Below are 70,288 nucleotides of genomic sequence, written 5' to 3' on the forward strand. Positions count from 1 at the left end.
CTTCCCTCCTTTCTCTCCCCCACCCCAGCCTTCTTCCTCAGACAAGAAAATAATTGGATTAAAAGAAACAGCAAAACCTGGCTGGGAAGATTTTTTTTTAAGCCCTGAAAAATCAGATGCACCAGCAATGGGAAAGAAATGCAAAGGGAGGAAGGAGTAAAAATCCTTCTGCCAGTTTTTTACAGAGGGCTTTCACAAGAGGAATCTTAATTGATCTCTCCACTCGCCTTGCAATGATAGGTGGTGTCATTCTCACCTGGCAAATGAGGGTACTGAGGCTCTGTAAACTGCTCCAGGATCCGTTGCTACTCTAGTTCCACCGGAACCAGATGCAGTGCCGTCCTCCCTATGGACCGCGAGCTGGGAAGGAGCCTGTGAGGTGTTAGGTGCTGCCTCAGCCAGCCCGGCTCTCCCGCATTCTTTGCAGCATCTGGGCTGCTCACTCAGTCAACCCAGCCCGCCTTCACCACTTCCCCTGCCCCAAGCTTGAGAATGTTCTGCATCTACTCAGATTTGTTTATGTCTTTGCGAAATCTAGTAGGAAATATGATTGCAGGGAGTGGCTTTTGCTCAAGTGCTCCTGTTTCCAAATTGTCTAGGTGTCTTCAGCCATGTGGAGCAAGAGAGGTCAAGGCAATTCTTGGGACAGTTGCTGTAATTGTATTCTTTGTCTTCCAGCTGGAAGAGAGCTACCTTGGTTGTGAAACCTGAGAAGCTGACCTAGTAGTTTTGTTTATTTTATCCAGTTTCTTATACGTGGCATGGACTGAGTTGTGGTAACATTTTTCCTCCTCAAACAGGGCACAGTTATTAATAGGGAAGTGCAAGCATTAATACTATCACAAAAGGGACTACAGGGGGAGGTTGTCAGAGATAGGTTCCAGCCAGTCAAAGTAGGAAACAGAATTAAATGTCAAGACAATCTTGAGGCACATAAATAGATGGCAGAGCTGGAGTAAGGGGGTGGCAGTTCTGTCTCCTCCATGCTTAGACAATTATTTTCTTTTCTGGGCTTCCCATTTAATGAAGAACGTAGAAAGAAATCAAGTATATTAATTCATAATTGCTATTGTGGCACATGCACTGGAGCTGTTAAGCCTGAAAATCGTGGCAGCCATCCTTACAGAAGGTTTGGGTTGTCATTCATTAAACTTGTTCTGTAAAGACCCATCATTCCAAGAACCGAAGGAGCAAATTAGAATGAAAAAGACCTCAGTTTTAATAACTTTATGTGCCAGGGTGATCTTTTAAAAACTGTCCATCGGATAGTGTCTGGTGGCTCTCCAATACTCTTGAGGTCTAATGTACCTTCGTGTGCTGGGCAGGCTGACTGATCTTGCTTGTTTCTCCTGCTTCATTAACTACCACTCTCTCAATCATGTTTGTTCTGCCTGCCCTCTGTGCTTTCAGCACACCTGCCACAGGGACTTTGCACATGCTATTTCTCCTGCCAGGTTTCCTATGGCTCCACATCATTAGGTCACTGCTGCAATAGCATATCCTTAGCAAGACCTTCTCTAATTATCACAAAAATTCCTTTTGGCCCACTCATTTTATCCATTGTGTTATTTTCTTTCTTTTTTTTTAATTATTTTTTTAAGATTTATTTATTTATTTATACAAGCACTGGGTACAGTCAGAAGTGCGGGAGGGTAAGAGAATTCACCAGAGCCAGAGAGGGGAACAGAACGGGCAGACTGATGAAGTACACTGCTGAGGGGAGCAGCAGGCGCGGCAGGAGAGGTCTGCGTGCCATGTGGGACCCTTGCCGGCGGCTGGGGATCGAATCAGCACCGCAGAGGCTGCAGGCAGCTTTGCAGCCCAGCGCTCAACCGCTGCGCCACCAGGGGAGACCCTGTGTTATTTTCTTCATAAGAATCTCAGACATGATTTTGAGAATTTTTGTTTGTTCCCCATGTCAACAGTGCCTCCACCAGTGCCTGCTGTATACCAGGTGTTCAATAAATAGTTATTAAATGATTTTTATGACAGTCAGACCTCTCCAAAGATGGTATTGCTTACTGCATCTGTGTATCTTAAATTAGTTGTCTTTTACTAGACACAGTCAAACATAGGCTGGCTAACTAACTATTGAGCAAGAGAATTCAAGCATTAGGGAGAGGGTAAATCTGGGTAACTTTGTATTCATTTCCTACTATTGCTGTAACAATAACAAAGGGGCAGGGCTTGGAAACAATAGACATTGATTCTCTCACAGTTCTGGCCTGTGGGATGTTGGTTCCTTCTGGGGGCTCCTCTCTCCCAGACCCGAGTGGTTGCCAGCAATCCCTTGTGGTCTCTGCTTCGAGTTCTTGGCTTCCATCTCCACCTCTGTCGTCATGTGGCTGCCTTCTCCTGGGTGTCTTCATGTTAGCTTCCTGCTGTGTACCTCTGTTTCTTCTCTTCTTAAATAAGAACACAAAACAAATGGATTTAGAGCCCACCCTATTTCATTATGACTTTAAATCTGCAAAGGCCCTATTTCCAAATAAGGTCAGGTTCACAGGTTCTGGGGGTTCTGGCTTCAAAAGAGCTTTTTAGGGGACACAATTCAACACATCAAGATTCAGTGGCCTTTTAAAGGGAGACTTGGCAGGAGGCGCTGGGTTATTTTTAGGGATAATGACGTGGATTTGGCTATTTGTACATAAAGCATCCCTGGTCTTCACAGCTGGCAAGGTGAGTGGTGATGTATGTGTCACAGGTGAAGAGAGTGAGGCCGTGAGCAGCTGAGCTGCTTGCCCTGGGCTGTGCAGGACCCGTAAGTCTCCTGCACCACCCCCCCTCCGGTGTGAAGCCATGCCTGCTGGTCATGGGGTCTCACAGGCTGTGCCGGCTCAGGTCAGAGGTGCAGGATTTCTCCCCAAGCTCTACAGGGTCCCAGAGGGGTTCCTTGCATCCGTGGTGTTTCACTTCACCCCATCCCTGTCCTTGTGGCTTAATGTGGGGGATGGCTCATTGTCAGGAAGCACGGCCCGATGGGAAGCCACCAGGTTAGAAGGAGCATCCTCCTTGCTGAACATCTCCATGGACTCTGAGGGCCTTTTAGCCCAGTTTTAAGAGTTTGGGGTTTCAGTCTCTCAGATTTTGGCCCAGAACATATTGCTGATGTTCTACCAATGAGCCATCCAGGAGATCCTAGTGCAGCTTTTCTCATTTTGGGGATTGGGGGAGAGAGCAGGGTGGGTGACCAGCAAGATGTTTTTTGACTAGGCGATACGTGTAGATAGTGCAAATGTCAACAATGTAGAAAGATCCAGTGAAATGCAGTTTTTGTCTCTTTGCCTGGAGGCACCCAGCACTACCAGTGTCTTGTGTCTCCTTCCAGAGATCCAGTGTCCTTCATTGTCCCTGTGTGCCACCCCACGCCCTGTGGCCAGGCTTCAGCCCCCTCTCCATCCTTCCTCCTGCCTTTTCAGAACCCCTTTCCGTGGGGTTCCTGATTGGCTGATCTGCTCCCACTCTTACGAGCTGTTGACAGTACCTTTGCCCAGCGGTTTCTCCTTGGAAGGAAGGCTCTTAGAAGAAATGAACCTAATGGCAAAATCTGAGCCTTTGAGGCCAAGTATGGGGACTGTGTTTTACTTATGGGGTGGTTTCCAGAGCCAACTCCTTAAACTTCAGGGTTTGCCCCAACAAGGAGGCAGGTACAGAGCACACTCTGGAGAAGAGTAAGGGCAGTTTACGTTCCATCCCAGGGTATACAGTGGTGGCTGTAGCGCAGATTTACTGGGTTTGTTCTGTGCCCCACCCAGCAATATGCTGGGTGCTTGGCGGGCTTTCATCTTACAAGACCATTATGGGGCAGCCTCTGTGACCATCCCCATGTCTCAGAAGAGAAAACTGATGTGGGGACAGGTAGAGCTGGCACTCAGCCCCAGGCAGCCTGCCCTTCTGTGCCAGGACGTGGTCCAGGTACCACATGGCATTTGGTTGGCATCTCCCTGGTCTCCCCTGGCCTGGGACAGTTGGCAGTCACTGGGGAAAGCAGTTTCTCCTCACCTTTGGAAGAGTGGTCCAAACGCGGCGTGGGCATGAAGGTCCAAGTTGTACAATTGAGGATGGACCCTTTATAAGAAACACCTGCCTTTGTGTTTGAGGCCAGCAGGACTCTGCAGAACTGTTCTCCTGCCTCCTAAAGGCCCAGGCGAGTGGCCAGACCTGATTCCGCATGAGAATGCTTTCCAGCAAATGTGGGGAGAAATGGCAGTTTTGAAGGGGAAAAAAAGAGTGGGGATTATTTGTTCCCCTAACTGCCTGGTCAGCTCAGGACCTCCAGTGCCTCTGCTGTCACTCTTCCTCAGCATCACCTGCCCCCCAGGTGTGTGTGGGGCCGCCTTGTCCTGGCCAGTGCCTCGCAGACAGCCAGCGTGACTCAGAAGTGACTCACCAGTAGCAAAAATGACCACAGGGCCAGGAAAAACAGCCAAGCAAATGGAAAATGCCAGAGAAAATGAGCTTCTATGGCTTCTATGCAGCTGATATCCTCAAGTTAGGGACTTGGGGGCAAACCTATAAAGCTAAGATGAAAAAACAGGACCCCACCCCCACAAAGGGTGAAAATTTCACAAGAGAAAGAAACCGAATTTTGAGTTCATAGTAAACATCACGGATGATGTAAAAGAATTCAGTGAGATCAAAACAATGACAAACCTGAGACCTTCCTCTCCCTGATTTTTAAAAGCTTAATTGGTGTGCTGGTACAAAGGAAATAGGAAATCAGTTGGTAAAGGGGAGCAGATCCCCCTCTCTTAGAGAAGGAGGTAATGCTGAGCTTCATTAAACAGCAAAATCACTCTTGGAATCCTGAGGCACAATGGGGATTCTGAAAAATACTTCATTTATCTGCTCTTGTGGAGGAGAGAGGCATTCTACGTAATCAAATTTTAATGTAAGCAGAATCAGCCAGATTCCTGTATCCTGAGGGAAAGTAGAACCTTTTTCGTTGTCCCCTGTCTTCTTGTGAGTAACGACACCCAGTGCTCTGGAGCGGCCCAAAGCTGAGGGGCCCCAGGAGGTGGGCGACTCCGCCTGGTATTCCCTCCTCTGCTCTGGGCGGCCTCTCTGTCCTCTGTCCACACAGCCATGGGAGCTCAGTGCCTTGGCGAGCTCTAACTCTGGGTGTGGCATTTCCTGATGCTACCCCCCAGGCCACACCTGTGGCCAACCCCTTTACTGGACCTTCAGGCTCTGCAGGTGCCACCCTGGGCCCTCCCAGCCTAGCCCCTCCCTTCCTTGCGCATGCTGCCTCCGGTGCTCCAGTGAGCCAGGTTCACGTCCATGCAGAGCCAGCATTTGCCGTTTCCTGGGGCGGGCACCTTGCTCCCCCAGTTGATGGTGGCCTTCTGTGGTTTGTCAGGCTGGTCCTTCCCAGTGCTGACCTGCAGAAACACATTACTGTTGCCAGTGTGACCTTCAGTTTGTAGCAGCCATATGACGGGAGTAAAGGAAATAGGGCAAAATTAATTCTGATAGATTGTACCTAATCCAAAATATGACCATTTCCACATCTGATCATCGTAACAGTTACCAATGAGACACATACTTTCTCTTTTTGCATTAAGTCTGGAGCCACTACTGTCCACTCGTCTCACTTTGCATGGACCCCACTTCAGGGACTTAGCCACACATTTGGCAAGTAGCTCCGGGTTGGACGGCACAGTTTAATCCATGAGCACGTACATTCCATTGGTTGCACCTTCTGACTTTAGGGTGTCACTGTTTTCCCCTTTATCCTGGGATGGGCACAGAAGCTCCCCTATGGCCTGGGCTTTTGTCTTGTTCGTCCGGAACAGCACCTGGCACACATGAATACTTAGTATTTGCCCACTGTGCAGATGAACTCGGCTGAGCAAAGGAAACCTTTGACATCCTCTTTGTGTTCCCAGGACAACTGAGTCGTCGGTGCCATTCGAGACCAGTTTGAATCAGAGGAAATCAACGAGCGAGATTCCTTGTGACCAAAATCATTAATGTTTCCCGCCATACACTGTATTATCGTGTACTGACAATACTGACATCATGTCTTGTCAGAAGTCCAACCTGATTTCTTTTTACTGGGTTTGGTTTGGGGTGACAATGACACCGAACAGAGAAGGGCCTTCCGTAGGAAGCAACAAGCAGGACTGTGATTCTCTGATGTTGCTGTTCTCACTTAATAGCGATCGGGCATTGTCAACTAGGGACGATGCCTGCACACATTTTCCATCATCACAACCAGGGCACACTTTTGGCACCTCGTGGGTGGAGCCCTGGGGGTGCTGCTAGATACCTGTGAGCCCCCACACTGCAAAGCTTCCCTGCCTGCGTGTTCGCAGGGCCACTTCTAAGGACCCTGCTGTCTGAGACGGAGACTATGGACAAGCTATGTGTTTGTGATCTTCATTTTCCTCCTTCTTTCTCCCCGGTCTGCTTGGGGCTAATTGAACTCCTGGACCCTCTGGCTTGGGCAATGTGGTGAAATGGGATTTGCTGTGGAGAATTCTGCCCTGTTGCTGAGTCCCAGAGGCAGATTCACGAGATTGATGCTCTCTGAGGGAGGGAATTGGTCGTTTCACTGCTTTTTCCCAATGCCTCCTGGCTCTAAACCACTGTTACCATGGTTTAGAGATGGAGCCAACAAAGTCACAGTTTGTTAGGAAGTTTGGAGGAAAACTCACCCCGTCTTATTCTATGTGTTGGGGAACCAACAGGTGGTCCCTTATCTTCATTTCCAGTGAACTGTGAACCATTTTAGATATTTCCTTCTTCCCGGAGGTCATAAACCAGGGGCTATCTTCAGAGGAAACTATTATGACAACTGTGGCGGAGAAAATCCTGCCTGGAGCCTCATAAAAGGTTATCTGTGGATGGGAAAGGCATGAAACTAGAGGTGGTTCCTGGGAGGGTGGAGGTGCTCCTGGCTGGCATTCCACCCTGAGGCAGGGTCCTCCCCTCAGGAGCCACATGGGAACTTCAGAGGTCTCAGCTTCAGGGCCTCGCCTCAAAACTTTCTAATTTCCTGTCTCCCACATTGCCTGTCCCCACAGAAAACGCCCTGGACTTTCTCTCCATCGCTCACACAATGTGATTATCAGGTGGGCTTCTGTTTTCACTCTTCTATGTTTTGGCTGTTCTCCAAGTTCTCAGTAACTCTTGCTTTTCCCCTTTCTGTTTAAAAAAGGCTTTCAGGCATTTATTAAATTAGGTGTCTTTGCAGGTTCATTGTCTTTCCTAAAATGATGACTTCTCTGGGTTTGCTTTGGGCTTCACAACTGAAAACAGTGAGTGTGGCTCTCGGGCGTGTGGACTCAGCTTCACTGCTCTGAGCGAGCCTGTTCCTCACAGGGGTGGGATTGCACAGCAAGTTCCAGGAGCTGCCTGATGTGGGAGCAGACTTGAAGCCACCGTCAGCCCCTTGTTGGATGAAGTACTTTGTGTCAGAGGTCCAGAGGTCAGCTTGGAGTATTTTTTGTCATTGTGGACACACTGACCCCCAGCAGATATTGTGCCACTTGGGTCATACGTCCCTAATAACTTATGAATCATCCAAGGACAGAAACCACGCCGTCGCCCCACACACATGGCATGTGGAAGGCGTGTAACTGCAAGCACCGTAAAATTAATACCCCCCAAACCAGAGGCGTCTTTTACACTCAGCCCACCATGGAAGGCTGCCAGCATCTCTTTGGGTCCCGATTGTGTCATTTTCTACCTACTGCTCCTGACTTGAGGATCCCAAGTTCTCACTCACTTGATCTGAGTAATTGCTGAAGGTAGCAGGAGGGCCTGGATGGGGGCCCTCTCCCCAAGGAGACAGTCACCGTCCCTGTGGACTCTGCACAAGGCAGCCTGACCACTGTATTTCATGGACTCAGAGAGCCCATCTGTTGTAAGAGCCACCATTACACTGTACACTCCGAAGGCGGGACACTGTCTGCCTGCAGTACTGCTGTCTCATCTTCTGTCCTTACTGAAAGATGCAGAATGCAGCCTCAGTGGCAGTATAGACACGCTCCATCTGGGGGAGCCAGCCTCCAGCAGGCAGGCATCCTGGGGTGACCGAGGACCTTGCCCGATAGTGGAGGAAGAGGCCAAGGCCACCATCATCTTGACAGTCCCAGCGACAGCAACCTCTGCAGGCCTGAAGATTCCCCTGCTTCTGGATCTGAGGGAGTACGTCAGCCTATTCAGCATACACTGTCCCTGCCAGTAACTGCAGCGGCCCAAGGATCCTGTTGAGATTATCAGGTTGGGCATTGGCACTTGCTGTGCTCTTCAGAGAATTCAGCAGTGAGCAGGTCCTATGCCTGCCAGAAGCCCTTTGGGGCACAGCATTTGAGGAAGAGGGACCATCAGGGGCAAATTGACTGTGGTGTCTCTAGGTTGTGACACTCTGTTTCTGCGTCACCTGAGTGCTCTGACCTTCACCTTCAGTCTGCTCCAGCCAGAGCAGACTGAAGTGATTCCAGGCATGGCTTCAGGGGGTTGGAGTCATCTTAAAAAGGTGTGTCAACATCTGTCTTCTGGAGCCTTTGAAGAAAACCATTTCATTACAATCATCAGTATCTTTTTATATGAGGACCTTTTTGACTATTTTATTTTTAAATTTAGCTTCTAGAAAATATTCCACAGAGGACTACATGTAAATCAAATGTTATGCCCGAGCCTGCTTCCCTGTCTTGCTTTCACGGCCGTTGCTTCTGCTCTTACTTCATTGCACAAACTACAGTAATAGATTTCTTTGATTCTACTGGCCTGCATGTTGCCCTGGATCCACACTGGTGAATATAAATCCACATCTGAACAGCTGCCTGAACATACAGACATCGAAAAGGACATTGATGACACGTCTTTAATTTGACATATATTCATTCATTGGAACCACCATTGCTTCATAGCCGCAAACAGCCAAAAATCTCTTCCTGCTTCTAAGGCAAGCTCACTTGTCACCCAGCCAGGAAGTGTTGAGTGGATTGATTTGTCAGGAGCTTTAGGGCTGAGCTGTGCAGCCCCTAGCAGAGAGATGAAACTCCTTGAGGTCCTGTAGCATGCGCATCAGAGGAACAGCAGGGTGCTTTTGTGCTGTATGGTCACTGATCATGATTTGACCTGGATGCTGGAGGGTGGACTCTGCAACACACGGCAGCCCCTGGCTCACTGGGGTTCCTCTCCGACCTGCGACTGCAGTGGGGGAGTGGAGTGCCTCTGGGGAACATTGAAAGCATTGAACAAATATAGGTGGAAGAGGCTGATATTTGTGGCAGGTGGGGTGAGGGAGTGGCCCCCACACCCTGTGATTCTGAGGCTCTGCCAGGATGGAGACTGATGCCCAGGGAGGTGGGCTGGGTTGGGTTGTGGATGGTTCATGCTTCTTCCATGTAGTTCAGTCTTTTCTTCCTTCTTTGGCTGTTGTTTGTTTAGCTGTGGGTCAAGAGATTTTTCTATTTCAGTGAGGCGTACTGTTCTTGGAAAGCATTCGTGATTATGTCACCTGATAGCTGGACAAAAACAAGTTACAACAATTGACCAAGGTCACTTATTTCAAGACAGCCCCAGAGACCAGAAGTCTAAGCCACGGGTCTGTCTCCCCTCGTTCCTGTAGCCAGCCAGACCTACACTGGTTGCTGGTGTTGGGGAGCTGTAAGATCTCACGCAGTGGACCCCAGCAATCTTTGCAAGGCGCTTTAGATGTGACACCTCTGGGCTGCAATCCTTCGTGACAGCACCACCCTGACCAGGGCTCAGTGGGGCCCCCAGGGCCATTTCCTGTGCTCTCCGGCTGGTAGAACACAAGGAGTCATGCGTGGGATGTGATCCTGTTGTGTTCAGAGTGACTGTCACCTTGTCCTGCAGGGAGTCCGTGGTTACCTCTCCCTCCTGGAGGAAGAAGGTGGGATCCTTCCCCTGACACAGGGCATCTCAGCGCCAGGAACAGGCTCGGTGATCCTGCTTCTCCCGGGAGAGGGGATATCCCAGGGCGGAGGGAACCTGGTGGCACCTGGGACTGCCCCTCCTGCCGTGCATCTCCCTGTCACTGTGTCCCCTCCTTTGCGCACCCCCCGGAGGAAGCTTCTGGGAAAGGGTGACTCATGCCCTTTCCAAGCTCCATGGCACAAGGAGAGCTTGCCAGCCACAGAGAGCGCCTGGAGTGGAGCCCAAAATAGCCATGACATTGGTCTGACCTTGGGCCTCCTGTGCTGTGGGTTCCTGTGGTAAATAGCTGCAGCCCTTCGGGCCACGTGAAATGTGTCAAGAGGCAGTGGCTTGTTTCCTCTCCCTCTGCGTTCTCACTTATTGCAAACTGGGTTGTGATGATAAAAAACAAAATGGAAAGGGGAAATGACTTCAGTGCCGGCATTATAATACATTTTTCTCTTTGCAGGCTTTTTCCATACGTATACATGATGGTCATTATTATTAAAATTACAATGCGCTCACTCCAGTATTCTGAGTGCTGAAGAGAGGTCCTGAGCCGTGAGGCTCGGTGAATGCTGACCATCATCAAATATCTTGTTGATGGTCAAATATTTGTTGACCATCAAATATCTTGTTGACTCCAGCACAAAGTCAGCATTTTTCTAATGGCACCACACACTGATTGTTAAATTGTTACACTCTATTGCCCATTTTCCTGCATTTCGATTTGCCCCTAATTTATCATGATTATAAATACTGCTGCCATAAGAATTTTTCTCTATGCAACTGTTTTTGAGTGCTTTGAATTATTTTCTTAGGATAAATTCCAAGCTCTTGGTTGCTGGATCAGAGAAGAGAAAAATAAGAGAAATTGTTTTCTAAAGGCTTATTTATCCTCACTGCCAAGATGGTTTGAGAACATTAGTTTTATCACAACCTTCTCAGCATTTGGATCATACCCTTTAAATTTTTGCTAATTTTGTAGTAGTTGTTCTAATTTGCATGTGTGTGGTTGTGAGGATGGGTGTCTTGCTTATTTGAGTAGTTTGTACATCAGAATATCAATGTTTTTTAGTTGAACTTGGGTGAATTTATAACACAGATAGGATTCGCTCAGTTTTCCTCTCATTGATTTGCAAACGTCTTCGTAGTGTATGGTTTGGTTTTCCATGTTGAATGTCAGGTGTGTTGTCACAAGTGTGAGCTCCCGCCCAGGCAAGGAGTCTGAGAATGTGGTTGCCTGAAGGACCTTAGGGATGTAATCAGACCTCCTAGCCTCAGATGGGGAGACCCCAGAGAAGAGGCCATAGTCCACGCACATAGCCAGCAAGAGGGGAGCCGAGGCTGGCCCAGCCCTGCTGACACACCACCTTCTTGAGCTCTGTGAACCATGTTGAGTATCCCCTGGGCCCCCAGGAGCCCCTGCTGCTCTCTTGACCCAGAAAGTGCTTTTGATCTGAGGTTTATGCTTCTCTTTTTTGGACCAAGGCAAGCTTTGTAGGATGTTACTGGACATGTGCCATTTCTGCTCTGGTGACAGAGAAGTAGCCCTTCATCTCTGACTCAGGGCATTTAAAAATACCCTGCGCTGGGGAATTGGGGGAACCCGCCATCGATTTGCAAACATTAAGCTCTTAACAGGCAGGCACTGCAGTTTGGAAATTGAGTCTCTCTCAGAAGATGAGTTGGTGCCACATCCTCAGCAGACCTGTCTTCCACTTGCTGTCCTTGCCCTCTGGGGTCTGTAGAAGGTGAGGACAGGGATGTGACCCACAAGCTGTGCTCTCTCTCAAGGAGCCTCCAGAGGGCTCTACCTTCCTGCTCAGCTGTCCGGCCCCAGAACTGGCAGGTAACCCCAGGTTTGGAAGGCAGGATTCTAATCCCAGCTTGCTACAAGAAGGCTGAGCCATGGGCCACTCTCCAGGGGCATGTACTTGAGTGGTGTCAACAAATCACTAACATCTCCCTCAGAGACGCAGAATGAGAAATGAACATAAGTGAAGTGCAGGAGCCGCCAAGGCATCAGTAAGCAGTTCTGAACATGGGGGAACAAAGCTTCCAGGAAGAGGTGACCTTCAAAGGTAGCATTGAGGGGGAATAGCATTGGGGAAGCAGGGAAGTAATAGCATTGGGAATAGCATTGGGAATCAGGGAAGTAATAGCATTGGGAATAGCATTGGGAAGCAGGAATAGCATTGGGGAGCAAGGAAGGAGGCGAGGAGCAGGAAGAGGGCTGTCCAGGCAAGGAGTAGAGGAGAATACCCTGGTCTAGGGTGGAGCGGTGAGGAGCAGGGAGGAGCAGTGGGCCTCCACGGCAAATCGGTGCCACGGAACCATCAGAGGGCTTGCAAGAGATGTCCAGAAGGGACTGGACTTGACTACCTGGGAAGGTTGGGGGTCTTGAGTGGAAAAATGCTAAGAAAGGGGTCCCTTAGCCCAGGGACACAAGCCCAGGGCTGAGAGGGCCTCATGCTAAACAGAGGGTGCTCTTCTGACCCCCCATGACCTTCTGTTCCATAGCCACTGATTTCAATGACAGCCAGCAAGCTGGTGGTGTCTCTGGTGATTTTTCCACTTCCAGCCTGGAAGGGTCTTTTTATTTATTGTCTGATGGCCTCAGTCTGGTTGGCTGCAGTGGGGAGAAGGCCAGCAGATGTGGTGCCTTTGACTTCCGTCTACTTAGCTTGGAAAAATCCTAATGCCAGTATTATTTGTTCATTTAGCCAGTGTGAGGTCTTACCAAGTTCCAGGTAATAAACAGTATGGTGGACAGTGGGAGAATGATGTCGTGCAGAGGTGGCCAGATTGTGGGCCTGTGGTGCTCATTCTCTTTACAGGAAATGTGTGACCTAATTTGTTCATTTAAGTCTAGATGCTCGGGGCTGCATTTCCCTTCTGCAAGGAGTAGCTCCTGGAGTGATGATGTACCTGTGCTTCCGTTCTAGATGCCTTAGCGTCCCTCGAGCTGCCCCAGCGGACTCATTCCTGGCAGTCAGCTGTGCTGTGGCTAGTCACATGTGCTTGGTGGGCTCTTGATGGGCCTCTAGCTCCCACTGACACACGGGATTGCCTGCCTGCCGGCCGCCCCACTGACCCCTCCACCACAGCCCACCCAAGCCATGGAGGCCCCGGAGGTGCCCGTGGGGTCACTGATCGACTTCGGAACCGAGCCATCTGCCTCCTCGCCTGTGGAGGCACTGCCTGCAAAGCTGCAGGACAGGGACGGCTCCCAGGGCTATGACGGCTCAGAGAGCGAGACCACAGAGTCAGCGGATAGTGAAAACGACATGGGCGAGTCGCCCTCGCACCCGTCCTGGGACCAGTACCGCCGCTCCTCCTCCAACGAGTCCTTCTCTTCCAACCAGAGCACCGAGTCGGCCAAGGATGAGGAGACCCTGGAGCTCCGGGAGTTCATGCGCAGCTACGTAGAGAAGATCTTCTCTGGAGGGTGAGCCGGGGTCAACTGTGTCCCTGAGCTGGGCGCCACCTGGGGCCAGGGCATCTGTCCCTCACCAGCCTCCCTGGGACACCTGGCACCACATGGGGAATTCTCATTGCTTCCCCGCCCACTTCTGCCATCTCTGGGCACTAGTTTTACTTCCCCAGCCCCTGAGAGTTTTCTGGTGAGCTGTTTGCTGACATGCTGTGTCAGTCACCCTTGTTTAAGGGGCCATTACATTAAATTAATTTCGGGGTCCCAGTAGGAAAGAAGGTTCCAGTGTCCCATGCTCCTTGGGGTGCTCGTGGCAGCTGCTAGTGTGGGAGCTTGCCTGGCTTCTGCCTCTGGCCTTTCTGCCATGGTTCCCAAAGGGGTAAGTAAGGAAGGAGCAATGTGATTAGAACAGCTAGCAGCGGAAGTGGGGGGTCAGAACGCAAACTGAAGAGTGGGAATCTTTGGAAGGGCTCTGGTTCTTTGGTCTCATTTGTTAAAGTCTCACCCAGTGGACAGGAAGCATCAGAACCACACTCCTGGGTTTTAGCACACTTGGTGCTAAAGGTCTTGCTATTCAGATTGTGGCCCGTGGCCTGGCAGCATCAGCACCCCCATTTTCAGCCCTGGGGCCCTGGCAGACCCAGAGTCTGGGTGTGCATTCCAAGCAGGCACGTACATTCCAGAGAAGCACTGGCTGAAGGGATGGTTGTCCAGCTTCATAACAGCAGCAAGGAGAATTTCTGCCTGTTGACAACACCTTGATAGTAGATGCTGTGTTCCACGGTGACCGGGGAGCCTTGCTTTAGCAGGATTGATGTTTACCTTCCTCCGATGTGCTGTTCACCTGCTAGAGTCTAAGCTCCTTTTTCTGCACCCTGAGAAATAGAAGAGGTCTGTGATAACGCAAACGCAGCAGACCTCAGAGCCACCGCGGGTCTGGCTGCTACACCCCCATAAAGTGAGTCACACCAACCTCCTGGTTTCCAGTGTGCGAAAGTCACGCTCACAGGCTGCTGTAGTCTAGGGAGCGTGCAGCGGCTGGAGTGCTGAGAGGAGACGTGCACGCCTCAATCAAACATGCAGAGACACGGGGGAAGCGAGTGCTGTGGGGTGGTGGCCCAGAGAGCCTGCTCTGGTGGGGCTGCCACATTGGCAGCGGGCCAGTGGCGAGGTGTGCCTGCGGTGGGCCCTCCCCACATGCACCTATGTTTGGTTTTGAATGTGTGCTGGGGGAGCGGTAGCTGTGGCCTCTCCTGCGCTTTTGTTTTTTGTTTCACCAACAATGACATTAGCCACGGTGGGTGGCTTTCTCTGAGCGCATGCAGCTCATGAAAAGGAGAGAAAGCCCAGAAGCTTGTGAATTTCCCCAGAAGGCCCACCTACCTTCGCTGCTGCCCGCCCCTGTCGGCAACCTGGAGCCTGGACGGCTGAGTCGGATGCACGTGCAGGAGCATTCCAAAAATGAGTTCGAACGGCTGGCGGAGTCTCCCGTTTCATCTGGTGTTGGTATTTTGGGATAAACGAGACCAAGATGTTTTCTACAAGACCTTAAATAAATGAATCACACAAGTCAAGTGATCTTCAGCCTTCTTCCTTTTTTTAAGTTTTCATATTTGAGGTAGACTCTTGGCCCCCCACCCACACCCCCTGTGAAGAGTGACCAGAAGTGGTTTGAGCTCATTTCATCCACCCTGGCAGCGAGCACCCTCCTGCCTGGTCTCCATCCCTCATGGCCTCCCTCCCTTGCACACAGAGTACCTGCGTGCAGAGACACAAGCTGCCCCACCTGCTGCAGTGAGGCCTCTGGGTGAGGCCTCCAGGTGTCCTGAGATGTGGGGGTGGGGGTAGGTACACGCTGACTTCAGCACCAAAGTGAGAGGAGCTAGAGACTCAAGCCCTGGGAGTGCCCGGTCAGCCTGACCTCCGCCTGGCAGGAGGTGAGCAGGAAGAGTACTACGGAGCTTCCTTCCCACCCGCTCAGCTGCGTCTCCTCCTGCCAGCCAGGTGCCTCACCTGCCAGGGGTGAGATGCGCTCAAGTCTGCAGGGGAACCTGCAGGGTGCAGGCAGGTGTGGTAGGGTCCCTTCTTCCTCATCCCTGACAATCCCCTTTTTGTTCTGGAGGACTAAAAGTGGCTTCTTTTTTCCCCACTGTGCCTTTTTTTCAGGGAGGACTTGGACCAGGAGGAGAAAGCCAAGTTTGGAGAATACTGCAGCAGTGAGAATGGGAAGGGCCGGGAGTGGTTTGCTCGCTATGTGAGTGCCCAGGTAAGGCTGGCCAGGGACAGGCCAGGTGTGATAGACCCACAGCTCTCTCTGCCATCTGCTGTGGAGAGAAGGGCATGGGAATAACCCAGCAGAAGCAATGTAGCCACCGTGTTCTGAAAGGCCCAGGCAGAGTAGTGGGGAGTAGCTGGTTTGGCTGCCCCACTGGAGAGGAGAGAGCACGCTGGTGACCAGCCGTGAGAAGTCCCAGGGAAGTGAGGTTTTCAAAGGCAAGCTCCGGGCTGTGTCCTTGTGTGTTTTTATGAAATGACCCACAATATTCAGGGTTTTTTTTTTTTTCAAAGATAATACATTCAGGAGAACGAAAACCATCTATATTCAGAAAATGAGTTTTGTAAATATCCAGGAGATTCTCTGTTCTCTCTAAAGTGGTTGAAATTGTTGTTAAGTTCAGTATTTTTGTGACAAATCATTTGTGCCTCAAAGGAAAATCAGTGCAAATTTGCACAGAGAGAAACAAAGGGCCCATAAACCCATCATCCAGGAACAGCTGATGGGGCCTTTGGGGTTTGAGTCCTCCATCCTTTTCCATGCCAGAGGGAGCATGAGCTTTAAAATCTCACTAGGAGATGCAAGGGTGCATCCTCTTGTGTCCCCTGGACTTTGGCTGGGTGTGCATTGCCCGTGCTGGGCCCTGGCCCCGGGCCCCGAGCTGTAGATCAGCCTAGTTAGCCTGCAGCCCCTGAGCTGCACTGCCCTGCTTCCTGGGCACCCAATGACGTTTGCCTTCTTTCTGGACAGCGCTGCAATTCCAAGTGTGTCTCAGAGCCGACCTTCTACCGCCTGGTGCAGTCTTTCGCTGTGGTCCTGTTTGAGTAAGTGGTGCGGCACTACCTCCTCCTAGTAAGCCGTCTCCCCACCCTGCTTCCCGGCCCTTCCCCACTTGTGAGTCACAGCCCGAGAGCAGCTGCATTTGCTGTGACACACCCTGAAGTCGTGACAGAGGCTCATGTCCCACGGGAGGGACTTGTAGGTCTTACCTGGCAGTAGGTTCAAGCTCCGTGCTGGGCGTGAGTGAATTCTCAGGATTGACCGATGACATACGGGGGCCCGCCCTTCTCCAGGGAGAGCTGGAGTTTTCTTGCTTTCCTGTTGTGAAGTTCGTCCAACTAGGTGGCCGCCCCCTGGATGGCCGCCTGGATGACTGTAGCCCCGAGTCCTAATTATGCTCTGCCAATGCCTGTTACCACGAAAGGGTACCCTCCCTTGCCCCACCTCCTCAGCGTGGCCTCCAGACCATCACCACCTTCCCTGTCCCCCTGTCCATTTGTCCTTCCAGCCTGAAAATCCCCCCTCTGTTTTTCCTTCCCTGTCTTCTCAGAAAGGGAGCTGCTTTCTAGAACCTTAATCCTCCCTGTCCCCACAAGTCTTTTGTCTCCTTCCCTCTCTCTGTCCCCATGAATAGGTGGCAGGCACTGCAGAAAAGTGACCACATGATTTTACCTGCACTTTTTCAGTATATGCTCCCATGGGGGGCTCTGGGCCCCCAGCTGGCAAGATTGGGGAGGCGGGGAACTGGCTGAGGGGGGAGCTGGTTTCACACAGTCCCCTGGTATCAACCTGCCCGCTCACCCTCTGGCTTCAAAACCACTTCAGCTTCCAGCTCTGCCTCTGTAAGGGTTTTTAGGACCATCTTTCGTGTGGATGGCGCCTGTCCCACAGGCTGACATACTTACCCGGTTCTTCACCTTTCCTTAGATGAGTAAACTTGGAGAATCACATCCAAGGTCCAGTCCTGTCACAACACAGCATCTTCCCGTGACCTTGTGTGTGGTCATGACAGAGATAAACGATAAGCTCTTTATACTTTGAAAATATTTTTTAAACTTAGGAATTTTACAATTTTCTGTTGGCTCAGATGTTTAGTTTTTACTTTTACTTAGTCTTATGGCTTTATCAGTCTAATTCTTTAGATTTATTAGATTATTTTTATTCAAAGATAAACAAAAAATGGCTTTAATCCCACTCTCTAGATCATTCCTGATGACTTTTTTTCCCCAGTAAAACTTGTCCAAGGTTAAGAACTTAACAGCAAAGAATAGAATAAAAGGGAACAGGGAGAAAGGCAGAAAAGCCTGGAAGGAAAGGGAAGGCTGGTCCACACAGCCTACTCATTGCAGCCTCTCCCCATGATGACTTCCACCCATCAGGTCCATGCCAGCCAATTTCTCTTCCACAAAAGCCATCATATTTACAAAGAGCCTGCATTTGTAGAGGCTGTGTGATACTCTAATGCTAATGTACCATAATTCAATCAGTGCCTGAAATAAGGCCACCACCATGGGGAAGGTCACCTCCATTTCCTCTGCCCTGCACAGCAGCTTTCCTGTTGCCTACTCCTGGCAGCCAAAGGGCCTCTTTGAGACTCCCCCTGCCTTGCCAGGTTGAATGGTAGTGAGTATAGTACCATTTACACTTATAGAGCATATTCAGCATATAAAAGCATCCTGACTGACATGATTTCATTTGATTTTCAGCCAGTGGCTCTATTAGTGCTAGCCCTTGGCCAGGAGCCCCTGGAGCCAGCATCACAGGGTGCTAGAAATGGACACCCTCAGGTCCTCCCCAGACCCGCTGCACCAGAGATGGCCCAGCAGCCCACACTTTAACATGTGCTCCAGGTGTTTCTGATGCAGCCCAAATCTGGATGCATGGATGGAGAAGGCTTCTGGTTCTGGCCTAAGACCTGACTTCGGGTTTGATGCTGCCCACATGTTATCGCCAAACGTCCTGGGCTGTGGCTGTTCCTCCTTTAGAATGAAAGGCGGGGGCCTCCCTGGAGGCCTAAGGGTTATATCTCAGTGCTGTCACCCCTACCGCTTGAGTTCGATCCCCAGCCAGGGAGCTAACCCACATATGGCACAGCAGACCTCTCCTGTCTTGCCCACTGCTCCCCTTAGAAGTGTATTTTAATAAATCCACCTGTTCTGGTGAATTCTTTCATCCCCCACACCTCTGGCCTACACCCCATTTCTTCTACGAAAAAAAATTAGAATGAAAGATACCTTGACTGACCATGAACTTCCTCCTGCCCAGAATCAGACCCTGTCCCTGGCCATGTATCTCTGGGGAGCTCAACTAATGGGACCTGGGGGGATTATTTTCACGGCTTCTACGCAGTGATGGATTGGTTTAAACCTGTTGGGAAGTGTTTCCAGTGGCTCCCCAGCCAGTCACCCTTACGTCTCCCTGCAGGTGCCATCAGATGGATGACTTCGGGCCCGCTAAGAACCTCATGACCATGTGCTTCACGTATTACCACATCGGTGAGACCCGGGGCGTGGGCAGGCTTGGAAGCCGCCCTGGGGGATATCTTCATCATCGAAGGCAAAGCTGTGAGACTTCCAGAAAACAAAGGAAGCTGATGTTAGGGGGGACACAGAGGAGTGAGACTCCTATAGCAGGAGACATGGTCTGTTTGGTGAATCAAGACGTGACTGTCCACATCTGGAGACCACCACGCTGTTAGGAAATGAAAAAAGAAGACCCCAGCCAGGACATTTCATGGTAGACACAGGATTGTGGGATGTGAGGATATCAGTTTCATGTTTTAATAAAATATGACGAGGGGTCAGCTGTTGGCTGAGGTGGGAGGAGCCTCCAGGACAGTAGGTGGATGGTGTCCCCAGGTCTGGGCTGGAGATGACTTTCTGAAGGAAGAAAAGGGCTCTTGTGCTGAGGTGCTTGCTGCTCCTCTGGCTTGTTCCACCGTAACTTTCTGGAACTTTGTGAGAAACTTGAGGGCTCCCCATGTTAAGTTCCTTGGGCTACAGCCGCAGAGACTCAGCTTTGCTCCTTTCTCCCCCTCTCTAGGTAAACCCCACTTGCTCCCCTTGGAGTCCAAGGAGAAGCCTGCAGGGAGCATCGACTCCTACCTGAAGTCCGCCAACAGCTGGTTGGCCGAGAAGAAGGACATCGCTGAGCGTCTGCTGAAGAACACCAAGACGGAGAATGTCAAGGGTTTCTTTGGAGGGCTGGAGACCAAGCTGAAGGGACCCCTGGTCAAGAAAAATGAGTAAGTGTCTCATTGCCGGGGGTGGGGGCTTCACCCAACTGTGACATGGGGAGGGCCCACCTATTGTGACCGGGAGGACCCTGGCTTGGTGATGGGCAACCCCATCCTCCCCACCAGATATGTGGGGCCCGAGAGTGGCTTCCGAGAGCACAGCTGCCAGCTCAACAAGAGTGGGTCGTGGTTCCCAAACGTGTTCCAATCGCCCACACACGGGGCGGTCCCCTATGGGTCCGTGTTTTCTAGGACGGATGAAGAGCAGATGGCAACCGTCAGTTGGCAGGAGGGAAGTGACAGCCCCTCCCCTCCCCCTGGCTGTGGTGAGAGTTAGTGTTGATGGAGCCTGGAAAGGCGAGGAGAAAGCCACTGTGCCTTGGGACCGCAGTTCTCTGATGGAAATTGGAAGCTCTGGGTGTGGCTGTTCTAGAAGCTAAGGCTTGCACACACCAGTAAGAGAGCGCCTGGGCTCCTCAGTGCCTGTGCAGGCCTCCCACCCATGCTCCCAGGTCCCCATCAATGACTGGTTTCAGCCTGGCTACTTTATTCTTTTGATCCAGTCAGTTTTGGATCAGAGACAGGGCACAAAGAGGCCTAAATACCACATCACCTCAATTCTAAAACCTGACAGTGACAGAGTAGAAGTGACTTAATAAAAATCTCTTCAGAGAAAGCCACGTCCAGGGAATGGTTGATGACACACGCCCTCTGCGGCGACGCAGAGGGTGCCTTGGCTGCAGGAGCATGTGGGGATGGGGCCTTTGGTCACTGCTGTGGTTTCTCTCCCCCAAGGGACGATGAGAACAAGCCAAAGGAGAGGCCACAGAGGACAGGTGAGTGCCTCTCCCCCCGTGCTCCGGCGGGTACCAGTCGAGGTCCCACAGTGCTCCTCAATCCTTGCAACCCGGAGTGCCGGGGGGGGGGCTTACCCCAGCCCACTGTTAACTAGCAACACCAACAAGCAGGTCCCAGATGCCTCGGGGTGCCACTGCCCTGCCAGCATGGGAGGCAACAATTCCTCCCGGGTGTTTCTCTAGCTCGGGGAGGAAGCTGCTGGGAATGTGACCATGGGGTGGGCACCCAGAGCCACCCTCAGTCCTTCCCTCCCGCAGTGACCGTGAGCAGCCCTGAGGAGGAAAGGAAGGGGGAGAAGATCTACCTGTACACGCACCTGAAACAGCAGCCCATCTGGTAAGCCCCTGCGCCCATGGGCAGCATGACGGGCTGGCGATGTCTCCGGCAGGAATGAAGGTCATGTGGCCCACTGGGGACTCCACTGGAGGAGATTAGCATAGGAGGGTTGGTGGGCTGTGGAATGATCCCTCAGACACGGTGGCACATGGGGGCCTATGTAGACGCAGGTGGTGTTCATAGGCTGGGCTGCCCAGGCCTGGGTTGTCACACTGTGACTCCATCAGCAGCGACCTTGCCTGACAACACAGTTCTCAGAATGTATCCCTGTTAGTGGTGACGTGTGGCTGTACGTCCATATCACCAGCCCCATACAGAAATGAGGTAACGATCACATACAACATGGGGAAAACTATAAAACACACAGGTGAGACTCAGACAGGAGGCCCCACGTGTGATTCCATTCATATGACATGCCCAGAGCAGGCCAGGCCCTGCAGACAGAGACAGAGCAGGTTGCTGATGTCAGGGGTCGAAGGAGACAGGGAACGGGGAGGGGTCGCCTTAGGGGGTCGTGGGAATGCTCTGGAAATCGTGATGAAGTTTGCATAAGTCTATGAATAGATTCAAAACCACTGAATGTATATTTTATATGAATGAACTTCATGGTACATAGTTATTGGCTATAGAAGGTGAAGGCCAAGTGTGAAGAGCAGGGGCAGAGGTCAGGGGACATCTCGCCCCGTCGTGCTCTGGGATGACCGTTAGTGCTGCTGCCCATCCACTGCAAGGAGCAGTGCCCTGGCTCCTGGGCCCTGGGGGCATCAGACACGGTCCTCCCATGAAGATCACTGGGAAAGTTTGGCTGCCACAGCACAAGGGCCATGTTGGGTGCTTGGCCAGGAGGGTTGGGCAGGAGCTTCAGGCAGGTGAGGAGATGTGCACTGGCTGGGCCAGGTTCCAGTAGTAGCGGTGAGGAGGAGAGGCCAGCGCAGCCCACCTGGTCTCTGCCTGCTGGTGTCGGTTGGCCCCTCTGGCCTTGACTTGGCTGCCGTCTTACACTTGCAGCAGGGCCCAGACAACTTTTCTTTAAAGTTGAGACATATTTTAGGTGAGACATATTTTAGGCTTCACGGGCCATCGCTCATCCCTGCTGTGGTGGTGTAAAAGCCAATGACAGCATGGCAGAGCCGTGTGCTCCTGCAGCTCCACTTACACTGGCAGGCGGCAGGCCAGACCAGACAACGTGCTGTCACTGCTGACCCTGACCTTTAAGAAGAATGTTTTTGGCTCGTGTCTCCCTACAAGTGTGTTTGTTCTCTGCACCTGGCCAGGCCCTCCTGGGTTCCCATTTATGCAATTAGACAGTTCTAGAAAAGCCCTCCCTGAGCCTCTTAGTGGGAGATAGAGCAGAACTCCGCCTTCATCTGCGTCCTGCTGTGGGTGGCTTCTGCCTTGACCTGGAGTACCCCGCTTATCTCTGGGCCTGCACCCCGTTAGGCTTTGCCATCCCTCTGCCTGCTGTGCTGGGAGGCATGCAGATGCCAACATGGCGCTTGGCCGAGAACCCCAGGGAGCCCCCTGAATTTAGGATAAAGGTGTGTGCTGGAGTTCTCTTCGCAGCTCAGCCTCCCAGGCTTCCCAGCTCTGTCAGGTGTAGCGGGTTGCCCCATCTTCTCCCTGCATGGGCTCAGCCGGCCCGCCTGCCACTGAGAAGCCTCACCACGTCTCTGTCTTGCAGGCATACGCTCAGGTTCTGGAACGCAGCCTTTTTTGATGCTGTGCATTGTGAGAGGAGAAAGCGCTCACCCACCACCAGGTAGGAGCCATGTCCAGCAGCCCTGCCTGGGGAAGAGCACCAGGGAGGGGCTTTAGTCTCCTGTTGTTGAAGAGGAGGCAGAAGGGCAGCTGAACCCCTGCTTCTGCATTTCTTTTTCAGCCCTTTGCCCTGCCCCATGCCCTGCAAGCTGCCTGAAGGGCCCGCGCTCAGCGGGTGGGGGCGACTGGGACGGGGCGGGGTCCTGCCTGCATGCGCTTCTCCACCTGGGCTCTGGCATGACTTGGCCTGACCCTCCTCAAATGCACACACCCACGGACTGAAGCCTTTGGACCCTGCCACCCACCTGCCTGTTGTCATAGGAAATCAGATGGGAGCACCGATTCCTGGGGTGGGGGCTGCGACACCCCCAGACCTTGCTCTCCCAAGCTAACATCTGGGGACATGCAATGGCTGCTTTCAATCTACCCTCCTGTCTGCAGCCTGGATGACCCTCTGGCTCCCCTGAGGGTGGTCTTGCACTTTAAGGGACCGCTTTTCCAAACCTTATCCCAGAGCCCATGCAGCCAGCAGGGCAGGGGGTGTGGTCAGCACTGATGCCAAGGAAAGGGACTCAGATGCCCTTGGCCACAGCTAGCAGAGGGGCACCCACTGCACACAGGACCTGGCAGCAGAGGGCAGTAGCCCTCCCTGGGCTAGGTCCCCTTGTTGGTCCCACCCATCATGAGGCTCGAAGTCTGAACCTCTCAGAGCCCGTCTCCTCATAAGTATATCAGATCTCCTCCTTCCCTAATGTTGGGGGACCTCTCCTGACAGGAGAGAAGGCAGATGCCTGCTGTCTGAGTAAGGCTTTCCTCCCCTTGAGACAGTCTTAAGTGAAATCTTTCTCTTTGGAGGGCAGCTCCAGCCCAGAGGCCCACCGCATACCACAGCAGCCTGCCGTGGAGGCGGGAGGAGCAGGAGGTACCGCGACCCTGCCCCAGGACCCTGCCGAGGATCCTTAGCTCCCCAAGATGGCACGGGCAGAGCTTACCTGTCGTAGGCAGACAGTTTCCTCTGTCTCCTCTCAGATTCCTAGGAAAGTGGTCTGGACGCCCTGTCTCTGTCGCTCTCTGCTCCTGCCTGTGATAACCGCTCTCTGGCTTGCTCTCTTTTTTCCATCCACATCTTGCATGACTTTGACATGTTCCTCTGTTTACCTGTTTCTGCTGCCGCTCCAGAGGGGATGCTGGAGAGGAGGAGAAGAAGAGGTGTGTGTCGTGACTTTGTCTGTGTTACAGCACCAGGGTCCTTCCGGGCCCCCTCGGGGCGGGGGGCCACGTACTCTGCTGCTGGCAGGCTCAGAGCCCAGATATGGGGCTCTGAGAGCATCCCCAGGGGGCAGGCCAGGCTGGTGACAGGTGGGGTACCCCCAAAGTAGTCAGGGTACCAAATAGCATCAGAAGGCATCCTGAGACACCTAGTGTGCGTCGAGGATGGAGAGAGCAGTGGAGGCCAGAGAGCTGGCTAGATTCCGAGGCATTGGAACCTTCTTCATGCTCAGGCAGGCCCCTTCCAAGCAAACACACCCTGGCCCCAGTGCGACCTGACCCCTGAGGCCTGGTGGAGGGCAGAGGACCTCTCTCTGCAGCCTCCCAGGCTCGGAGGTGTGAGGGCTGCAGACCCTCGCCCTCCACTACAGCCGGGGGGAGAAGCTGGTGGGGGGTCACCAGGTGGGACAGCTGCACTGTGGTGCGGAGCCTGTGCATGGGGGGATCCCCAAAGAGAAAGCCCAGAACAGTCTGTTCCCTGTGAGTCCACTGTGGGGTCCAACTCCACTTGTGGGAACTTTGTATTTGTCAGGTCTCTTGTGATTTATTTTTAGAGTTACAGGCTGCCTATTCAAAATATCATTTCTGATACAATATCTTTTCTCCCAGTGGAAATTTCACAAAGCATGACTCCTTTAGTCAGTGATGGAGGCTTACTGCTGATTGCGTTATGAGAAATCTTGTTTCTTTTGTAGCCTTGTTCTGGCTTTAAAAGGAGCATTTGGACATGACGGGTGCCTCCTTCAAGAAGGAAGCCCAGAGCCCCTCAGTCTGTCTAGGAGCAAGGCTTCCTAGCAATACCACCCAGGCCTAAGACCCCTGGGGCGTCGTGGCTCCTCCCAGCCCTGCGTGCTGAGCCTGAGAGGGGACGGCCAGCCTTGGGGTCTTGGGGTCTGCTCACCAGCGGGGCTGTGGTCTGACATCTCGGACCTGCCCCTCTGGGACACTCACACATGCTCCAGGCCTCACCATGAGAGGGGCAGCAAATGTTGCTTGAGGTGAGGGAGGTGGGAGCATTGGCCTCAGGTCCCATGGCAACCTTGTGCCTCCGACATTATTTCTCTTTTTTGGATATCTTTGCTGCCAGTCCCATCAGCGTCCTCTTGGTTCTCAGAGCTTCCATCTCTGTGAGCTGTTGGTCACATCCAAATGTCCTCAGACAGTTTAGACCCACCCTTCCCCCTCAGTGCAGCATTAGACCTTGCTGAGTCCTGGGGAGTGAAGTCAGAACTAAGGAATTGATTTGATTGTCAGCACATCCAGACCTGCCTATTGCCAGTCACCTCCCACCTCTTTCATCAGAAATTTGGCTAAACCGCCCAATTCTAGTCCTGCCCAAATCACAAAGAATCATCCCATCTGGGTTAGGGGGAATGGGGTTGGGGCTGCTGTGCTGTACAACCCCGCGAGAGCTGCTCCCACGTGTCCGGGTTTGTACAGTCCCCAACCTCCTCAACTGTGTGGCGGGCCTGGTGGTGGTATGGGGATTTCTGTACCTGGACAATTTCTGTGCTAACAGTGACCACTGGGGAAAGAGGATGGGGAGGAAACTGGGATGGGATTAGCTCAGGACCTGCAGGCATACCCTGGGCGGCCATGGGGTCGGTTTGTGGAGAGAGGGCACAAACCGACTCGCCTCCTTCCCAGTCCCGTGTCCGGTGGTTTCTGCTAAGCTGCAACAGAGCAATGACCTGGGGCGGGAGGGTGGCAGGGAGTTAAGAGCTGACGTTCTCTGGTTCTGTTCCTCTTTTTTTGAACCCCACACCCCATCGCACCCCCACTTTTCTCCCTTTTCTTTTGTCTTCCTCTTCACCTTGTTTTGGTCAGACTCATCCATGTAGACTTTAACCTTTAGAGGGAATAGACTAAAGTAGCTTCTCAGCAGCTGCAGCAGGCACCCTTCTCAGACAAATCCTGAGGGGTAGTCGCTGGGTGGCCCCTTGGCCCCAGGAGATGAGGACTCTGGTGTGTGGGGAGGGGGACACACTGACACTGGAGACGACCCACTGTGTGGGGAGACTTTCAAGCAGGACACTGACTCAGTACTCAGGAGCCTCCCCACCTCAAAGCCATGCCCTTCAGTCTCTCCATGATGCACACACCATTGTCCCTTAGAGTTTTACCCCTGAGGCCACATGACTTCCTCCCTGGGGTGCCCCATGCTTTGTATGGGGAACTGTGCCAGCGACACAGGGGTCACAGGGGCACTGTGGGCCTCAGCGAAGAACCTGGGTCTCGTCACATGCCCAGGAGAGCCACAGTTCCGAAGCAGAGCCCAGGCCTGCCTGCCCAGATGGTGCCACGTGCACAGCACTCACACATGGTCACTGTCGTGGCTGTCCGCCCCGCACCAGGCATCTCGCTGGCTTCTCAGCAGCAAGAACTCCTGGCTGGGTTCTGGGTGCCTACTTGCCATGGCACAGGCCCTTTCCTCCCCTGGGTCTCCCCCACCATGTGGTGGGGCTGTGAGCTTCACTCTGGAACCCAGTTCATGATGTGGCGTTGGCCTTGACTCCTAGAGAATGTTCTGGGCAGCCTAAGGGCTCCCTGTCTCCGAGTCAGTAGTAAGCCTATCCAAGCCTATCCTCTTGGGTTCTTCACCACAGAGACATGACAGAAATGTTTGCATGGGGCCCACAGGTGAGGGTCAGAGCGCGGCAGGCAGCTCAGAGAGTGACCGCTCTGTGGTGACATGCTCCCGCCATGCAGGAGGTGGCCCTGGGAGCCAACCACAGTGGAGCTCAGAGCGGGGGGCGCATGCCATGTGGAGGCTCTCAGGAACCCCTCCATCACCTCTGTGCCTGCAGGGAGAAGTGGTGCCACATGAGCCAAGAGGAACGCGACGACAGCCTGCGGTTCCACGAGAACATCACCTTTGGCCAGCTGGGGTGAGAGTGCGCCTATACTGGGCAGCGGGGAGGGGCCAGGGGCAGGTGGGAAGGGCTAGGGCTATGGGGGGCAGGACAGGATCTGGAGCTGCGAGGGGCGGATGGTGATGAGGAAGAGGAGGGGCACTGGACAGTAGTAGGGGATGGACCAGGTCTAGGCCTGGACTAACCTGGGCCTCTCCTAAGCCAAAGGTGCTGGCCCCTCCCTGAGTCACCTATTGGTGAGAAATCAGGGCAGAGGAAGGCATTCAGATTTGGTGAGGAGGGGCTGCAGGATGAGACACTCCCCACCCTTGGGGCTCTTGAGGGGGACACCATCCTTACAGTGTCGGCAAGCCACGTGTGCTTACATGGCCCAGATGCGTGTGCTTTAGCCACCTGTGGCCTGGATTCCTGTTCCTTATAATCTCCTCAGGCCACACCCCATGGTGAGAATCTCCCCCGAGTGGTTGGCTGGCCAAGGGTGGGGTGTATGCGGGGCTCTGGGAGAGGGGGGCTGGTGCCGTCCCTAGGAGGCAGGAGTGGGATTTGATGGTCATATTTTCCCCACAGAACATTCACGCACAATATGCTGGCCTTCGGCCTGAGCAGGAAGCTGTGCAGCGACTTCTTGAAGAAGCAGGCTGTGATCGGGAATCTAGACGAAGGTGTGTCAGGGAGAGGTGGGCAGGTGGATGGGAGCGAGGCGCCCTGTACTGTCCTGTTTCTTCCCCCCACTCAAAGGCTGGTCCCTGCTCGTTAGAAATGCGAGGTTGAGCTGTCTTCTTGAGGTTGTGAGGACCCGCCTCAGGGCCTGCCTACCCATAGGGACCCTGTACCTTTCACTTAGAAATCCATTTTCTGCCTGGGTGGGTAGCTCAGCCTTGGCTGTCAGGGCCAAAGTTTAAGATGGTACTTAGCTGCAGACTCAGAAGCTGGCAGACTCGGAACTTTGGGTTAACCCTTGATAACCCAAATCCCACTGCCAGGAAGGTATAGTGTGACAACATAGGGGAAGCTGGGAGGGCATCCCGAGGTCTTTCTATAATCTCTGGAATGCATTGCTGAGTCAGCCTCCTGATCTGCCAGGGCCAGATCCATTATGTTACTCCACAAAACAGGTCCACCTCACAGCCTGGAAATTCTCCCACTTACGGGGATATTTGCATTGACCAATATTCCTTATTTAAAAAAAAAAAAAAAACAGGGGCCTCCCCTGGTGGCGCAGCAGTTGAGCGCTTGGCTGCGAAGCTGCCCGCAGCCTCTGTGGTGCCGGTTCGATCCCCGGCCACCAGCGAGGGTCCCACATGGCACGACAGACCTCTCCTGCCACCCGCTGCTCCCCTCAGCAGTGTGTTTCATTGGTCTGCCTGTTCTGTTCCCCGCTCTGTCTCTGGTGAGGCCTCTCACCCTCCCATGCATCTGGCCTGTACCCTGGTTCTTGTATAAAATAAATAAATCTTTAAAAAAAAACCAAAAAAAAAACCTCCATCCTGCACTCTGGAGCAGCTGCTTCAGGAGGTGACGGGAGAGTATCACAGGATCAGAGGTGCCCCTAGATCATCTCAAAATGTCATCACCAGCCCCAACATGCCAACCAAGGGCAATGATGCTACCCCTTTACCTGCCACTCAGCCCCTGCATGGCTCCCGCCTTCATATGGCTCCTGTAATACTTCATCTGCCTGTCCCTCCTGCCGGCTTTCAGGGGTCTGTAGGCCACCCCAATGACCCCTTTGCCATGAGAACACACAACCCAGTGCCTGGCACCCACACCCCAGTGCATGCCCCTGCCCCCACACAGCCAACAGTGTGAGGTCTGATGTGTCCTCACCTGAAGCAAGTAGAGCAGGGTCTTCCTGTCCACATCCATGTAATGTTGTTTTCCCTTCCAGAGCAATACAAGCTGCTGAGTGACCACATCGAGCAGATGGCCATCGAGTAGACCGTGGAGGTCTCCCGCAGCACCCCAGGAGGGCCAGCGACTGGCTGTCACCTCACCTGATGACCCTGCATGACATCGGCAGCACCCAGAGCCACTCCATGCTGCCCTAGAACTAGTGGTTAGAAGTCTGGTTGCCCTTCCTCCCCTCTGCCTGTGTCTGCTCCCCCCACGTGCCAAAGGGTCCCTGGGATTACATGGCTAAAACTGAGGTGGCTGTCCATACCCCTGCGTGTCAGCCTGTGACGTGGGACCAAGGATGGGAGGCCAGTGCCAGGTGGACACACCAGTGTTTACCAGGGCCTCCTGCTGGAGAGCCTGTGGGAGCATGTGGGACGCCAAGGGCAGCTGTGACCCAGGGCAGGCTGGAGATAGTCTGGGCCCCTTCCCTCAGGTGTGGAATCTGAGTGCGCCTCTGAGCAGAGCCCTAAGGGAGCAGCATGGGGCCTTCTGGAGTTGGTCTGTGGCTCTGGCTTTTCTGGGCCCTCTCTCTGTGGAGTCCCAGGACCTTTAAGGAGGGAGATACCTTATAGGGAAGGAGCAAGCCCTGAGTGGAGAACGGCTTTCCCGGCCAAAGACCAGTTGGGGCTAGTGTGTGAGCCCCAGTGGCTTTGTTAGAACCACCCCAGTGTGGCCAGGGGTCTGTGGCAACCCCTTCCTGTTGGCCTTGGGCAGCCTCCTCCTGGAATACCTTGTACCTGGCTGCCCTTGTGGAAGGCCAGGAAAGACATGTTTTTTCAGTAGCTACAAGGCCACAGCCCTGCCCCAAAATGCTGTTCACTTCACACAGGACAGAAACATCTGTGCAAGGTGTTCTGGGCAGCTGGCGGAGGCGGCTTCTGGTGGCCAGGGAGGGAGCAGCCTCTGTGGTCTGCTTATGGGGTGTTGGGTCCTGCACATGTGGCAGGAAGGGTGGACACTCTTACTGCTTTCCTTCAGACTTTGTGGATCCCCTCATATCCGGGAGCCCCGCTTTTCTCCCTGGGCCTGTCCCAGGTGAGCCCAGCCACTGAGGTCTGGCCATCGCTTCCAGCATGCACCCCAGAGCTGTGAATGTTTGCCTCCAGCCCAGGCCCTCTGCTTCCCACCACTGCTTGTGGGCACTGGCCTGGGGTCTGTCCTGGCCCCTCTGTCTTTCCTACCTCCTCCAGCTCTCACACCTATAAGCACAGCACACACAAGCCTGACAGCACTTACCCAGCCTGTGCTAGAGGAGTCCTCATACAATGTCTCAGAACAGGTTCGTTGAGCTGCAGAGAGATGACGTGAGGTGTGGCACTGAGTGCAGGGTGTGAAATGTTTCCCTCCTCAAGGAAATGGGGAGTGGGCTACCAAAACCAGCCTGTCTGAGGGGGCATGAGGACGATTGGGTGATGTTTCCCTAAACACAGCCAGGCGTGCTGCTGCTAGCCAGGCATGCTGCTGCTGGCCAGGGCGGGCACACTGCTGCACACCCCCACGCGCTGCATGTCCCATGACTGCATCCCAGAGAATCATCATCAAACCTCTATAGCATCTTCAGGTACTTGTTTCTCCTCAACCTTGAACCCGGGCCCTGGATGCTTTGTGCTTCTCCCGCTCTGCAGCCTCAGCCATGGCAAGGGCTCTGCTTTTAGTTGTCATCGTTGCTTCACTAGTCTTTTCCTAGTAGTAACTGAAACATTTCAAGACTTCAAGGTGCCAGAAGACTTATCCCAGTACATCTGAGGTCTTTGTGTAGAAGTTCTGATGGGGTCTGATTTCCGGAGGAAGAGGAGAGAATTCTGACTCTTTCCAGCGAGCTGGGAAACAGGCAGCACTGTCCCCCGGAGCAGAAAGGTGCAGGACAGCTGGGAGGAGCTCTGACTTTGGATTTTGCCAAGCACTTTATTTTCAGAAATGACCTTGAGACTTTTTACGTGCGTCCCTAGAAATAGCAATTGGAAGTGGAGACCAGGACAACTTGGGTTTTTCCCTTATGTCATAGATCTCATTCCTGAGAGCTGGGGTAAGCCTGACCCCAGAGGTGCTGCCTGGCGCTCGGCCCAGAGGCTGCTCTGTCTCCTATTGGCGGCTGCTGTTGACCAAGCATTTCGCTGTAGAGGATGCTGGCCGGTTTCACCCGGCGGAGGCACAGTGTCCCCAGAAGGTTGGCAGCCTGGACGAGCCATATTGTATGTGTCAGCTGAGTTGCTCCTTGGAACTGACTGAGAATGAAGTGATAAAAAAAAAAAAAGCTCAGAAAATAGACTTTTCCATGACCAGCCATAAAAAATACATCCCAAAAGTAATTGATATCCATATTTGCCACACTCTCCCCATTAAAGAAATAACCAAATAATTCCTGACTTACCACGTTTCTTCTTGATGATTTATTCAAAAAAGCCGCCCTTGTGAGGAAGAAACATGACTTTGACCTATTACAATGCCAATCCAAAAGTAGGAAAACATGGGCAAGGCTTTTTCAGAATAGTGACAATGCTGCTTCTTTGTGTTTCATGAGCCTTTTATTTTTTAAAGATTTATTTATGCATACAAGAGGGAGGTACAGGCCAGATGTGTGGGGGGTGAGAGGATTCACCAGAGACAGAGTGGGGAACAGAACAGGCAGATTGACCAAAGTACATTGCTGAGAGGAGCAGTGGGCGAGACAGGAGAGGTTTGCTGCGCCATGTGGGTTGCTCTCTGGCCGGCCGGGGGATCGAACTCGTGCTGCAGAGGCTGCGGACAGCTTCATAGGTTGCATCTTCAGCCCTTGCGCCACCGGGGAGGCCCTTCATGAGCTTTTTAAAAAACATTCCCATCCAGTGAGATATTTTATTGCTTTACCATGAAAACAAATACACTTTAAAATAGAATTTACTAGAATGTCCTCTACATACCTGATGGGAATGATGTCCTTGGAGGATTACTTACATAAGGGATTAGGTGCTGGCACTGACCACTCCTCTCCCCATTAGCCTCCCCAGAAAAAGTATAAGGAATTTCATAGCCCTCACTTGTCTGGTGTTTAGTTTTTGGGAGAGCTATTTGGAGTTATAATGAAAGGATAAGCCAGGTAAGATAAATCATCCTTGAATCATTGAGCTTAAGGGGAAGTTTACTTTTTCTATTTACTGTTTCTCACACGTCACCTATTCCTCAGCCATGCCCCTGAACTAATACTTACCTACTTTTATCTAAAATACAGAGGTCAAGTGCTTGAGTAGTTTACTTAAATAAGCGGGGGGGCATGAATCTGGATGTCCCCTTCGACCACCAGAAACCGGGTTCTAGCCTAGATCAGTGCACAGATTAAGGTCAGGACCCGGTCAGGACCCTGCTTTTAAAAAAAGGACCCTGCTAAGATTGTAGAGAACCCTCTGTCAAACACCCAGGAAGGAAGTTGCTTTATTTTCTTTATTTTGGAAATTAACATTTAGTAAGAATGTTTAGTAAGAACAAGTAGGGTAAAGGGAAATTAATCCTCTCAAGTCTTTTCAGAGTCTAATTTTAATCTCTCAGACATAATGCAGAAATGCAGAAATATCGGACACTTAGTAGCTAAGGTAAGTTTCTGAAGACCAAGAAAATATTTAAATTCAAGACACTAGGACATTCAAATGTTTTCCACATTGCTAATTTTATGTATGAAAAGCTGAACAAAGAAACACTTATGCATTACAAAAAAAGGAAACATGACATTTGAAACAAATATTACATGTCTATAAATACTCAATATACAGAATAACCCCCAGTTATTTTGCCTGTACCTTCTCAAAGTCTATTTCTTCATGTTGACTTAATATAGACACAAAGTATACAGTGGTTAATCTTCTGTTAGGAAATTTTCTTAAGTAAACCAGAAAACTTCAGGTGCGATTTTCACTGGAGTTGGTGAGGCCACCTTGGCAGAAACTTTAAGCAAGTTCTTGACCCATAGAGAAGTGAGTGTTAGAAAAAAAAGTGTCCTGTCATAAAGCAAAATGACACCTGTGAAGAAATGACTTGGTTATTGGTAAAAAGGTTTATAAAGAAGAAACTGCAAATGATTTTTTGGTCAATTATTTGCTATGATCCGAACATCGAAAACTAAAGCTTTAAACATTTTTATCTGAGCACACTGCTTTAGTTGGAAATAAATAACTGGAAATATTTTTCTTTAACTCCCAATTAGGTTTTCTGTTGCTGGAGAAAAAAAAAGTTACTTGAATACTGGAAGAGTAGAGTGGAAATATGTCCACCTCCAGAGACCCAGCGCACTGATGTGTGTCTCAGTGACAGTACCTTCCTGACTTCCCAGGTGACCCAGCCTGGGTCACCACTTAAGATTGTAAAAGTACAGTTTCAGTGCAGTACTCATCTGAAATAAGCCCACTGTATGAAAAGTTGGTGTGTAAAAAGGGCAACTTAAATGAGACCAATTTTCCCATAAAAGTCATTCATGCAAGTTCTTGTAATTCACTCACACTTATTTCAGTTACATGTCATGTCACAGCTGCTACGGGCTCACCCAGCACCCAGCAAATGAGAATAAGCCCTGCTTGGGCTGATAAAAGTCCCACAGCTGGACAAGTACAGGCAGACAGCAGGGTCATTGTCAGTCCCCCTCCACCATCAGCTGCAACTCTGCAACGTGGGTGGCACTGCACCCTCAACCCCTGCAGTCCAGGCAACCTGGCTGCAGTCCTGTCGCATCTTTGGAGGTCTCCTGCAGGCAAGGTTTTCTGTTTAATTTCAGGGGATTCATAGATGTGACTAAGAATCCCTGTTATGTAGTGAAATTCTACCTTTTTTTTTTTTTGCGTAGAAGAACTGGGTTGTAGGCCAGAAATACGGGGGCGGGTGGGCGAGAGGGGATTGGAAGGATTCACCATAGACAGAGTGGGGAGCAGAACAGGCGGATCTACTAAAATACATTGCTGAGGGGAGCAGCGGGCGAGACAGGAGAGGTCTGTTGCACCACGTGTGTCAGCTCCCTGGCCGGGGATTGAACTTGTGCTGCAGTGGCTGCGGACAGCTTCAGAGGCTGCATCTTAGTCCCCTGTGACACCAGGGAGGCCCCTGGAGACATTTTGATTATGAGGCAGTGAAGTCAATTCAGGAAAAGGGATCACCAGCTTGGTTATTTCTCTCCTTGAAACCTGGAGTGATCTATCCATTGCTTTGGAGTTGAAACCCTGTAAGATACCATATCACAAACCTGGCTTTTTGCAGTTGCCTTGACTCTCAGGTTCAGAACAAGACATATTCAGAACAAGAATATGTCAGCCTTGTGAGACCCTCACTTCCCAGATATGGGAACCCCTCTCTCTACACATGCTTATGCTGAGTAGGCCCCTTGAGTTTTGATAGCTATTCAAAGTTACCTATGAGGAGGAAAGGCGAGGAGAGGCCTGCAGGCTGCCTATTTTCTAGGCTTTTATTTACTGAACCTAAGCTCCAAAAGTTTTCTGATTCAAAGCCAGGGCCGCTGGTGGCCTTTCTGCTGTGAGCCACAGTCCTTCCTGCCCTATCCCCACAGCTGGGCTAATGCTGAGAGCTGACACTGGACCCTGGTCCTTCTGACGTGTCAAGTGTTAAAAAGGCAACTCATCCATTGGAGGGAGTAGATGTTGTCTGCCATCTCAGAAGTCATTTAAAAGGATAGACTCCCATTAAAATGTATCCAGTTGAAAACAGTCATAGGTCAGAGAAGCAAGAAGGAACTTGGGTTGTGGTATATTTACTCCCACAGTTTGAAACCATTTACATTTTTAAAACATCCTTTGAACATCTGTTTACCAGGACTCTGCATGAGAAATGTGCAATCATGTAGCTGGGGAAAAAGGAGTCCCCAGCCCCTCCTGGGAACGTGTCTTAGTCCTCCACACCTAAAAAAGACAAATCTTGCAGTGCAGCTCACAGGCCACGGGGAGGAGGTGTGTTCTGGTCATGCTCCAATATCTACATAGCACCCTGGGGAATGAGGGTCTAAAACTCACTGTGAGCCTTTTCCAGCTGTGCCTGAGGCTGCAGCAGACTCCCCACAGCAGACTCTGGCAGCCATGTGCTCCCTAAGCTGTAGTGGTCACGTCCAGCAGGGGTCTGGCGCAGCGTCGAAGAAATTGTCTAGTGCAAGTCCAAGGGAACCACACACACACATCCGGCTGGGTATGCCTTTTAACCCCTGTGAGATCGAGTCTGCCTTCTCTGAAGCAAGCCAAAGGGAAATAAACTTCCAGCATGTTCTGCACCTACCAAAAGCCTTCAGTTCAGCCCTGATCCTTGAAACTTGGCGGTATCTGTACAGACAAAGTAAGTCCGCAGTTCACCTTTGCCTTTGACATTAATCAGTCCTCGGCATTCACAAGAGTAACCTAGTCCCTGGAGGATGGTGCATGTCTCTTCAGTAACCTGGAAAGGAAAAGAAGCCTAAGACTTTGGAAGCAAGAAGAAAACCTGTTGTGTAAGGGACAGGCAGAAATCAGCCAAGGAGCAGCAGACACATCTGGTTTCCTCAAGTTTATGGCTGAAGCCACACAGCTGATGGATGGCGGAGCCCGTGCCAAAGCCCAAGCCCCTCACCCCTAGAAGTTCTTCCCCCTTGGTGAGTCTCCCCAGGTGGTTTTTACCTGGATTTTCCCCAGTTCTCCAGTGCTTTCCATCCGGCTGGCCACGTTGACCGTGTTCCCCCAGATGTCATACTGAGGCTTTCGTGCCCCGATCACTCCAGCAATCACAGGCCCATGGTTGATGCCTGGAGATAATGTTTGCAGTTGGCAGAGGAGGGAGGCACAGCCTCAGGCATCTGCCCTGAAGCCATCTGCCTGCCACAGAAAGCACTGAGATAACAGACTCAAAGGCTGGACCTGCGGCGGGACAGCATGCTGAGGTGTGGAAAGACCATTCCCTGGGTGTCTTTTCAGACTTGGCCATACTCGGCAGTCTGGAGCTGGTGTGACACTTTCTAGTATCTGCTACTTCCCTCTTACTGAACTCATGGACTTTGAGAACAGCTCTGGAGGACAACAATGGTTCAACTTAATGACTGCTTTGTTTTTGGTATATTTTTATGGTCACCTGTGTACAGCTGGTGATTTGGGGCATGGCGGGGAGGGCCTCTGTTTTCTGTAGTGATACATTCCTATTTAGTTAAAACTTTCAAAAGTAACTCTATAAATGTTATGTAAACAAGGGATAATTCCCGATTACAAGGGCTATAAGAGCAGGAGGGATCTCTAAAACTTCATAATAAATGGCAAAGTACACTGGGCTGAGCATGGACTTGCCTGGAGGCAGCAGGCTGCCCAGTGTCCCCCCACAGCAAGCCTGGCCCCCTTCCTAGCCCTCACCAACTCGGAGGCGGAATGAGTTGAAGGAGTGTCTGTTGATGCCATCCAGTTTGCTCATCAGGGCGATGCTGAACTCCACCATGATACCGATATGGGCATGCTGCCGAGCCAGGTCCTGTGGGGCGGAGGGGAAGTCAGACCCCGTCTTCCTGCTTTGACTGGGTGTTAGAGGGACACTCTGGAGCATTCTGCGGGTGACCACTGGCGCACCAACATGGCCATCATAGCCATGGGAAGGGGCCGTGAATGGCAGAGATGGGCCAGAGGCTCCACACAGGGTCCAGGATCTGCTCCCCCAGGCCAAGCCAGGAGCTTATTTGCCCTCCCTCATAGGACAGACATAGAGGGGAGCTACCTTTCCAGACCTGTCCAGGTGACAAAACTGTTGAATTTCCCCTCCCACGGGGATGGGACATGGGGCCACCAGACAGGTTGAGTACCTGGTTCTCATGACCCGAGGGGATGCTGAGCCCGGCAGCCGCCATATACGTGCTGCCGATGGTCTTGATCTTCTCCACGCCACTGAACTTGGGCTTTAATAGCAGCTGCAGGATGAAGGGAAGCAGAGTGAAGCGGGGCCACACATCTAGTGCAGACCATCCCGATTCTGAGAAGGGGTGTAGGGTTCCCTCCCACCAGCTTTGCTAAGCCAGACATTTTTCATGCTTGGTCCTTCTGGACCGAGCTCATGCGTAAGCACAAGTAGGAACCTGGCCTCTGGGTTCTCTCCCACTCCCACTGCCCTTCTGGTGGGAGTCACAGAACTGACAGGAATGATGGTTATTGGCAATGAAGAGTTAGGCCTAAAGTGATCAACTTCCTCTGAAGCAGCTTGCTCACAGAGCTGGAAATCGGGCTGTCCTACAAGGACCTAAATCTAAGGAAGCTGCATGACACAAAGGTGCTAACAAAATGCTTGCTGAATAAAATAATGAAAAGGGCATATCTGTACCTCTTATACCTTGTATAACAGGGGCAACCCCCAGCAGAGTTGTCACCTGTGTTCCTCAGGCTGCAGCGGCCCCATGCCTGGCCTTCCCGGACCAGGGAGCTCAGGGCCCCAGCCTAGCTCGAGGCTGTACTGCTGTACCTCGTCGAAGTCCGCGATGATCTCATTGAGCAGGCGCAGGCACTCCAGCCCTTCCTTGTTGACGTCACACTCCGTGTAGAATACTTTGAAGTCCGGCACTGATGCAAACATGACGCAGACGCAGTCATAGGACTGATGGTACCAGTCCTGGAAGAGAAGAGAGAAGTGGGGCCTTAGAGCCATCCGGGGGAGGGAGGAGTCAGGGAGGTCAACTTGGAGGTAGTTCCTCCACTGCAGGGGCAGGGGGCAGCAGTGATTCTCAATCTGGCTATTAAAAATAGAGCCTGAGGGCCTCCCTGGTGGCACAGGGGTTAAAGACAGCGCTATCAAGCTATTGCCAGTCACTGCAGCATGAGTTGGATTCCCTGGCTGCCCACAGGTCAGGGAGCTGACCCACATGGCACAGCAGACCTCTCCTGTCTCACCCGCTGCTCCCCTCAGCAGTGTGTTTCAGTCATTCCTCCTGTTCTGCTCCCCACTCTGTCTGTGAGGATCCTCTCACTCCCCATACCTCTGGCCTACACCCCAGTTCTTCTATGCAAAAAAAAAAAAAAAAAAAAAACAAAGTAGAGCCTGGGTTGGTGGGTTGGGAGGGTCAGGCTTGGGTTGGTGGTTTGCCTCTTGTAAGTTCCCTGGGTCTGCACAGCTGGGTTTGAGGTCCCCTGGCATAGTAGAAGAAAACCAACAGGAGACCGGGATTCTACACCCAGGGCCTCAGCGCCCTCACCTGCCCTCTGCAGCTCCATGGAACTGGTAGAAATGCACTCTTCACCAACACATGTCCAGGTAGTATAAGCACCTGGGCATTCCTTTGATCCTTGCAGCAATCCTGCTATGTAAGGACTGTCAGCCCCACTTAATAGGTGTGAACCAAGCCCAAGGGAGGTGAGCTGTCACATCCACAGTGACACTTGAGCCAGGTCTTTGGCTCCAAAGCTGGTTTCTTAGGGCTAACTCCACAGCTGAGCACCTGGCTGAGCTGAGGCCCAGGTCACCCCCTCAGGGAGCCCACTTTGTATTGTACCTCATTTAACTTGTCACCAATGAAGTGGGCAGCCACGTGGGCTGGCAGCACATTCTCCAGAAGAAGACGGTTTACGTTCTCCATGGTCTCAAACTCCTCATGCTCCTTCTTGAACTTCTTCTTCCACAGACAATCCAAGCGGCAGTAATAGTCAATCTGCAGGCAGTAGGGGATGGACATCAGGCCGTGAGCAAGGGCAGACAATGTCCACTGAGCACCTGAATGGGCACACTTGTAACCCCCGGGGCTACTGACCCAGCACATCAGTGCTGCCCACCCTGTGTCCATAGCAAATGTCTCTAAGTCACCTTAGAATCTCCCCATGACCTTAGAATCCAGAATCAGCCACAGCGTGGTTTTCAAGTGACCCACACATTAAATGTCACTTGTGTCCAGGTAGGAGGAGGTACAAGAAAGGAAGGACACTGAATTGGGACCCCTGACCGAGGGACCAAAGCTTTTGAACAGGACTCTCTTCTGTCCTCTGTGCTGCACCAGACCCGAGGTAGCCCCACTCCTACCTGTCCTTCCCCAGGCACAGGAGGGCAAGGGAGGCTAATGGAGCTGGAGGCTTGGGTGGGTCCACGTACTTGTCTGGAGAGCATGATGAGGGTGACGTAGAACAGAGCCAGGTAGAAATCGATCATCATATTCAGACTACTACTTGGACAGGATGGACACCTATTGGACATGAAGGGGACAGGCAGGAGTCATTTCTAGTTCCCACTGAGCCCCAAATACAGAAGGCTGTGTGGGGCCCCAGCACCCCACCGGAAAGAGCAAATGGGCAGAGATCTCTGCCTGCTGAGCTCACATTTTCCTGGCATAGACATTAAACAAGACAATTTCAGGGTGGTAGGGCAGGTGCTGACTGGGAGGTGGGGCAGGCCCACTGTGGTGACATCTGAACCTGCAACTGGGTTACAAGGAGTGGACATGGCCAATTCTGAAGGGTATGCACTCCAGGCAGATGGGGACAAGCTGGGGGTGCCCTGAGCTCCTCATAGTGAGTCAGAGCAGGTGACATGCCGGGACTTGGAGACTGGCACAAGCAATTAGCAGGGGGCAAAGCCATGCCAGGTTTTGTTCTGGATCCCTTTCCAAAACCCTGGAACTCCAGGACCCAGTTCAGGGGGACTAGGCTAGAGCTGAAACATCCTCCTCTTTACCCCAAATGGTCTAGAGACTTGCAGTTCCCCCAGAGAACCTGCAAATAAGTCATTCAGTTCTATGTGCTGCAGACCTGGGGCCTGGGCCTGTCACTTCCCTTCTGTAAAATGGGACCTACGCCACCTGCCACTCCACCCCTGAAGTGTTGGGTCCAGGTGGGCCTATGAATGCAAAAGCACCTTGGTATGAAATGACACTGAAAAGCCAACCAGATCGCTACACTGGGCCATAGTCTAGATGGGTAGTGAGATTGAGGTCCTGGCAAGGAGTGGCTTTGGGCCCCACCAATCAGTGCTGTTGCTGCTGCAGTTCTGCTGAAAGCACAGGATGATGTTTTTGTTTTGGTTGAAGAGTACCAGGTAGGCCCCCAAGGCTGCAGTCAACAGCACAACCTTCAGCTCCAGGCTCATCCGCAGGAAGACAGAGCAGGCGATAAAGGCCAGCATGCAGCTGCAGGTGTAGAACTGGGGAGATGGATGATGTTAGTCACCCCACCATCTCCTGTCAACACCACCTGGACCAGCAGCCACCAAAGGAGTGCCTGTGGCACTGACACATGGACTCATGGGGCCCTTCTCCACCTTTGGGGTAGTCTGTGCAGAGACAGTCTCTTCAGCATCATTCTAGCCTCACTGACGCCCTTAACAAAAAAGCAGGCATATTTTTACATGTGGAAAGTGAATTCATTTAGAAGGAAAAAAAGGTCATGGATAAAAATGCAGGTGGTGTGTGGCTGTGCAAAGATGAGGGCGGGGGTAGACACGCACCTCCTCCAGTTCTGCCATGAGCTTGCCCTTCCCAGGCCCATCTTGCCCACATTACTCTCCTACTCTAGATCAGGTTGTGGCTCCCAGGGTAAAGACCAAGCTCTCTGCCCTGGCACTCACACTCCATCCTAATCTGAATCAAACCCCCTCTGGTGTCATCTCCCAATCCCCCTGACTCCTTCTGCTTCCAACACAACCACCTGAAACCCTGTTCCCACTTCATGCCTCAGCTTTTTCTCACTGTTCCCTCTCTTATCCCCAACTCCTTTCTGCCCTTCAAGGATAGTTAAAAATTCACAGCTACCCTCCTGGAAGTCCCAAAGCCCTCATCCTGTTGTCTGTCAGGATGCTCTGACCCACAGAGGTGGTGTTGGGCTGCGTGGGACGCAGACTTGGCTCCACCACCTTCGAGGCTCCACCACCTTCAGTGAGCCTCTCTAAGTCCTCCTCTCCATGGTGAAAGGGAGACCAGAACAGGCCCACCTTCAAGTGAGTGGTCGGGAGATACCCACCATTACTGGCTGCTCCCATGCTCCTGCCTTGCACCAAGTGTGCCCAGACAGGACTCCTCTATCCTCCAGGGTCAGAGGTCAACTGGTCCTCAATTGGGCACTGCTCTCTCCACCATTCCTGGGAGAGGCTGGTCTAGGCTCTTCCACACCCCGTGGTCTCAGACGCTCAGAATCAGTCATTCTTAATGTCCTGAGCTGTGCAGGAGAATTCAAGTGAGGACCTGGAGCACTCAGAGGGTAGGCCCGGGCCCAGACACTCACCAGGAGATGCTCACACTGGTTGGTCCCATTGCTATCATCTGTCAGCTTCTGCAAAGGAGACAGGTGCATATCAGAAGTGGTCCAGGGGCCTGGCACTTGAGGACCAATGGCAGGACCAGAGGGCTGGGTCGTAGGCCTCCATGACCATCAGGGGCACCTCCTGCAAGCCCAGCTTTCAGCACGGCCCCAGCAGGGAGGAGAGTGTAAGTCCACCTTTGTGGGCACCACCCACCCCACCATAATTAGGGGCCCGTTAGGGCAGGTTGGGGGGATGCTGGGATGGGCGTGTTCACTGAGTGCTTTCTCCCCAGGGAGCTGGTCAAGGACCACATGGGAGCCTGGAGGCGGGGGAGACCTGGTGATGCAGTGGGGTGGCAGGGAACACCAGTTCTTGGCCCAGCCAGCACACCTGAGAAGCAGGGCCCAGGTTCCATCCCAGCCTCATGCCTGATGAAGAAACTAAGTTTTAGAGGGTGAGAGAGGAGCTCCCCAGGAGTTGTGGAGACAGAGTAGGATGTCAGGGGCATCATGGTGGCTCAAGTCATCCCATCCTTGTGGGGTGACCAGTAAGTTCTGTGGAGTCCTCATTTGAAAATGAAGGGCTGGGGCCTCCCCGGTGGCGCAGCGGTTGAGCGCTGGGTTGCGAAGCTGCCCGCAGCCTCAGCGGCGCCGGTTCAATCCCCGGCTGCTCCCCGGCCACCGGGTGAGGGTCCCACATGGCGCGCAGACCTCTCCTGCCGCCCGCTGCTCCCCTCAGCAGTCTACTTCATCAGTCTGCCTATTCTGTTCCCTGCTCTGGCTCTGGTGAATTCTCTCGCCCTCCGGCGCTTCTGACTGTACCCAGTGCTTGTATAAATAAATAAATAAATCTTAAAAAAAAAAAAAAAAGAAAATGAAGGGCTGGATGCCAAGCCTGTCTGGAGAGTGTCACACCCACTGCATTGCTCTGGAGGGAGTCAAAACAGATGCAGCTTGCAGGCCCAAAGACTAACTCCCCCGCCCCAGGAAGCATGTGTTTTCGCAGGGGGTCCTTGTCGGATCCCATCTCCCTGCCCCCAGAACCCACCAGGTTGATGACGGCAATGGTGAGCAGGCTGCTGACAGTCAGGATGGCCAGGAACAGGCGCAGCAGGGGCTGTGTCTCCACACTCTCGGAGATGGCCCGGAGCACCCCCTGGGCTGGGCAGCACCTCTGCAGAACCACAGGATCTAGTCACCCAGTGCCACCCAAGACAGGAGGGAGAGTCTGCCTGTCCTGGCCAGAGGAGCACACAGGGCCAGGGCACCACTGCCAGGAGCTCCCAGAACCCCGCAAGGGAGAGTAAGTGGACACAGCCCAGAGCTCAGTACACATGTGGTGCACAGGCAGAAGGGACGTTGGGGCCCTGGACCAGCACAGCCCACAAGTAGGCAGGGAAGGCGGACTCCAGGAGAAGCCTCCAGAGGACTCAACGAATCGTCCTCCAGCAGGTGGGACGGGGCTCAGACAGGCAAAGCTCACCCAGGAGGACTCCTGGGATGGGTGCTAAGGCAGGAGGGAGGGATGATAGGCCTGGCAGGTGCTCAGCCCAGGGCCCCCACTCACCAAAAACTCATTGGCAAAGCACAGGCCTAGCACAAGTGCCAGCACGCAGGCCACCAGCCCAAAGGTTATACCCAGATCTTTTGTCCTGGAGAAGGGGAAAGAACCCAAGTTCTAGGGGATCACCTGCGAGGGGCAAGTCACAGGCATGCTCCCCTACCTTCCTAGCACCCCAATTCTCAAGCTCATGGTCACTTTCTGCTCCCTCCCCTATGGCCTGTATTCTATACTCAGCAAAATGGATCTTTGAAAATCATACCCCCTCTATGACCCCTGGCCACAACGCAAAGACTAAGGTCCTCTTCAAGTCCCCTATAGCCACTCGCTTGGGTTAAGCATGTAGGTACTATGTACAAATGTTTCTTGAACACAACTTAAAACAATGCTAGTGGATCCACTACCTAGTCCCCTTCCACAAACCACCTGAACTTACTCCCTCCCTGCCCCCCACCAACAGAAGCAGGACTCTTGAGAGGTTCCTGATTTCCTGGCCAAGTGTCCTGGACAAGGTATTCATTACCTCCTCTGCACCTCGATTTCACACCTCTCAGGTGGAGATGATGGCAGCTACCGCTTTAGGAGCCTGCCCTGCTAGGACTCCAAACACTAAGGCAAAGGTTGCAAACTGAACCATCTACAGGGCCACACAGATAACAGGCAACTCTGAAGGTGAGAGGCATGTGGGAGTAGGGAGGCTTGAGGCTCAAGAGAGCAAGCACATTCAATTAGAACAAAAAATTAAATGCTGGTAACTCCAGGTGTGGGGAACATGAGCCCCAGCCCATTTGCTGGGACCCAGAGGCCTAAAGTTCTAGAACTCACACAGCCTACCCTTCCCAGTGGTCCTGGTAAGTCACTGCCCCTCCCAGCCTGACCCCAGAGGGTTTGACGCCCTGCCCCCTGACTGACCTGGGCATCAGCAGGACGTGGACAAGCAGGATGCAGACAAAGATGAGGCTGGCGCAGGCAAAGTAGTTGCGGACCCGGGGGATGGGCGCCAGGCGGTACTGGGGGTGACAGACTGTGAGGGGTGAGGTTTACCAGTGCCCCACCTGCAGTTCACTTGCTCTGAACCCATGTGGGTCCTACCCTAGCCCAAACCAATTCCCCTAAAACAACACATCCTTGAGTTCCCGGTGACACCGTCCCCTCACCACCAACGGGTCCCTCACCTCTTGCTCAAAGTCCTTCTCCCGGAAGAAGGACCCGATGCTATAGAAGTCGTCAGATTTGGAGCAGCAGGGTCTGTGGAGAGGCAGGTGCAGGCAGTGAGAGGGGGAGCCTGGGGCAGCAGGGAACTGAGTGGCACCTTTGGAGAGGGAAGAGGAGGGCCCCAGGGATGGGAGGGGGCAGGCCAGCCCCACATGCGGGGGCAGCACCATGGAGGGGGAGGAGAGATGCAGGACACAGCAACAGCTGGGGACCAGGGTCAAGCAGGGGTACTGAAGCCTTACCGCGTGGAGCTGAGCCCCTCAATTGCTGACAGCATTTCATCATCGTAGGAGTCATCTTCCAACCGCCCTTTGGGGGATGCACTTCTGGAATCAGACACCCACAAAAGCCTCAGCCAAGAGGCAGGAGGAGTATGGACAAGATAAAAATGCACCCCCACCCCGGTGGGGTTCTGGGTGCCTCATGCGGGATGTAGAGGGACAAGTGGGTCCCACTGAGGTCCAGAGAGGGTCCAGCATCACCCAGCAGCCCGGTGAAAAGCAGAGGGCAGACACGACTGCAGTTGAGGGTGGGTACACAGTGCTCCATCTTTGAGAAGTGCTGGTTCCTAGAAATGCTTTCACCCCACATGTGGAAAGAGCTGGGCCCTCCTGGACAGAGGCTGGTCAGGGCAGCCTGCCTGAAGGAAGTGACCAGGGCAGGACTTATCAGAAGGTAAGCCACAGCTTGACAGGGAGGAGACAAAGCACTACCTGTCAGGGTTCCGGTGGCGCCGCAGGGGAATGGCCTGGAGGGAGAAGGGGAGAGAATCATGAAGTCTAATCACATAACTGGGGCTAAGCTCTGGCACCCTCAGCGAGATGGGGATGATGCTGGGAACTGTCCAAGCTATAGGATCCAGAACTGAAGCCATACTTGGTCTGGGAAATGAGGACAGGGACATTCATGGGCACCCTGGAGAATTCTCCAAATGCCTTTACTCCTCCGAGGGCCCAGGAGGGAGGCCTGCAGAGATGGGATCCACCTTACAGATGGAGAAAGTGAGGCCCCGTGGAAGGACACCTTAGCACATGCTCACCTGCCCTTTCACTGAGCCCCCGTTCCCCAGCCCTGGGGAAGGAGGGGAACCTACCTTAGGCCTCCGCCTTCTAGGGACAGGGGTCTCGTTGCTGCTCATACTCTCGCGATGGTTGAGGTGTGCAAAGGGCCTCGCTGCCCCCCAGGACTCGAGGTAGCGGGTCATGCGCACAGAGGCCCTCATCTTCAGAGCTGTGTCCCCCTTGGGCTTGTGGAGGTGTTGGCTAGGCGGGGGTGGCTGCTGGCTCTGTGGGCAGACAGACACAGCCTGTCCTACCCCCTCCTCTCTCAACCCACCACCCTCATCCTGCTCCACCTGAAATGCAATGCCATTGCCTGGCGCACTGGCCCACTTGGCAAAAAGGCTATTGAATCTACAATCCCTTTGGGGATTGGCTAAAGCTCAGGGTACTCGTGTGTAAGGGAGGCCCTCTCCCCAGCCTCACCAGCTCAGAGCCCTACCCCTGCCCTGGCAGGGAGGACACTGGAGGTCACACAATTGCATACAGCCCTCAGACACTTGGTCTTTCTAGGAGTAAGCCCAGCAGGTTAGGCCCTAAGCCCCACTTGCCCCTGACTCGGAGGAACCAGACTGGTCCTTGGAACCTCAAGGCCCATGGGCCCAGAGTGTCAACGCACCCTGGGGAGATGGTGTCCGGGGAAGACACAGGCATCCTGCCCTGCCCACACACATGTGGCCAACACATGTCCTTCCTGTGGGGGAGCAGCTAGAGGAGATGAGAGTTGGCCCCACCCCCAGGGCTGAATTCCAGGAAGTCCACTCGTGTGCCTTCAAACCACAGCATGGGCCCATGCCTGCTGCGTGCCTGCTATGGTCAGGCTAAGGCCTGAATAAGGGGGACAGACCTGAGTATCCCACCTGCCACTAGAGTCACAGACCTCCCCCAAGTCACAGAACAACATTCCTGTGACCTTTCCCAGCTTGGACTAGAAGCAGGGAGGGAAGAGAGTCCCAAGGTCAAGGGAGACAGGCATGGGCCATCTGGGGATCTGCTGAGTGCCCCCCTGCCCCCCACATTCCTTCAGTTGTCCCCATCTCTGCAGGTCCCCACAAACACCCACCTAGACTAGCATCAATACTCCTTAAGCCACAGCAGCAACTTTTCTGGAAACATCTAGCTTCCCCTTGGAATAGAAACATTTTTAGGGCCTCCGAGGTGGTGCAAGGAATTAAGACGCAACCTATGAAGCTATCTGCAGCCTCTGCAGCACGAGTTCAATCCCTGGCCAGGGAGCTGTCCACATGGCACAGCAGACCTCTCCTGTCTCACCCGCTGCTCCCCTCAGCAGTGTATTTCAGTCAATCTGCTTGTTCTGTTCCTCACTCTGTCGCGGGTGAGTCCTCTCACCCCCTGCACCTCTGGCCTGTACCCCAGTGCTTGTATGCATAAATACATCTTTGAGGGGTTACATCTCCCTGTCTGCCTGCCACCAGAGCAGCCCTGCCTACACAGTACACAGTCATTCAAGTTCAAGGTCGCTGGCACTTCTCTCTTAGTACAGGGAAGCCAGACACCCAGACTCCCTGAGAAATAAACATGCACTAAAGGTCCATGTGTTCTGAGCAAAAGCGCACCCATTCCAAGGCAGATGTGTGAACCAGTGTGGGTTAGGACCTGCCCCCCAAAACCACTGCCAGACACTGTCCTCACACCTAAGAGCCTGAGTGAGAGTCTATGAAAGCCAGCAGGGAAGGGGCCTCCATGGGTTGAGGGAGAGGAACAGAGCTCCTCCCTCCGCACCCAAGGGAAAGGCCCCAGGTGAAGGCAGAGGGGAACCTGCAGCCATGGCTACTGTCGGCTGGGCCAGGAGCAGAGATGAGACTCCTTCCAGGTGCTCACATGCACACAGACCGCTCTGTGCAAGGGGCTCTACAGGCTGCCCCCTTTAGGGAGACCTGTGGCTGGCCCCGAGACTGAGACAGGAAAACTTGCTACAGCATGCCTTCAGGCTCTTTGAATTCCCAGCTTTGTGAATGAATAAAATTAAACAAAGCTGGGAGGAGCCAGGGAGGCAGAATTTTCAGATAAAATAAAGGATTCCCCTTCAATCTAGTGGGAGACACATACTGAAAAGTCACTGTGTTCACCCAAGAGGTGTCCCGCCACGCATGGTGACCCTGGCAGCCCGGGAGGAGGGTTTCAGAGCCCTGCCTGCTGCTGCCTTTGGGCCAGGGGCCCTACTCCCTCAGAAGCTACCCAAGCCCCTGCTCATTGCAGGCACTAGAACCCTCACCTCAAGCTGTCTTTGAAACTCGCACTGATAATAAAAACCATAAACAGGAGCATCTGGGACAGAGGGAAGAGGAAGGAGCCCCAGAGGGAATGACAGGGGGTCTGGGTGGGAAAGCCTAGCAGCAGGAGTCAGGGGGCACTGGGACTGCGGTCCAGGGCCTCAGAGGAAGGCAGGGATCAGGGAAGCAGGGCCAAAGGAGCAGGTTCAGGGTCAGGGGGTGGGTTGTATTCCAGGAGGGTAAAGTGGGGGCAGCCTGGAAGTTCCCAGGAGGGGTTTCCCCAGATGCCAGCTCAGCACCCATGGCACTCAGTGGCGCTGGGAGAGTGGACCCTGGGGAGCAGCTGCAGGATAGGATATGAGGGTCCGGGCAGGCTCCCTGGAAACAAGCAGCTGGGCCAGCCCTGGCCAAAGCCAGAGTGAGAGCTGGAGAGGGCCTGCTGTAGCCGACATTCCTGAGTGAGTCCCAAGGATGATTCACCCAAGGCCGCCAGACAAGCTGGCCTCCCGCAGGCAGAAAAGAATGGCCCCAGCCTGAGAGAGGTAGGCTGGGGGTACAGGACTGGGATCACCAGCTTGGGGCAACCTTCCCCACCACAGGGTCCTAAAGAAAACAGGGCCCTGGGGAAGGTGGAGTCTTCCCGCCAGGCGGACACCAAGGGCCCAGAGCCCAGGGCACACAGAGGCTACTGCCCGGTGGCTCCCTGGCCAGCCCCTATTTTCCAGCGTCTCATCCAAAGCACATTTTAAAAATATCTTTTGAAAATGTGGGCACTGAATGACCTCACAGATCATTCCTGTTTCACAGAAAAGGACACTGAGGGGCCTCCCTGGTGGTGCAAGGGGTTAAGCACAGCACTAGGAAGCAGTCCACAGCCTCTGCAGCACGAGTTCGATCCCCGGCCAGGGAGCTGCCCACATGGCACAGCAGACCTCTCCTGTCTCACCCACTTCTCCCCTCAGCAGTGTATTTCATTAGATCTGCCTGTACTGCTCCCCGCTCTGTCTCTAGTGAATCCTCTAATCTCCCACACCTCTGGCCTATACCCCAGTTTCTTGTATGCATAAATAAATAAATAAATAAATCTTTAAAAATAAACACTGAGGCCTAGAGCACACCCCGTGGCGGGGAGCTTACCCCTAAAGTCCAGCCTGTTCCTCCCCACCTTTCCACAGCCTCAAAGAAAAACACTCCCTTCATGGGGGTCTTTCCTTAGGGTGCAGACCCTGCTCCCCAGCTGTGCCAGAGCCCCCCGAATCCCCGCCCGCTGCATGTGAGCCCTCATACCCGGGGGTCGATGACCAGGTAGGTGCTGATGTTCATCTCTTTCAGGTAGGGGTCTCGCTGCTGCCCGTGCCCGTCCTCCACCTCATACGCCTTGTCCAGGTGGTTCAGTGTCGCCTCTGTGATATGCACCCGGCTGGGGAAGCCCGAGTCAGACAGAGCAGCCGGGCCCAGGAGGGCTGGTCCCCCGCCAGGGTGCTCAGCAGGCCAGAGCCCAGTCCCCCACCCTGCCTCCTGCAAGGGCACTGATTCCATTCCCGGAGCCCACCCTGACCATCCCCAAGAGCACCCCAGCTTCTGACCCCACAACTGTCCAGCTGATCCTCACCCAGGGACTCCAGCCGCCTCCATCCTATTGGCCAGGGACACATCGTGGGACCAGACGTCGTACTGCCACTTGCGCAGCCCGATGACGCCGCACAGCACGTTCCCCGAGTGTATGCCCACACGCATGCTGATATCCACGCCCGTTGCCTCCCGCACCTGCCTGGGGCAGCACGGCCTGGTCACCCAGCCAGGCTGCTGGGCCCTCCACCCTAGGACAGGTTCAAGGTCCCAGGTAGGGTGTGGCACGGGGTGGGGATACAGCAAGGTCTGGGAAGTGTGTGCAGGGGAACAGGGCGGGCGCAGCCCACGGGAGAGAATGCTCGGAAAGGCAGGGAGCACCCGTCTGTGGGGAAATGCAAAGGATGTGTCCCTCCCCTCCAAGTTCAAAGACTAGGTAGACGAGAGGACTGCCAGCTGTCACTGTTGCCACAGCTCACACTGTTGGACCTAAAGTGCTATCACTGGGTGTCTGCCCTCCTTGGCAGTCCTGGTGAGGTTTGAAAAGGCTGCCATGGGCTGCAAAGCGGCCCAGACACCAACCCAAACTGCAGAGATGAAGAACATGGGGTCAGTCTTTGGGGCCTCCTACCCCTCCCCCACCTCCGAGAAACAGGAACCTCAAGTTAGAGCTCCACATGGTACCCACAAACATGAGTAAAGTGTCTGGGTACCTTTGACAAGATGACAGGGTTTGGGGAGCAGCTAGCGCCACATGCCCACCAACAGGCTAAAGACAGTCAAAGTCAAGGGAGTAGAAGGGGTTCTGCCAGACCTTTTCATGTCACAGGGAGAGCCCCAAACTTCACACAACACAGGGGAGGAGCCCCAGCCTCCACACATCACAGGGGAGGAGCCCCAACCTCCCCACATTACAGGGGAGGAGCCCTGAATGCTACATATCACAGGGGAGGAGCCCCAATCTCCACACATCACAGGGGAGGAGCCCCAACCTCTACACGTCACAGGGGAGGAGCCCCAACCTCCACAGGTCATAGAGGAGGAGCCCCAACCTCCACAGGTCATAGAGGAGGAACCCCAATCTCTCTATATGTCAATGGGGAAGAACTGAATGCAGGGGTCAGGGAGACTGTCCAGGTCCCGCAGACCTTGATGCAGAGTCGGGCAGGACCAGGACTGACTCCCAGCCAGTGTTGTGCCAGCAGGACAGGCCCCCTCTGCTGAGGTTACAGGAGAAGACAAGCGGCAGCTTGGCTTCCACCCAGAGCCTGCACCTTCAGGCAGCAGCCACACCTGCTCTGCCCTCAACACAGGTCTGTCTGGCCAAGCCCACCTGGCCTTCCCCCACCTGCTGGACCACCCAGAGGAGTTGCAGGGGACTGGATGTTGATGGGAAGGGGTCTAGGAGTCTAAGCTTCTCCCTGCAACTCTGAGGGGCAGTGTCCTGATTCAGGGCCTTCACAGGGGGACCAGGAAGCAGACAGAGCCGGCTGCAAATGAGTGAGGCAAACTGCTGGAGCTGAACCGCAAATGAGTGAGCTTCCTCTGCTGCCTGCCCTGAAACCTTCCCGTTGCTGCTGCCAAGACTCAACCCTGAAGGAACAGAGTCCAGTGACCCCGATGCCAAGCCCACTGCTCTGAGTTTCCAAGACTCTGAGTGATCCAGGGAAGCCGCCTTCACCCCAGAGCCCCATCTGCAAAATGGGGACAATGCATTGGGAAGCAGGAGGGGTCCCCAGTGGGGCAGCCCCGGCCTGTGGTGGTACCTACTTAATAGCCTCACACATGTCCAGCCCCATCTTCACACAGTTCCGGGCGTGGGTGGGCAAGGACACGGGCAGGCCTGACACGCAGTAGTAGCAGTCACCCAGGATCTTGATCCTCATGCACTCATTGGCCTGCAGGGCAAGGGAGAGGCCTGGTCAGTGGAGGGCCAGGAACCAGCCACTGCCCACACCTCCAGGATGAGGCAGGCTCTTTGCTGGCCAGCAGCTTCCTCCTGGGGTACCAGGAGCTGCCTCTCGGCCGGCCAAAGGAGAGGGGACACAGGGTACTCCTCAGGAAGAACCCCCAAGCAAGCATCATGATGAAAGCAAGGACACCCACCCATGGAGCTCACACCCAGGCAGCAGAGTTAGGCGCTAAACAAGATAAATAAAATCTATAGAAGGTGACAAGAGCTGAGGAAGAAAATGAGGTAAGGGAGAGGAGAGGGGCAACCTCTGAGAAAGGATGCAACAGAACTGAGGGAGGCAGCCAGGCCAGTATCCGGGGGAAGAACATTCCAGGTAGAAGGGAGCGAGCAAAGGTCTTGAGGCTAGAAAGCTGAGACACAGTGAAGCAGTCAGGTGGCTGAAGCGAGTAGGGGAGCTGAGCACAGAGGCTGCAGGTGCCCTGCGCCGTGGTCAGCAGGGGCTGAGAGGTGGCTATGCTGCTAGGGATGCAAGCCCAGCAGGGTTTGAGGAGTTGGGGGAAGAGCTGAGAAAAGAGATAGGATGGGGAGACAGGCTGGGGTCACACAGGAAAAGCGTTCACAGAGGGGATGGCCCAGGCTGAATGTTTGAGATTCCATCTGAGGTTATGCTGTAGCCACTAGACCCTCCAAAAACCCTGGGCAAAGGTACCCTGTCCCCACAAACCAAGGCCTTGGGGTAGGGTTTTATAGGGACTATGAAGGCAGCCAGGCTCTTGTTTCCCCCCCACCCCACCTGCCACGGTGACCTCAGCAGCAGCCTCGCCCTCTGGCTTCCAGTTGCGGCAGGGAGGAGGCAGGAGGCTAGAGTACAGGCACCCTAGCTCCCTCCTGCTGGGTCCCCAGGGTCTGACCACCTCCCAGAAGCAGTTTTCTGCTCCATCCCATAGCCACCAAGCCTGGGCCACCAGCTTCAATGACCAGGCAGGGCCCCACGCCGTGCCTTGGCAAGCAGTCCCCTTGCACAACCTCCTTGGTGAGCCCACGGGAGTGTGTGCAGGCCATGTCCTGCTGGGTCTTGCCTGGCCACCCTAATCTCTTCTCTGGCCAGGAGCAGGGTTGCCCTCTGGACCCTGGAGGCCACAGCTTCCTCAAGCTGCTCCTCCCCACACTGATAGGCCTGCTGTGTCACTGACGCTTACAGTGGGGAAGTCACATGAGGATGCTGGGGTAGGAGTCAGAGACCAGCAGTGTGGCATCCTCAGAGCAGCCGGGCTCTCAGGAGGAGCCCCCATTCTGAAATCTGATGTTGATAGGAAAAAAGGCTGCAGCAGTCCCGCCCTGTGTCTGCTCCATGTCCTCTGTGCACCTCCTGGCCTGCCGCACTGGGAGGGCTGTGTTCAAGCAGGCGGCAGGTCCTCGCCCAAGGGCTTAGTGGCAGGGAAGGCCAGCTGTGCCCCAGACCCAGACACCCTGCCCCTCATACGGCCCAGCCTCCAAGGACTCCCACACTGGTTCCGGAGAAGTCATGGAGGAGGGGCTCCAGACTAGGATCTCGGAGTCACCTTGTCCACAACACCGAGGTTGGAACATTCTCCTGAGCACCCCTCGCCAGTGAGTGGTGTCCTACTCTAGCTTGGTCATCCCCTGTGACAGGAAGCTCATCCTGCGCTCAAGCGGCCCTGACTAAGAAAACGTCTTCTAGAGCGGGGCCATCACATTCTAGATCATTGATGCTCCATCCATGACATCACCTGGAAGGCTCTTAAAAACGCTCCTGGGTGTGGCTGCATATGATGCAAATATGCACCAGGAGAGTGAGCCATTGCTTTCACTCTTACACCTGGGTCTCTACTGACTGGCCACCACTTCCAGGAAGCTTGTCTCGACTACCTGAGGCTGGACTGGGTGTTATCCGGGCTCCCCTGCCCCCTGCACCTCACTTCAAAGCACAGAGCAGGTAGGTTGGAAGCAACTTGAGGGCAGGCCAGAGGTCTCGTGTAAGTTGAGGGCTGCCCCTCAGCAGATCTAAGGACGAGCTGGTAAACTAATGAGTAACTAAAGTCCTTTTTTCCTCCCCCTCATGACACACACACCCCAGACACACCCTGGGCTCTCTCCACCCAGTTACACCCTGGAAACCCTACTTGCCCAATGCCCCTCCATGTCTGGCACCTGCCATGCTCCCCAGGGTCCTTGGGTCAAATCCCACTCCACCTCAGCTCTCGAGTCCTTGCACTTCTGACACTGTCACATGGCCCTCCCTCACACTGTCCCCCTCACACTGAGCCACATTCATCCCATGGGCATATTCCATGGAGTTTTCTTCCTCCTCCAGGCCTTTGCACATGCTATTCCCTCCGTCTGGAATACTGTTTCCTTTCTTTTTGCATCTCTTGTTAGCTTCATCAAACTTCAGTGAACACACAAGTCACTTGGGATCTTGTCAAGGCAGGCTCTGGGTGAGGCCTGGCATCCCACAGTCCAACCTGTCTCGCGAGGATGCAGCCGTCTCCTCCTCTAGGCATCTTGCCTGAGCCCCCAGGCAAGTGTGCACTATCAGTGTGTGCTATCAGTGGCCCCACTGGCCTCATCCTCTGGGGAGCAGGATTCTGGCTGCCTTGCCAATCACTTAACCTCCACTCCTTCCACGGGGTGCTCAGAAACATTTGCTGACCACATGTTAAAATTCAGCCAAGGCCTCCCCTCCCCACCTCTGCACAGCACTGGGCACAGGCTGCGCTTTGGACACCATTGGGAGAGCCCTGGCTTTACCATCAGCAGAGGGAGGGGCAGCACAGGCCGATGTCTCACCTTGGCGATCTGGTCAAACTTGCCGAAGAGCTCATTCAGCACCACCACTAGCTCTTTCGGGGAGCAGTCACTGGCCAGTCTCGTGAAGCCCACAATATCAGCGTATAGGATGCTAGGGAGGGTGGGCAGCAGGAGGGTCAGAGCCAGGGCCCTGGAAGACACGGCTGCAGGAGCGTGGGGACAGCCCATAGCCCCTGCACCCCAATCAGCCTGCTCCCCTCAGCCTCCACAGGAATGGGAGAGAAGATCCCATCCATAAAGACAAAGTTGCAGAGGCTTCTCCATGAAAGGGTGCTGGAGCAAGAGCCAAGAATCCACGAGGCTCTGAGAGCCCTGTCCCCAGACCCTATCACTCTCGCAGGTTTCCAGAACTTCTGCCTCCTTGTCTATACCTGACTTTCCATCTGAGCAGAGCTAAACTCCCTGCTAAGACAGTATTCCATGCCTCAAGCGCAGCTCCACTCCCGATAGCTCCGGCAACCCCGCCCCCCGCTGGACTCCCATTCACAGATGAGCTGCATGAGGTCAGGGAGGCTAAACCTGCTGGGTAAGCCACAGCTGCGGTTTGCACCAGATCTCCAGCTCCAGCGTCTGCGTGTGCAGGACCATCCACAGCCCAGAGAGTGGCAGAGCTGGGGCTCCAGGCAGAACACTGGGCTTCCATGCCAGCACCCTTGCTCCCCATAGGGGGGTATATTCAATCAAGACTGTGTGTAGGGCCTCCCCGGTGGCGCAGCGGTTGAGCGCTGGGTTGCGAAGCTGCCCGGGGCCTCTGCGGTGCCGGTTCGATCCCCAGCTGCTCCCCGGCCACCAGAGGAGGGTCCCACATGGCGCGCAGACCTCTCCTGCCACGCCCGCTGCTCCCCTCAGCAGTGTACTTCGGTCCTTCTGCCTGCTCTGCTCCCCGCTCTGGCTCCGGTGAATTCTCTCACCCTCCCGAGCTTCTGACTGTACCCAGTGCTTGTGTGTATAAACAAACAAAACAAACAAATCAATCAATCAATCTTAAAAAAAAAAAAAAAAAGACTGTGTGTAGCCCTCACACAGCCAAAGACAGGTATGGGGGATGGGGACACTTGCCAGTGCAGAGCCCTGGGTGAGGGCTTCAGCCCTTTTTGGGAAGCTTGAATCCCTGAAGACTCCTCTCTTCCCAACAGTCATGTTTTCAGAGCTTTACAATTTTAGGGGCTTGTGGGACCTCCCCAAACACCAAACCAATCTGATCCCACCCCTGGGGGACTAAATGGGGATACTGCTACATTTACTGCTTCCCAATCTCTGTGGGCTAGAAAATGGTGTCCTGCGCAGGCCCAGTCCTGCCCACCTGACATTCTGGTGCCGTTTGACGTAGAGGCTGTGGAAGTTGTTGTCCGGCATGTAGCGGCGGTCCCCACCCTCCTTGAGCCGTTCAATGATGGTCAGCTTCATGCCCATGGAGATGTGGGCTGGCAGCACTGACAGTAGCAGGTTCTCCTGCACACACATGGGCACAGCAATGGGGGCACCGCAGGGATGGGCAGGGCAACGTCAGTCCCAGGCACCGCCCACTGGCTGCTATGCTCTCTGCCCTCCTGCCTGCTCTGGCCACAGTACTTCCCTTCTCGGCTGGTGGAGCTCTGCCACCCCCCAGCCAGGTACCCCTCATGATGTCCCAGAAGCCCCCTGGGGTGAGGCCAGTGTGGGTGCCCAGCGAGGCAGGGACCAGGCTGTGGCTCTGGGAGGCAAAGTCCCTACCTGCTGGCGCTTCTCGATGCGCAGCTTACGTCTGATCAGGATGCACTTCACAGTGTAGATGAAGAGGTCCCGGGAGGCATCATGCATCTGGTGCTTGTGGAAGGCGCCCGTGAGGTTCCCGCACAGGAAGATGACAGTGCAGGCCAGCATCTGGGGGTGGCCGAGGGCAGGCTCAGCAGTGGGTGGGGCCTTCAGCCCCTTGGTGGGCTGGTGATAACACGCTCTACCCCTTCCCCATCCCCCTCATGCTGGCCCTCCTCCTGGGACAGGTGGGGAAACTGAGGCCAATACAGGCACTGTTCTCCTAGAGAATGGCTGTGACTACAGGACCAGGATCCAGGTATGTGGGCATCTACCAGGTACTTCCAGTGCAAAGGGCTCGTGCCCCAGAGACCAGGGAGACAGTCATTTCTGGGGAGGCAGGAGCACCTCACCCCATAGAGCTCAGAGCCAGAGAGGGACACCAAGGACAGTCACAGAAAGATTCCACATCTGATGGCTGCCCAGAGATCTGGCCTCCACCTCCTAGGGCAGAAACCCAGCCCAGTCAGGGGGGAAACGTGTCTCAAAATTATTATGAATTAGTTTCGCTCACTCAATGCAAAGACACCACCCTGCAGGAAGGGCTCTGGGGGGAGCATCAGGCACAGAACCTCACCTACAACAGTGCACTGGACCTGGGAAGAAGGACCTGAGTGAGGACTGGAGTGAAGGGCGGAGCCTCTAGGGTGCAGTAGGCCTTTGCTGGCTCGTGCCTAGGGGGACAGCTTCTGGAACGGACTTGCAGAGGGCCTGGCCACAAAGCCATCTGTCTGCAAACATGGCTGAGGCCTCCAGAACCAATTCACCCAATTAGAAGTCTTAGCCATCCCACCCCCAGAACCCACGTGCCCCTCACCTGCGTCATGGTGAAGGCATTCAATGCCACAACGGCCACCAGGAGGTAGGAGACGCTGGAGACCACCCCCACAGCAACGGCTCCCCACATGCTGAAAGGCAGCAGTGTGTACACCACGAAGATGATGAACAGGAAAAAGGGCACCTGAGTGAGGAGGGGGTCATGAGGCTTTGAGTTGGCGATGTATCGTTTCCTATCAAAATGGCCACACTGCCCCTGCTCTCAGACACAGCCCAAGGCTGAGTGATTTTGGGGCCCTGAAGCCTCTTGTCTTTCAGGAACAGCCCCAGTATCCGAATCCTGAGCCCCTTGGCAGCCAGTCCAGTCCACCCAAGGCTGTCCTCAGATCACGCCCTTGCTCCCACCCCCACATGGTGAGGCAAGAGAACAAGAAAAGATCAAAATGTGTTCAAGACCCACGCAGCATCATTCATCATTTCCTATGTGCTGATTCATATCTGGGGGTAAAGCCAAGCCTCCCCATGAGTGGCCTGCACAGATCTGATGAGCTCCCTCCTGGCACCCAAACCAGGCCCTCTCCATGCAGGAGTGGTAACTATTGGAAGGCTGGGCAGGGCTGCTCACCTGCCGCCTCCAGCATTGAGCCCTCCCTGCATTCCCTTAGAACCCGAGCTGCCATCTTCACCTGTCCCATATATGCCCCTTCGGGAACTGCCTCCTTTAGCTTCCAGTCTGCATGGCTCTCACTAATCCCCCTGACCCCAACCCAGGAGATCAGAGGACCCAGGCCCAGAGGGTGCTGCCCCTGGTCACGGTGATTGGGATCATGATGCAGGCCGGACCTCTGTGACTCAAGCTGGTGGAGAAAGGGCTTTCCCAGTTGGGAGGGTAAGCTGGTGGGAGGGCAACCTGAGCCACTGTGGCCATCTCTGCCTACCTCTGCCCAACCAGAGATGGCCTGCCTGGGAATGAAACAGAGAAGCACAGAGGAGAGAGAAAGCAGGACCTGGCCTTCCTACTGGAACCACAGGGCTGGTCCCTCAATTTTCCTGGCACATGAGACAATTGATGCCTTTTTGCTTCTCTGAGTTGGCGATGTATCATTTCCTATCAGAAAGGGGCCACCATTGGACCTCCCCTGGTGGTGCAGGTGGTTGAGCTCTGTGCTGTGAAGCTGTCTGCAGCCTCTGCAGCACTGGTTCGATCCTGGCTGGCCGGCGAGGGTCCCACATGGCACACAGACCTCTCCTGTCGCACCCACTGCTCCCCTCAGCAGTGTATTTTGTCAGTCTGCCTGTTCTGCTCCCAGCTCTGTCTCTGGTGAATCCTCTCACCCTCCCGCGCATCTGGCCTGTATCCAGTGCTTGCATAAATAAATAAATAAATCTTTAAAAAAAAAAGGGGGGCCACCAAGAAACACCACCGCCAGACATCCCAGTGGACACTCACTCCTTCCTCCCCATACTTCCCACTAATGCAGAAAACCCAGATTACAGGACCAGCTGAGGGCCCCTCTTAAGTTACAGAACCATGGGAGCAGGATGGGCCCATGCCCAGCACAGCAAATGCAGGCCCATCCTCTAGATGGGACCTGATACCCAGAAAGGGCAGGAGTGCCTGGTGCACAGTTGACTGGCAGCATTCAGTCCCCAGGAACACCAGGGTCCCCCGCCCTGTTACCTGCAATGATTGTACACAGTCTTCGATTATCCTTGAGTCGTACACCAGCACGTAGCCTAGTGTCATAAGGCAGGCCCAGGTGAGTAGTGCGAAGACCCTGAGCCACCGCTGCACAAGGTACTCGAAATACACCAGTACGTAGAGCACCGCAAACACAGCAAGTATCAAGAACGCCGTCACCAGGATAGGGTGGTGTCTGGGGAATCCCTGAGAAGGGCAAACATACACAGAAGAGCCATTGCTTTCCCCAGTGAGGCACCACCTCCTCCAGAAAGCCTGCTAGGTTTGCCTGGTCACCTGCCCTGAGCTGCTTTTTCTCATGTGCCTCTGAAGCCCAAAGCATCCTTCCCAGTAGAGTCCTGTGATGCTGTCACCCCCACTCCCTCACCATCAGGTATCCCTGAGAGGCCCAAGAAGACCAGCACTGGGGTACAAGACTACAAGAGCAAAGCCTTGGAGAGTCTTCTGGAGGAGAAGCCACTGCTCCTGACTCTTAAGGAATAAAGAAGTGGTGGGCAAACATGTCCCAGATGGGAAGAGCTGGAGCAGAGGTGCAGAGGTGTGATCGTGAGGGTACAGGAAAGTTGGAACAGCACCTGGCTTCACTGAATAGCCCCTGGCTATTCAAAATTAAATTTACATTAATTAAAACATAATTAAGACTTCAGCTCCTCAAGTCATACTAGTCACATTTCAATTGCTCAGTAGCCACACAGGAAGTGGCTATAGCAGGGCAAGGCCTAGGTCAGAGATACTTATTAGCGATGTTTGTCTCCAAAGTTGTGTTAAGGATTCTGAGACCATAGCCATGAGATGGAGATCTGGGATTGACTTGTGATGTCTGCCATGGCATCAAAGTGAGAACTGTGATGCACAGGCCATTTCTGACCTGGGTCTAAATGTAAATTCACTGTGGAAAAAAGTTAAGGTAATTTCTTTGGCCCAATTAATAAAATATCTAAAGCCACCTCAGACTTTAAAATTAAATTAAAATTAAAAACTTGTCTTTCATCAGCCTAAATATGCCCTATATAGCACTTTACAGGCTTACAGAAGATAAAGGTTTGCCCAAGGGCTCACAGAACAAAGCATCAAAGCTAAGATGCAAACCCCAGAGAAGCCCCACTGCCCGTGGGCTGCCCTCACTCACCCCATCGGTGAAGGCGATGGCGATGAGGCCAATGCAGGCAGTGATGGCCACCAAAAGGAGTGTGAGCAACAGTGGCCCATGCTGGCTGGTGAGGCGGTACTTCTCATACAGTGCATCATGGCCTGGGACCTCCTCACCTTCATTGGGGAAGTAGCGCCCCTTGGCCGGCATCCTTTGGTGTTGGCACATCCACCCAGCAGTCCACTCAGGAGACCCCACGGCCTGGGAAGCCGACACCCTCCCCTGTGGGTCTAGGCCTCTGCCCTCTCCAAGCCTGGTAGGCAGGGGTGGGGAGAGGCCGGCTGGGCCTGCAGTTCCATGGGCAGCACGGGGCCTGCGTCGCTCCAGTTGCCAGACCTTGCTCACCACGCCACCGGCCTCTTCCTCTGCATCTAGATCCAGCTGACCAGACACTCTGGGTCCTCAGCTCTGCAGAAACACAAAGCAGACCCAGATTTGACCTCACCAAACCAAGTCAGGGGAGAGCTGGCATCAGGAAGAGCCAGGCCAGGCGTCACATTTCCTGGAACTGATTTATCAACCTTAATCCAAAACTGACTTTTAAGTTCTTTTTCTAGCTTTGCCCACCCCCAAGGTTATAAAGTTGGCCCCCTGTGTTTGCCAGAGTTTCCCTGAAAGATGCAATAGCCACTAGTCACATGGGACTATTTAAAGACCCAGGCCCTCAGCCACATTTCAAGTTCTCACCCATCACACGGCCTACTCAGTGGCTATTAAATTGGGCAGCACACTGGCCTCGCCTGGTGGCGCAGGCAGTTGAGCACAGTGCTGTGAAGCTGTCTGCAGCCTCTGCAGCGCCAGTTCAATCCCGACAGGCCAGTGAGGATCCCACACGGCGCGGCAGACCTCTCCTGTCTCACCTGCTGCTCCCCTCAGCACTGTATTTTGTTGTCTGCCTGCCTGTTCTGCTCCCCGCTCTGTCTCTGGTGAATCCTCTCACCCTCCCACACATCTGGCCTGTACCCTGGTTCTTGTATAAAATAAACAAATAAATCTTTAAATAAATAAACAAATAAACAAATAAATAAATTGGGCAGCACAGCTATAGAGCATTTCTATCACCGAGAAACTTCCATTGACAGTGCTGCTTTGGAAGCATCAGTGTCTTGCTTTCGCAAGCAGTCTCTGATCCAGCTGAGTGCAGTTCCGAGTGGGCTGGGAGGCAAGCCTCAGGTTCGTCTCTTTCTAAGTATCCCAGCAATGCTAGTGACATGGCCATTCTTCCTCATGTGACATCAGTGAGCTGCCTTTGTCACGGGTCAGGTGACCATGCACGTGGGGGTCTATTGGCAGACGTTCTTCTGCTCCTGTGGAGACCACACTTACCCAATCACTGGGGTTTTTATTTTTTGAAGATTTATTTATGCATACAAGAACTGGGGTGCAGGCCAGAGGTGCAGGGAGTGAGAAGAGACAGAGTGGGGAGCAGAACAGATAGATCAGTTAGATCTACTGAAATACACTGCTGAGGGGAAAAGCCGGCGAGACAGGTGAGGTCTGCTGGCTGGGGATCAAACTCATGCCACAGTGGCTGGCGATAGCTTGATAGCATTGAGACTTTAATCCTTGTGCCACCAGGGAGGTCCTGACTGGGGCTTTTTGGCAAGTCTTATGTCTCAGACTCCCAAGCCTGCTTCGCCTGGAGCATCTGCCTTGCACCCATGTGATGTTAAGCTTTACATAAAACCCTGTTTTTTGAAAGTTCTTATTGACAAGAATTTAAGAAGTGTGCAAGCCCTGCTTCATTGAAAATGAACCTGAACTTCAAAAAGGGAACATAGTGGATCCTTTGTGACAGAGTTGGGAGTAGACTCCAAGCTTGACAGGCTCAGTCCAGATGGGCTCTCTCTTTCCCCAGCACTATTCACTCATCTGCTCATTCATTTATTCCAAAAAGGCATGTTAATCCTGCGCCTGACACATCAGGCCCTTTATACCTCCTGTGTGCTAGGCTGGCTCTCTCTTTTTCTGGGGCTCCCAGTCCCTAAAGAGAGACAGTTATCAAAAGTACTTGCAACCCAAGACAAAGTATCTGGGACATGGGGGCAGCTGCCATATTCTCAACAGGAACCTGAGTTAAGGGAGCATCCCTAGAGCCAGAGTCCAGGCCCCCATCATGCTCTCTGCCTGCCTCAGGGACTGGAACAAGGACAGGGCCAGAGGCTAGAGGGTATAAGAAGGTTAGGGTACAAGACACCTATGTCACAAAGGGCAGAAGCAGCTGGCAACAGAACCTCCAGGTAAAGGTGGTCCAAAGGAGCCTCCAGGTAGCCAGGTGAGTCCAGGATGCCCAGAGATAGGAGAGCAGGTGCCCAGAGACCCAGAGACCTGATGGCACTGACTTAACCTGGCAACCTTGTGTGGGTTGGGCCCCAGGCTGCCAAAGTGCCATCTTCTTGATCCAGCCATTTGATTTGGGGCATTATATACATGATGGAATTCTACTCAGCAATCAAAAAAGATAAACTCGTGCCATTTGCAGCAACACACTCAGTGAAATAAGTCAGAAGTAAAAAGAAAAATATTGGATGGTTTCCCTTATAGGAGGAAGATGGGGAAACCATACAAGGGATCAGGAAAAAAAGGACAAAACTAACAGGCAAACTATAAATCAGAGACATTCTGCAGGGGAGCAGGAGGGAGAGAAATCAAAACAGGAGGGAAGAGCACAAAAGTCCATGGTGATGGTTCACAGGTGTCTTGGTGGTGGTAATTTTATGGGGACAACACCTGAGAGGAAAAATCAACTACTGTTCAAAAACAAACAATGATGTAAAAACATATAAATGAAAAGAATATAAATGAAAAGAAACAAATTAAAAGAAAAAAATCATAATACAGACACACAAAAACCCCACAAAATGCCCAAAGTGCTTACACAAGTTGTAAATCTTGTTGATTTCTATATGAAATGCTCATGTTTAAAATGTTGGCAACAAATAAAAAAATGTTTCAGTAGGGGCCTCCCTGGTGGTGCAAGGGGTTAAGACTTAGCTCTATGAAGCTCTCCGCAGCCAATGCAGCATGAGTTGGATCCCCAGCCAGGGAGCTACCCACAAAGCACAACTGACCTCTCTCCTGTCTTGCCCACTGCTCCCCTCAGCAGTGTATTTCAGTAGATCTCCCTGTTCTGCTCCCCACTCTCTCTGGTGAATCCTCTCACCTCCCACCCCCACACCTCGGGCCTGCACCCCAGCTCTTGTATGAATAAATAAATATTTTAAAAAAATGTTTGAGTGGTGCAGCCCACTGGCTGGCAGCCCTTCTAACTACATTAACTAGTCTGTGTTCCACAAGGAGCACTTCTGAGCACTAACAATATATGCCCGGGCCTGTGTTGTAGGGTTTACAAAACAAAGTCCCTGCCTTTCGAAACTTCAATGCAGGGACTGATCACAAAGATATACAAAGAACTCACATGGCTCAACAAAAACAAAATAAACAATCCAGTCAAGAAATGGGTAGAAGAACTCAAAAGACATTTCTCCAAAGAGGAAATGCAAATGGCCAACAGGCATATGAAAAAATGTTCAACATCCCTTATGATTAGCGAAATGCAAATCAAAACCACACTGAGATACCACCTTACACCAGTGAGAATGACACATATCAAAAAAACAAGCAACAAATGTTGGCAAGGTTGTGGAGAAAAAGGAACTCTCCTGCACTGCTGGTGGAAGTGCAAACTGGTCCAACCACTATGGAAAGCTGTCTGGAGGTTCCTCAGTCTACTAAAAATGGAGCTACCATATGACCCGGCAATTCCACTACTAGAGATCTACCCAAAGGACACAAAAACAGTGATTCAAAAGAACACCTGTACCCCTATGTTTATTGCAGCACTATTTACAATAGGTAAAACATGGAAACAACCCAAATGCCTGAAAATTGATGACTGGATCAAGAAGATGTAGTATATATACACAATGGAATATTACTCAGCAATCAAAAAAGAGAAACTCAAGCCATTCACAGCAACGTGGATGGAGCTAGAAGGAATTATGCTCAGTGAAATAAGCCAGAAGGAAAAAGAAAAATATCGGATGGTTTCACTTATAACAGGAATATAGGGGAACCAAATAAGACATCAGTGTAAAAAAATATAACAGTACAAAACACAACAAAGCAAAAACAGACAATTATAAACCAGAGACATCCTGAAGGGGAGGAGGAGAGAGAGGGATCAGAGGGAGGGAGGAGCACAGGGGACTGTGGTGATGGTGCACAGGCGCCTTGGGGAAGGAAATTCTATGGGGACTCAACCTGAGGGGGTGGGGGGAAGCAAATATTGTTTATAAAAATAAAACAATATTTTTTTTTAAATAAAAATAAATAGAAACCCCAATGCAGGGCCCCCTAAAGTAGTTCTTTGCCCCCATAACAGCAGTGACACTGCCGGCTGCCTGTATGTGCATATCCACTCTCCCCATGGTTGAGGCCAAGGTGTTACGACCATTTCACAGAGGTGGACCTGAGCCCAGAAAGGCAGAGGGGCTTGCCTAAGTTCACACAGCTGGAGCTGGTTGGTGGAAGACTCAAACCCAGGTCTGCCTGTTTCCAAACCAGGGCTCTTCAAACCGGCCTGTCACTGAACCAAATGAGGCTTCCCCCAGAGCTCTTTCCAGCAGTGAGCGGCGGCCCCCAGGGGTTGAGCCAGTTACCACAAGTATACATACCACCCGTCCCTCCAGCCTGGTGCCAAACACCAGTACACTGGCACTGCCAGACTAAGAAATCCCAAACACCAAGAGGCCAGGGCAACTCCCCGCAGCTGCCTCATCCGCCAGGCTGAACCCCCAGCCCAGAGTTGTGGGTGACCAGAACACACAGGTACGTACAAATATGCACACATGCACGTGCACACTGTGGCACCTTTCACCCTCTGATATCAGCCGTCCTGCCTTGCAAGTGCACTGACCCCAGCCCTAAGCCAGGCACGGAGAGAAGGGGACCGGCCGCACAGTTCCTGAGGGCCATGGCAACCAGGCCTGGTAAACATGCCTCTTGAGGATCTAATTAGGCCACTTCCTGAGCAATGGCAGGCAGGAGAGGAGGTGGACAATGGGCAGCACTAGCTCAGGGACTCAGCTATCCAGGGACCTCCTCCAGCTCCTGGAACAGGCAAAGCAGTGCAAGGCAGGCCTGGGGCTGGGAGGAAAGTCTGCACTTACCACTGCTGGAGAGTTAGCCAGGAGCCCACTCCCAATGGGTGTCTCCTCCCCAAGAACCCCCCCCAAACCAGACGCAGAAGATGCATCTGCATGCATCTGCAGAGAGAATTTCAAAGCCCCTCTGTCCGAACAGCAGTACTTCTGGCAGTCACTGACTCGGCTGGCAACTTGGGGCGGGGTGGGGGGGTGGGGGGCGGTGTCTCTTTGAGGCCCTAGATAAAGGACCTCCAGGTCTCTAAGAAATGACCCTGCAGCCTCAGCTCACAGAACTCAGAGACGGGGTACACATCACCTCTCAAGGCAGGCTTCTCCAACACAGGGCACTCCTGGTTGTAGGTCCTGCCTTAGCTCAAGGCAAGCCCTGTCACCCCTCACCCCTACTCCACTGCCCTATCTGAATCCCCAAGACACCAAGAGCAAAGATATGCATTGGGCAGAGATATGCACTCTAGGTGCACACAAGACTGCACCTAGAGATGGAGGCACTGGGGTCCCAAGGGTGCCTCATTTTCATTGTCACTTCATGATCACTCTGGTAGGGAAGTAGGGTGAGCAGCACCATTTTATAGATGAGGGGTCCCCCAAGGGCCCTGCTGGGAGCAGAGTGGGCACTGTCTTCTCCTCCACCCCAATTTGGAAGAGTGGCCACATGATACAAATCTGGCTAATCAGGATAATCTCTTCCAAGCCCCAAAGACTAGTTCAAGGATGGACATGGCCCCAAATCATCCCAGTGACAATCCTCTTTGGGATCTTTACTGACCCATGGAAAGAGGTGCTCTCTTGTCAGTCGTCTGGAGCTGCTGGCAGCCATCTAAGGAAATAGCGCCCCTGAGAATGAAGCCAACACAGAGAACGAGAGAAAGACAGAGCCTGAAAACATCCCCCATAACCCTGGATCAGCTGGGCCTGAAGCTCAAGCAATCTCCAAATATTTTAATTGCAAGGGGCAATCAATGTTGCTTTTAGCCCAAGTCAGTTTGAGTTTCTGTTACTTGCAGTCAAGAATCCCAACATCCGTGTTGGGCAACTTCTGCTCCAGTTTGCAGCATCCAGGAAGCCCTCATGGTCCCTTGATGGGTCCAGAATCAAGGAGAAGGTCCTACTTAGCTCAGAGGTCAGATAAGGCACAGCCCATCCTGGCTAAGCCCTCTTTTAGAGGGGGTGCAGGGGGCTGAGCCAGGGAAGGGAGCCCCTTCTTTCATCAGACCTGTGTCACTGTCCCACACTCCACAGCCCAGGCCCAGCCAGCTGCAGACAACCTGAGGCAACAGGGAAGCAGGAGGCCCAGGGCTGCAGGAGACTGGGTTGGGGACTCCCCACATCCTCTATAGTAGCCTCCAGAGACTCCTTCCTGGGGAAGGGATTAGACATATATAGGCAGAAATGGATCCCAGAGGGCTCCGCCTCCTAACTCCTAAGGGAAGGGCACTTACTCCGTAGCCCCAGGTCCTATGATTGAGGGGGGCAGCTGATGCTGTTAAACAAAATCTTCAAGCACTGCTGGGTGCCCAATGCTGGGGTTCTAAATCCACTTACCTGCCCTGCATTGTGACTGCAGCTTCTATTGTATGGATGTGGGATCTGAGAAACAGGCTAATCACTTGCCCAAGGTCACTCAGCTAGTAAAACAGACCTGGATTTGAACACAGCCCACCAGGCTCCACCTCTTGCCCTGTGTCCTGCCCAGCACCTTCATGGTCCTGATACCCAGAGGACTGTAACATCTTGAAATGACAGTCCTTTCCGGCCCTCTCTACTCAAGGCCCAGGATGAGCGTGGGGGTAAACTGGGCCTTGTCAAGGTACCTCCCTCTGCCTTGCAGGGGGCTAGATAAGGCAGCCATGCCAGCGGGCCTCTTCTCAGCCAGCAAGATCAAGATGGCCTCTTCCTCCAGGAAACTCTCCGAGCTACCCCCACCCACCTTCTCTCACTTCCACAACCTAAAGAGGACCAAAGCCTCCTTACCAAAGGCTGACTAGTGGTCCAGGCTTCTCAGCCAGAAGAACCACTAGAAATAAGAGACTGGACCTTCAAGGGTGCCCAGGAGAGTATTCCTCAGCATAAGTAGCTGAGCTGTCAGCACGTCCTAGTCGTCCACACCCCTCGGGAAATTCTAGACCACCCCCAGCTTTCACAGACCACCAGGGCACCCACTTCCTCACCCAAGTAGTGCTGGTAGGAACCCCAGCTGGGTTTCTTCTGTTCCAGCCCCCGCAAGCCCAGAGCTACTCAGGGCCTGGAGCCCAATGGCCTCAGAAAGGGGAAGTGGGGGCCTCCGTGCGTGGGAGGCCAGGCAGGCCTGAGGAGAGGCCCCAATCGCTTCCCTCAGTGGGTTGGGCCAAAGGCGCACTTTTCATTTGCTGAGGGGGTTGAATGAACAACACCTCCCTGAGGAGTCTCAAAGGGACATCCAGGAAACCTTGTGGGGAGAATCTCAGTCTTGCTGGCACGTGAGCTCTCTTCTCCACCAGAGCACACAGCCCTTGGGCCTCTCCACACCTTTGCTCTCTTACATGCCCTTCTTTCCCAGAAATGTCCTGAATTGGGAGACCTTTCCAGATTCCCGTCAACTTCCCATTTGTCAAATGTTCCAGCACCTGCCATGTCAAACTGTTGTGGTAGGATTTGTGTCTGTGTCTGGCAGTGGATGGATGGATGAGAGGGTGGGTGGGCAGATGGGTGGGTAAACCAACCAGCTAGAATCCTGAGCCAAGCAGGAAAGATTTGGAAAGAAAGGAAGGGGGCAGCATGAGGACAGAAGGAGATGAAAACAGAAGAAGGAAGGGTCTTCCTCAGAAGAATGAGAAACATGGCCCTCCCCAGGTGAGCCACGGCCTAGGAGGGAGAAGACCTGTTCCAAATCCCAGCAAAAGACCATGTGAATGGCAGAGCTGCCTCCCACTGGGCCTCAGTTTCCTCACTGGTAAACTTGGGTGCTGATACACAAGTTGGGGAGTGAGACACAGGTCAGAGTGGCCAACAGGCTAAATGTGTGGAAACAAAATGCCAAATAGGCCCAGAGAGAACATTCAGTTCCTAGAGTTAAGGAAGCCCCAGATTGACAAAAAAGATAAACACATGCAGTTTGCAGCAACATGGATGGAGCTAGAAGGGATCATGCTCAGCGAAATAAGTCAGAAAGAAAAAGAGAAATACCGGATGGTCTCACTAATAGCAGGAATTTAGAAAAACCTAAATAAGGTACTGGGAAAAAGATTAATTAATACAAAGTAAAAATCAAAATCAACAAGCAACTATACACCAGAGACACACTACAGGGGTGGGGAGGGACAGGGAGAGGAAGAACTAGGGTCAAAATAAGGGGGGTGCAATTGTATGGGGAATATAACCAAAATGAAAATGCATACATTGTGCAAAGATGAAAAAAGATGTAAGAATTATATAAAATAAAATATTTAAATAAAAAAAAGGAAGCCCCAGATTGGGTCCAAATAGGAGAGACGGAGGTAAGAGGGGTACACAGCCCCCAAATTACCTCTGCTTCATCTCTCTACCTCCTGGTGACAGCCTGCAAAGCCACAGGCCAGGGCAAAAGCTAAAGTTCCCAGTGACCTGAGCCCCCAGTCACCCTTGCTCCCATTTTCCCAGGTTGGGGAACCCCCAGACTGACTATCCCAGCCCACAAGGCCTCAGTCTGCCCATCAGTCTTGGGGTCCAGATACCTGTGTTTCAGTTCCAGTTCTGCCATATATCTGCTCTGTGACCCTGTTCTTGCTGGATCTGGACCTCAGTTTCTTCCCTTGCGAAGAAGTGGTTATGTCAGAATGTCAGGCATGGAGGTCCTGGGCTGGGTTGGGCTGGGCTGGGCTCAGAGTGAAGCAGGAGAAGCAGCCTGGGTGTAGTCACCTGGCCCCAGAGAGCCCATTCCAGGTGTGGGGCAGGAAGTCTGTGTACCTGAAAGCCTCTCTTTCACTTTTCTTTGGATTAAGCATTACCCTAGACAGTCACGCCTTCAAAATGCAAACATCTTGCTTAGCACTGCACTCCCCAAGGCTCCTGCTTGGGGGAGGGGAGACAGGAATAATAACTACAGTTTACTATCTCCTGTGTGATTCTAATGACGGCTATTGACTGCCTAGGACAAGTTAACCTGTTCATTCATTCATCAAGATCTAAGTATTCATTCCAACAACAGATGTGTACTAGTAGTTTATGGATGCCAGGCACCAGGCCAGGTGCCAAGAGGAAGCTCTGCTCTGGGCACAAGGGCCCAGAAGACAGAGAGCCTCAGTGCTCCCTCCCCCAGGTTGTCTGCAAGGACTCAGCACGCAGTGGGTGTTCAGGGAACAGTGCTTATTAACTGACTAACCAATCAACCAGGATGCCTATTGGAAAGAACAGCAGTATTTACCCCTACTCTTGCCTGAAATTCCACCATTAGTGATTCATTCCTTTAAATCCTGCCTCACTAGATGTCCACTTTAGAATAAAAACACTTTCATGCCCAAGTTTAACATATTTCTGATCCCTTTCCCCTTGATAAGGAAGAACAGAAAGAGGAAGTCTAGTTGGGTTTAGGGGACCTCACGTGATGCTAGTCCTGCCCAAGAAGTCAGGACACTGGGCTCCCCTTGACTTCATGCTTTGTTCGGGGGACCCCCCAGGCAGTGGATCCAAGGGTGAATACTGAGGTACGAAAGGAGGCGGGAGAAGAGATCCACGCACAAACCTGCAGGTGGATCTAGCCCTGAGTAACCACTGAACTGAACCAGTCTTAGCTCCTGTATGGCTGGTAGCCTGTGAAAAGAGGCAGCATAGCCCAGAGAAGAGGGAGCAATTATGAAGGATTTCCCAGTTAATGCTGCAGTGGGTTAGTTCTTTCTAAGAACCTGATACAACTCCTAAAAGTCATAATGAAAAGCCTAAGAAATTCAATTATATTAGAGATCATTTTTCTACATAGTAAAAACCATCAAAAGCAAAATCTAAAGCTTAGGGAAACATTTGCATCACATCACAAGGAGCTAATCCCATTAGACGTAAAGAGTTCCTGCCAACATCAAAAAGAAAAAGACCAATAACGGTTTTTTGGGTTTTTTTTTTTTTAAAAAGATTTATTTGTTTGTTAGTTTGTTTATACAAGCACTGGGTACAGTCAGAAGCACGGGACAGTGAGAGAATTCACCAGAGCCAGAGCACGGAACAGAACAGGCAGAGTGACGAAATACACTGCTGAGGGGAGCAGCAGGCAGCAGGAGAGGTCTGCGCGCCAAGTGAGACCCTTGCTGGCGGCCGGGGATCGAACTGGTGCTGCAAAGGCTGCGGGCAGCTTCGCAGCCCAGCACTCAACCTCTGCGCTACCAGGGGAGGGCCGTTTTTGTATTTTTTTTTTAAATGGGAGAAGAATATGTACAGAAAGTTCACAAAAAGGCACTACAATGGCTCTTGAACATTTAGAAAGATCATTTTCACCCATAATAAGAGAAGCAAATTAAAACTACTCTATGGTGGACCTCCCTGGTGGCACAGCGGTTGAGCTCTGGGCTGCGAAGCTGCCCGCGGCCTCTGCAGCGCTGGTTCGATCCCCAGCCACCAGCGAGGGTCCCACAGGGCACGACAGACCTCTCCTGCCGCACCCGCTGCTCCTCTCAGCAGTGTACTTTGTCTGCCTGTTCTGCTACCCGCTCTGGCTCTGGTGAATTCTCTCACCCTCCTGTGCTTCTGACTGTACTCAGTGCCTGTATAAATAAATAAATAAATCTTAAAAATATATATATAAAACTACTCTATGGAAAGTCACTTTTACCTATCCAATTGGCAAAGATCAAAGCATTTTATAAACCAGACTCCTATTACCCCTGGCTGGAGTGTGATTCAGCACAGTACTGAGGGGACCAATTTGATCATGTCTCATCTCAGAGTCACTCTGTGCATATGTACCTTTTCACTAGCAAATTACAAGCAATTTATCCAACAAATGCTTTCCTGTATATGAAAAGACGTGCAAGATTATGCATTGCAGCAGCATACCAAAAACTAAAAAAATGTGTCTATCAACAGAGGTGCCGAAATAAACCACAGAACAACCTTGTGAAGGAATGCTACGTAACTGTCAAAAAGGGTGCCGGTAGCTTGCCGGTTACTGTCACAGCACATCCTGCAAACAATCGACATGGTAGTGGTAATGCCTGGAATGGATTCGGACTGAGAGAGAACATGAAAAACCAAAACTGCTTTACAGAGTGAACAAATCTTACTTCTCATTTTCAGTTTCTACTTCTATTATCATAATGTAGCTTGTGCAATATTTTAAATTTTAATAGAAAAAATAAGATCTAGTGTACACATAATGCCTGTAGTTAACAATACTGTATTGTACACTTAAAAATTTTCTAAAAGGATAGATATCAGTGCTGTTATCACAAAAACAAATCATAATAATAATAAGGTGGAGGGCCTCCGCGGTGGCGCAGCAGTTGAGCGCTGGGTTGCGTAGCTGCCCGCAGCCTCTGCAGCACCGGTTCAATCCCCGGCTGCCAGGCAAGGGTCCCACATGGCACGCA

At 52.8% G+C, this 70,288-nt stretch overlaps 2 protein-coding genes across 3 annotated transcripts; one reads left to right on the forward strand and one right to left on the reverse strand.

The window, feature by feature from the left end:
- Window positions 1-13,016: 13,016 nt before the first annotated feature.
- On the forward strand, window positions 13,017-28,652 carry KIAA0513 (the record flags this gene model as incomplete). 2 transcript variants are annotated; one of them, XM_084257654.1, is made up of 12 exons in its annotated part: window positions 13,017-13,345; window positions 15,497-15,596; window positions 16,356-16,429; window positions 18,810-18,880; window positions 19,428-19,629; window positions 20,416-20,456; window positions 20,736-20,814; window positions 22,496-22,573; window positions 23,752-23,781; window positions 26,649-26,729; window positions 27,282-27,376; window positions 28,603-28,652. In XM_084257654.1, the coding sequence occupies 12 exons, from the start codon at window positions 13,017-13,019 to the stop codon at window positions 28,650-28,652; spliced, it is 1,230 nt and encodes a 409-aa protein (XP_084113780.1). The 2 variants fall into 2 exon arrangements, with proteins under 2 accessions (XP_084113780.1, XP_084113781.1); XM_084257655.1 differs by lacking the exon at window positions 23,752-23,781.
- Window positions 28,653-34,856: 6,204 nt separating this feature from the next.
- ADCY7 (adenylate cyclase 7) lies at window positions 34,857-58,740 on the reverse strand (the record flags this gene model as incomplete). The annotated part of the gene is made up of 25 exons (XM_084256845.1): window positions 34,857-35,003; window positions 35,222-35,346; window positions 35,942-36,056; window positions 36,382-36,486; window positions 37,032-37,178; window positions 38,056-38,211; window positions 38,646-38,736; window positions 39,511-39,689; window positions 40,766-40,813; window positions 41,832-41,957; window positions 42,351-42,435; window positions 43,257-43,354; window positions 43,520-43,592; window positions 43,802-43,885; window positions 44,273-44,307; window positions 44,653-44,844; window positions 48,139-48,271; window positions 48,464-48,622; window positions 50,191-50,318; window positions 53,147-53,258; window positions 54,471-54,619; window positions 54,881-55,030; window positions 55,755-55,922; window positions 57,420-57,626; window positions 58,570-58,740. 25 exons carry the CDS (start codon window positions 58,738-58,740, stop codon window positions 34,857-34,859), a joined length of 3,183 nt encoding a protein of 1,060 aa, XP_084112971.1.
- Between the last annotated feature and the right edge of the window lie 11,548 nt (window positions 58,741-70,288).

This window comes from Talpa europaea (genome assembly GCF_964194135.1).
Source record: "Talpa europaea genome assembly, chromosome: 16".
NCBI classification, from domain to species: Eukaryota; Metazoa; Chordata; class Mammalia; order Eulipotyphla; family Talpidae; genus Talpa; species Talpa europaea.